At 45.9% G+C, this 71,699-nt stretch overlaps 3 protein-coding genes across 3 annotated transcripts; 1 reads left to right on the top strand and 2 right to left on the bottom strand.

Moving 5' to 3' along the window:
* Nucleotides 1–36,538: 36,538 nt before the first annotated feature.
* LOC139071838 (forkhead box protein B1-like) lies at nucleotides 36,539–38,617 on the bottom strand. The gene has a single exon (XM_070555093.1). It carries the CDS (start codon nucleotides 38,243–38,245, stop codon nucleotides 37,322–37,324), a length of 924 nt encoding a protein of 307 aa, XP_070411194.1. The 5' UTR covers nucleotides 38,246–38,617; the 3' UTR covers nucleotides 36,539–37,321.
* A 13,583-nt stretch (nucleotides 38,618–52,200) lies between these two features.
* On the top strand, nucleotides 52,201–57,305 carry gtf2a2 (general transcription factor IIA, 2). The gene is made up of 4 exons (XM_070555103.1): nucleotides 52,201–52,407; nucleotides 52,834–52,938; nucleotides 55,114–55,240; nucleotides 57,092–57,305. The coding sequence occupies exons 1-4, from the start codon at nucleotides 52,336–52,338 to the stop codon at nucleotides 57,115–57,117; spliced, it is 330 nt and encodes a 109-aa protein (XP_070411204.1). The 5' UTR covers nucleotides 52,201–52,335; the 3' UTR covers nucleotides 57,118–57,305.
* A 1,752-nt stretch (nucleotides 57,306–59,057) lies between these two features.
* Nucleotides 59,058–60,370, bottom strand: il17a/f2 (interleukin 17a/f2). Its single transcript, XM_070554449.1, has 3 exons — nucleotides 60,287–60,370; nucleotides 59,553–59,707; nucleotides 59,058–59,483 (listed from the first exon to the last, which is right to left on the bottom strand). Exons 1-3 carry the CDS (start codon nucleotides 60,368–60,370, stop codon nucleotides 59,249–59,251), a joined length of 474 nt encoding a protein of 157 aa, XP_070410550.1. The 3' UTR covers nucleotides 59,058–59,248.
* Nucleotides 60,371–71,699: the final 11,329 nt, after the last annotated feature.

Genomic DNA, 71,699 nt, shown 5'->3' with positions numbered 1-71,699 from the left:
ATGGACATAATCGTCGGAGGGCGAAACTCTCGATTTACCGGTCGATTCACTTTCCAACCCACACCTAAGGTCACAAGCTTTGGGCAGTGACAGAAAGAATGAGATCGCGGATACAAGCGGCTGAGATAATTTTTCTCCGCAGGGTGGCTGGGCTCTCCCTTAGAGATAGGGTGTTAGGTTTTCTGGTCACGTCTAACCGGGAGAAGACCTAAAGGAAGACCCAAGACACGCTGGAGGGACCATGTCTCATGGCTGGCCAGGGAATGCCTTAGGATTCCCCCAGAGGGGCTGGCCCAAGGGGCTGGGGAGAGGGAAGTCTGGGCCGCTCTACGTAGGCTGATGCCCCTGTGACCCAACCCTGGATAAGCAGCCAAAAGTTGATGGATGGAAAAAATTATTGTGGTTTCTACGTGGTAACATCATCTCAAACATTCATCTTTAATCACCAAGTTAAAAGGTTAGCTTCATTGCAAAACCATGTTTTTTTTTATTGCTGCTTATAATCAGTTACTCTATTTTCATGCAGGCTGAACATGAAAATAGTCTCCTACACCTATCTCCTGCAGACGCTTCTGATAGAAAACAGAAGGTGAAACTCTGGGATTAGAAAAGCCTGACAGATCTACGCCACACTGTTACTTCACATTCATGGACTCACCCATCTTGATTCATGAAGGCTGTTGTTGGTTTAGCATCCAGGAACCAGCAGAGAATTTTCCGGCTAGTAGAAGCTAACCGTTAGCATTCACAACTCCACCACACAGCTGAACTCCTCCAGGCTTGTGTTATTTGTGGAGATAAAACATCAACGTTGCAGAGCAAACAGTCAGTGGTAGAGTTGTGTTGCTGTTAGCCAATCAGAGGAGAGATATCCAAATATCAGGAAGTAAGACTCCAAATCCTGCTGTTTTCCGCCACTTTTTACTCTGGCTGACTTCTCCGTCCTCAAACAGGCCTATTGGAGATTTTTCCCCCAGAGAACGACTCATAAGACATTAATTCTTAGAGGCCACAGCAAATGCATTAAAAATATGAGTAAAGTTGACCTTTAAACCTTAAAACTTCAGTCCGGAAGTTTTCTTTTTAACATGCCCACACAGAATAACAGGTTTGTTAGATGTGTGTTATTTCCTGCCTCCTGGAAAAGTGAATGGCTTGATGTATTAATAAAACTTTTTTATTGATATACTAGAAATTAATGATACTCAGAAGTCTGAGAAACTCAACACTAAAATGGCTCAGGTGCTCAGGGCTGCTGTGGAGACAATGTGGCTCGTCCACTCCAGGATGGGAATGACCTTCGGGTATTCTGGAACTCTGGCAAAGCAGCTTTATTTATACAGCCCATTTTATGCACAGCAGAAATTCAATGTGTTTTCCAGAAGCAAAATCAGCAAGAGCATAAAACATTAAAATCAACGTAACAACATAAAACAGCAGATTTTAAAATCAAATTTAAAATATACAAACAAATTTGATGTAAGAATATTACAAAGAGACAAAGTTAAAGGCTGGGCAGTTACAGTGCAAAAGGTGCAGCATAAGAAACCTTCATTCATAGGCTGATGAATACATGAAAGTTTCTAGAGTTGGGGCACATTTGAGGTCATGAGGAAGCTGATTCCATCTGTGAGCAGCATAGTAGCTAAAATCAGCTTCACCCTGTTGGGTTCTGACCCGGTTCTACCAGCTGACTGTTTCCTAAGGATCTCAGAACCCTGCTGGGGAGTAGCCACAGGAAGAAGATCCCACATGTATTCTGGCGCCGTGCCATTGAGTGATTTATAAACTAGTAGAAGCACTTTGAAATGGATTCTGTAGTTTACTGGTAACCAGTGTAGAGATCTAAGAACAGGAGTGATGTGCTCGGTTCTCTTGGTTCTTGTTAAGACTCTAGCAGCAGCGTTCTGATTAAGCTGCAGTTGCTTCAAAGCTTTTTTGGGGAAGACCAGTCAAAGACTGTTGAAATAGTCCAGCCTGCTGGAAATGAACACATGAATGAGTTTCTCTAGGTCTGGTCTGGTCATAGATGAAGATGATAAAACGCCAATCTAGTTATATCGATGGATATAACAAATATAGCGACACCTCCTCCTCTTCTGTTCCTCCTATTTTGCCAAAACATTTCACAACCCTCTGGTCTATCCTGCAGTTCTCTGTCATCATTCAACCATGTTTCTGAAATTGCCACCACAGCAAACTTATTTTGAAATTGATCAAGATACTCTTTGATTAAAAAAATTACTGTAAAGACTCCGACTGTTAAAGTGAATTAACGAGAAACCTTTTATCTTGGGCTCTAACTCTTCCCCACTATAATAATCACATGTCATATCAACATTGTGATAAAGGTGGATATCTGGATCAATATTATCTAACTCATGAAATGTTCCACACATTTGCATACATAGCTTTTTTTCTCACACTTATCAGATATTGTCCATTTCACAGTCAGCAACAAAAGTACTTCTATTTCTCCACTGAATTCTATTTAATTTGTTGAAATCTCTCAAGATCTGCAACATCTCTAACAACAACAACTTTTGCTTGTTCTGGTGACCCATTGAGTCTTATGAATACCTTACAGTTCCTTGTCCAGGTGTCTTGGATGTGCCTTTCCTGCTTTAAAAGTCTTGCCTGTTGTGCGATATCAGCATTTCTCTTTGTAAGATGCTCATTCACGTACACTCCAGTTCCCTTTAATTTCCTTCCCATCTTCCACAGTTCAACTTTATATTTCCTGCTCACAAATCGAAGTATAATAGTTGGCATCTTGTTATGCTTTTGTGAAATAGTATGACATGCTGCTATATTTTTGCTATCCAAGGGAATGTCTTTGTTTTTAAAAAACGGAATAACTTGCTGCTCAAGCAAATCCTTTTCAGCTCTAGGTGCGTCTTCTCCCTCCTTGCCACCTGCTGTACTCCGTGCATAGGTGTAGTGATTTGTCTTCAGACCAGAAATCACCACATCTTCCATTCTTGTATACTGCTCCAGATCTTCAACCCTTTTTTCCAGCTCTTCAATGCTCTTATCTTTTTCCTTAATCACAGTCTTAAGTTGCCTTACTTCTTCAATTAAGTCCATTAGTCCTGTTTGCTGCTTTGCCACCTTACTCAGTTCTTCCGACATGAAGTTAAGGGACTTGTTAATTTCTTCTATATCTTCTGATAGCCTCTTAGTCGCCATGTTTCTTGATCATCTGTTTAAATTCTTAGAAGACAACAAATAATTCCAGGTTCGAGGTAATCCAGTAGGCCCAGTGTTACTTGTAGAGCACATGTGATGAAGAAAAAAAGGACTCAAAGCTTCAAAATTTTAGGTAATACTCCCAAAAAGGAAACAAGACTTCTTTAAGAATGTAAGAGACTTGATCAACCTTTTGGATGTTAAGTTCTTTCAATGATATTTGTTGGATTGGTAGGAGGAAAATTCATGAGACTCCCCCGACAGCCATCTTGTTTCAGCCATATCATATCATATCATATCGTATTGTATCGTATCGTGTCGTGCCGTGCCATATCATATCATATCATATCATATCATATCATATCGTATCGTGTCGTGCCGTGCCATATCATATCATATCATATCATATCATATCATATCGTATCGTGCCATGCCGTGCCATATCATATCATATCATATCATATCGTATCGTATCGTATCGTATCGTATCGTGCTGTGCCGTATTGTATCGTATCGTATCGTATCATATCATATCATATCATATCATATCATATCATATCATATCATATCATACCAAGCCATGCCATGCCATACCATACCATACCATACCATACCATGTGTAGCAGAATGAAATGACTGTTTTCTGACCTAAAGGTCATGCCTACTCTGCTCAAGTTGGGGAGACACAGTTTCCCTCAACAACCTAATCTCTCAAGGTCTCATGCCTCTCATTCTAAACTGTTTCACTTCCTTTCCAGCTGAAGACCAAGACAGAGGACTCTACTCTTCTTTTTAATAAATAATTAAATAACGCCTGTTAGTCAAATAATCATGTGAGCCTAATGTAAATCAATCTGTGAAATGACAACGTTATTTACTTGAATTATAATACTGTAATCAGTAGTTTTATATAAGAATGTACTTGGTACAGAAGCACTAGACACCCCTATCACAAGTAATGTTAAGATCACATGACACATTCCTTTTGTCTCTCCAATCAGAGCTTTCCTTTCTGACGCGTGGCGTGGTCTGTGCGGTGTTTATTTTGGTTGTCAAATTCTGATTCGACCATAAATCAAAACATCTTAATTATAAAACGAATTCCCACGTCATCCTTTACTCAGTTCAAACGTTTTAGTTTTGAGCCGGCCACTTGTAACTTTTTAACCACGAAGAACCTTGACAAGCTGGATAATAAAACCTGTTGCAAGCTACATCTGAATGCAATGCAGTTCAGAGTAAAGCTGAACTCACGGACCCTTCAGGGTCCCGCAGACGCTGTCAAACACCTGTCGCTTACCTGGAGGCAATCCCAAGACTAGTCTGTCGTACTGTACGCTGTTTCATAGGCTCCAGTACCAAAGGGGGGTCCGAGGATCTGGCATTCTGGGTCTACAACAGAGGTCTCCACCAAAGGTATGTAGAGCGGCAATATGGCGTCTGAATGTGGTTTTGAAACTCCGACTGTAGTTTAGAGCAAAACATTCGCTCCCACACAGAACTAATGCTTCTCCGGAAACGAGAGTTCTGATGACAACATTCCACATTACACCATCCATCTTGCCTCATTCACACCTAGATCCATTCATCACACAGAGTGTTTAGAGTTAGTTAGCCTTGTTTTAAATTGTTTAGAAATAATTCTTCTTAAACCTTACAACTCTCTCTCTCTCTCTCTCTCTCTCTCTCTCTCTCTCTCTCTCTCTCTCTCTCTCTCTCTCTCTCTCTCTCTCTCTCTCTCTCTCTCTCTCTCTCTCTCTCTCTCTCTCTCTCTCTCTCTCTCTCTCTCTCTCTCTCTCTCTCTCTCTCTCTCTCTCTCTCTCTCTCTCTCTCTCTCTCTCTCTCTCTCTCTCTCTCTCTCTCTCTCTCTCCCCTTTGACTCTGGGTTAATACGAAGTGTTACCTAATCCCTGCAATAAAAAGTTCCGATCTTCTGTTTGAAGTAATATTCAAAGATACATCAAATTGATTTCATATTTTCTATGGAATCTCACCTTTGATGGTTCTTACGTAAGATGTAACTAACGAATCATTACACATACCAACTTTATTTCTATAGCACAATTTAAGACGCAGCGTGAGAGCTGACCAAGGTGCTGAACAGGCAGGATAAATTAAAACAAAAAAGAAAAACAATAAAAAGACAAAACACAACAATAAAAACTATTAAATCATAATACGATAACATGAATCACTGTCTAAAAGTCAAGTCATAAAAGTAGGTTTTTAAACAAGATTTAAAAACGGGCAGAGAGAATGCCAGCCTAACTGTAATGGGCAATGAGTTCCAGAGCATGGGAGCAGCATGGACGAACGCATGTTCACCTCGTGATTTGTAGGACATCCGGGGAGCGCATAGGAGTCACAGCCATAAGGATGTGAGGTTTGGCCCACCAGCTGACTGATGTCCTGCGGCAGACTTACAGCATTTACTCTAAAACGAAGTTTCCAAACAGTTGACTTGTTTTCATTTTGCACTTCAAGACCCCGAGAAAGGAGGAGGCTGTTGCTGAGGATTCCTCAGAGGCACCTAACAAGTTTGTTAAAGTCTGAAAAGTTCATTTAAGTTTACTTTCATGTGATCACACACACACACACACACACACACACACACACACACACACACACACACACACACACACACACACACACACACACACACACACACACACTTTTGTTAAACCACTTGTTTTTACATTTTGTCTCGTAAATACTGTTTGTCTGCCTGCAGTTTCCAATATTTGCCATGTTTCTGTAAGAATACAGACAGCGTGTTGAGACGCCGAAGAGCTTCATGAATATTTAGGAGCCGTGATGTAAAGAGAGCTGTTTACAACCCGCAGACACACAGAAACAACAGGAACATTAAAGCCAAGCTCGGGGCTGTCGCTCAGTTCATTACAAACACACAAAAGCAGAAACAACAAAGTTCTACTGTGATGTTTAGCTGCTCAAAACTGCAGCCGTCACTAACTAACGCTAGTCCTAAAGCTAACTAACCCTAACACTTTAGTTTTTACCAAAACACGGACAACAGAAGGTCTCCATCCTCTAACTGATCATTAACAATCCTCTCACTAAAACTCAGCCACTATTGAATCATCATTTAACAGCAAGTAGTGGTGGCTGATGTGCCACCACTACTTGCTGCATTTCCTACTTCCTACGACAGAGTCTACAGACTGAGTTACAACCAATCGGCAGCGTTCCCGCCCACACTGTAATAAATAGTAGGCCAGAATAACTTAAAAACAAAAGTTCAACAGCTGCCTTAAACATTTGAGTCATGTCAACTTAAATGAACACTTTCTTTCAACTCTATATGTCAAGTTGTACAAATATAAATAATAACTATGCTTTGTTTGAATATTCTATTGTGAGTCGAAACAACAAATCGTATTAGATTACAAAGTGGAAAAATCATTTTGTCTTGTTAAACATACACACAATTCTACATTATGTTAACTTGTGTAATCAAATCGGCAGCTGTCATGCCGATACAGGCCAACGGTGAAGCAGGAAGCTAACAACACGGAAAAATGCTCATGCCTCATACACCACACAAGGAGCTGAGTCCTGACCATTTAGCGAGAACTACAGCTTTATTTAGTAGTGATGTGTCGGTCGCGAACGAACCGGCTCTAAGAGCCGGCTCTTTGAAGTGAACGACGGGAGCCGGCTCGTCATTGGGAGCCGTCCCCTCCCCTCACCCCTCCCCCCCTGCCTTGGTGAAAGCTACAGGCGATTGGTCAACATGTGTAACTGTGTGTCCAGACTGTCCACACACAGAGCAGTAGGGGCGGGGAAGAGGTAGGGTCAGACTCAGACAGACACACAGCAGAGCACATGCGGGTGGAGGGAGACAAGAGGGAATGAGGAGGAGGAAAAAGGCGAGCGAGAGAGAGGAGAGTGCGACGAAGACGGTGAGAAAATGAGCGCCAGCAGTCGGAAAGTGGAGATTTCTTAAAGTGTTCAATTATTAAATCCATAGAAATTATAAACAATTGATATATTGTTTTTTTTTACATTAGTGAATTATTTTACATATAATTAAGCATTATTTTGGTTATAAATGTACTCTATGCAACAGAAAATCTGACGAGCCACTTGGGAGCCGAAAGAGCCGGCTCTTTTTGGTGAGCTGAGCCAAAAGAACCGGCTCTCTAAAAAGAGCCAGAATTCCCATCACTATTATTTAGTACAGTGGAGTGAAACAGCACAACGTTCTTATTCCTACGACCGCCCTCCTCACTTTCGGTGCCAACACGACAACAAACAACTCCACCTTTGGAATACTGAGCAAAGCAAAAACTAAGATCAACACGACCACCCACAATTGTGCATAAACACCTAAAATTAGAACAAAATAAATAAGAACATGACTACCCACAATGCACCTCACCCACTGGAGCTTTCACAGTGGGCGGGGTCATTTTTAAATCAATAAATTGCAGTTTTAAGTTGACTGAACACACGAGAATGAGGAAAATATGATCATTTGTTGAAATAGCAAGAAATTTTACGTTTTCAATATCAAAACACACTAAATTGAGTTTAACAATTAAAACTTAACAGAGAGACTTGGTGAAATAGGAAAATTAAATTGAAACAACTTTTTGAGGCTGTCTTTTTTACAGTACACCAACTGCACCAGGCCTTTTTACCAGGCCACCAGGAAGTACATACCTCTGAGCAGGTAATCAGGAGGTTTTTGAAAATGGCCGTTCGGCCGGCCCGGTCAAGTGGAGACATGCGCATGTTGGCAGATTCCTGTAAATCTGTCCCAAAGTTCCGGTCATGGAAGCAAAGCTAACGAGAAAGATCTTCTGCACAGAAACATGTCAGACATGAAAACAAACACACACATACACACACACACACACACACACACACACACACACACACACACACACACACACACACACACACACACACACACACACACACTCAGAGCTCTGCAGGAAAGTGACAGCTGATCTAATTGGGATTAATCAAGCAGCAGCTCCAGGTGAGCGGCAGCACCGCTATCTGAGGAGGAGTAGCATTGACCCAGGGAGAGAGGGGTGCTCTGCCCTGAGGACCACATCATTACTCCTCGTTTCACCACAGAACAAAAAGCAGCTTCCTCTCTGAGACTCCTGGGTCAAGAACAAAACGCATGGTGGGAGCAAAGAATTTCAGCTAATCAAAGAAAAGAGAAACTTGACAGAAATAGACAGGGGATAGGGCGATCAAGAATGAGAGGAGGAACAATGAGGAAGAGGATGGTGGCAGTGAGACCTTTTGTGTCACTTCCTGTTTGCTTTACCAGATCTGTGCAATTTTCATGAACTGAATGAATGAATTTGTTTATCAGGTATTTAGCTCCTCCTCCTCAGTCTCATGTGTTGATGATTCATGTAATAAATCTTCTGTAGCTTTGGAGGCGAGGCTGCTGCACTCTCGTAGTAGCATTAGCTAGTGTCTGACCCTGATGGCCTCCACGACACATTGATGCTGCGATTCATGTACAAAAGATTAGAATTTAAATCTAAAAATGAAAATGCCAGGTAAATAAAAATCTGTGTAATAACATCACTTTGGTGGCATCTTTGTAAACTCTTTGTTTAGCCAGACAGTGCACAAATAAATCTGGAACTTAAAGGTAGGGATGGACCGATGTTTTACATTTACCACAGTTAGTTAATATATCAGCATCGGCCAGCATACCCCTATAGTAGAGGCAATTTAAAGGTCTCTTATCAGGCAATGTACACCTTCTTGGACCTTTTGACCAAGTTATGTTGTCATGAAATGACTCACTTGTGCACTCGACATCACTATGTTTGGTGAAGCCATTAAGAGTCGTGGAAAGGTACCTGAAGAGCAAGTCACCCCCTACCAGAGTCTTACTCCATTCCCCACTTCCTATTTGAAAAATGCAGCAAATACTGTTGCCTGGCAGACTGAGAGGGCGGAGTCGCAAACAAATACACACACAGGCTCACGATGACATTGTGACATCATATGGTACCAGTTAACGTCATACGGTACCTCCTAGCCAATAACGATGGCAGATTTAGATTCAAATGCAGTGCAGAGGTTTACCTGACGAGGGTGCAACAGTGACCGTTTTGGGCAGAACATTACAATTTTAACTAAGATGCACAAAAGGGCCAAATCATTGACTACATGTGTCTACAGCACGATTAGACACTCATTTATATAGTTTATCAGAAAAAATAATACGTTGATTTGGTGATGACTTGCTCTTAAGTGTATTTGATGTAATTATGCAGAGAACGTGAGGATTTGTCCTCCTGAAGGTGGATTCAGATCTGTGGTTTTTTTTTTTTTTGCTTCAGCAGAAATCCTCCAATCCTCCAATCAGCCTCGTCTTGAAATTTAAGCTGCAGAATGTTCTAAATGCAGAGAGAGCATGGAGTGTTTCTGGAAAACACCAGAACTCAAAAAGAAAAACTCAAAATCAGATTTTTTTTAGAAAACTGCAGCTCTGCTAAGAGGAGGTGTTTGGTATATGCACAAATATTTATATTTGGAAAATTTGCTAATTATTAATAAAATAATCATTTAGACAAATGTTGTCAGTTTGTTGCATTTTATTCTTTAATAGTCACACCAGAAATTATTATTATTATTATTATTATTGTTATTATTATTATCATATTTTTTGTATATTTGTATGCTTTCACTGAAGTGCCAGAATCAATCCATGCTTGTAAGGCAGTTTCGGGGTTAGTTTATGGAAAGCGTCCTTCTGATGATGTGGGCACTTCGGAGAAGAACAATCTTCTGGATTTCTTGGACTGTTGGGTTTCCAGGAATCTGTTTTGTTCTCTTTTCCAGTCCCTTCTTGATGAGGCCAAGTGCTCCCACTACGACGGGTATTGTTGTTGTCTTCATCCCCCACATTCTTGTGACTTCTATTTCCAGGTCCTTGTACTTTGATAGCTTTTCAAGCTCCTTGGTGGTGACATATTTTTTCAGATGGGATGGTCATGTCAATCATGAGGCAGGTCTTCTCTTCTGTGTTTTTGATGATCATGTCTGGTCTGTTGGCCATGATTTCTCTGTCTGTGTTGATCGGCATGTCCCACAACACTGTGATGTTGTTGTTTTCAGTCACTGTTGGTGGTTGGTGGTCATACCACTTATCTGCAGCTGGTAGATGGAAATGTTTGCAGATCTTCCAGTGGATTACAGCTCGCTGCCCTGTCATGTCAGTGGATGTACTCAGTTCAGGCTAGAGTGGGGCAGCCTGAGAGAACGTGGTCAATGGTTATTATTATTATTATTATTATTATTATTATTATTATTATTATTATCTGACAAACTCACAATTTGATTTATGAATTTCTCAGGTAACTTTTCTGATTACATTACATTTATTCAGCTACAAGCTGAGGTAATATTTACCAATGAGGCAACAATAGATATAGATCAAATTCAGAATCCATTTCTGTACACGGTTTCACCCCGAGCCTTTTTCAAAATTTTCACTCATTTAATTCAGCTTTTTTTTTTTTTACTATGAACTGATTGGATTTTAAATGATTATCTATTTTTCCATTTATCATTTCAGATTCAGATTGGCAGTAAATATTTAAAGGCCCTTTTTCATAACCAACTGCATTATGTGCATTCTGTTTAATTAAAATGAAAGAAACTAAATGCAGCTTTAGTGTGTGTGGTACATTTTGGATCCTTGAAAATTCTAAATTCATTAGAGCAGAAAAAAGCAGCTTGTTTTGCTCCACTTCATCAAAAAAGAACAAAACAACATTTTATGGTGAAAAGACTTACACCTGAGTTATGACATCAACAGGCCACGAGGGGGCGCATTCAAGTGAAATCAGAACTACAATAACAAAGCTCAAGGCCAAAATGATCAAGGTCATATTAGTGTTATCATAGCGGTAATGGAGTTATATTCATTTGAAGCTGAATTAAACCAAAGGGGCGAGCTTTTACAAAGAGAGTTACGAGACCTGGAAGCCAAAAACTAGATCTTAGTAACCAGAAATGCGACTTCGAAAAAAAGGTGAGAAAAACATAGCTGACATCAAGAAAAGTCTCCAGGAGGAAAAAGAGAATTTGGGAACAAAAATACAGGAAAAGAGAAAAGTGAACGGCATTTTGAGGAAAAACAAAAGAAACGACATTGATGAACTTAATAAGAACTTCCAGAAAGAAAGAGAAGATTTTGTTTCAGCTCAGTTACTCGACAAACACAGAGTAAAGGTTGAGCGGGAAAACAGGGAACTGCTGAAATGAAGACAAGAATTTCAAGATGAGTGCGTAGCTTTAAGGATTGGCTACATTTATGTTCTGTTCTAATCTTTGGACCAGAAATTCAGAAAAGGAAATTGCTTAGTCAATCACCTGACCTGAATAGCATTATATTTATCTCCGAGAACAAAGTAAGGGACCTTGGTGTTATCATTGACCAGGACATGTCATTCAAATCCCAGGTTAAACAGGTTTGTAGGATTTCCTTTTTCCACCTTCGGAATATTGCTAAGATTAGAAGCATCCTTTCCAGGAGTGATGCTGAAAAACTAGTTCATGCATTTATTACATCAAGACTGGATTACTGTAATTCATTACTCTCAGGAAGTCCACAGAATGTAGTTAAAAGTCTTCAGCTTGTCCAAAATGCTGCAGCTAGAGTTCTGATGAGAATTAAAAAGAGAGATCATATCTCTCCTGTCTTAGCCTCCCTACATTGGCTACCTGTTAAATTCAGAATAGATTTTAAGATCCTCCTGCTCACATATAAAGCTCTTAATAATTAAGCTCCATCATACATCAGTGATCTGATTGTTCCATACGTTCCTAAACGAGCACTTAGCTATCAGATTGCAGGTCTACTGGTGGTTCCCAGAATATCTTAAAATAGGATGGGAGGCAGATCTTTTAGTTATCAGGCTCCTCTCCTGTGGAACCAGCTCCCAGCCTTAGTCCATGAGGCTGATGTTAGCCTATATCTGGACAAGTGGGGGAGTAGAGGTGTCAGGTTCGGTGGGCTGAGCTGGAGTGGTTATGAGACCCAGGCGCGGAGAGAATGGTGGATGGAGACTGATATGTGGCAGCGTGGGAAGTTCTCTTCCCGTATGGTTTGTAGAGTTAGTGTCTTAGGTCTTAGAATGGCTTGGCGTCTATCGTTAGATGATGACTGAGTGCCGGCTCCGCTGTGACAGGTCCTTAAATAGGCTCAGCGGGATGACGTCACCGGGAAGCGTCGGTGACAGGCATGCTGGGAACTGGAGTGCAGCGCCAGCCCGGCCCGCAGAGGAGGTTAAGAGGAGGAGTTCATGACAGGACCCCCCCCCCCCCCCCCCCCCCCCCGCGAGGGACGGCTCCAGAAGGCCCAGGGCGACGAGACCAGAAATCAGCCAACAGGGAAGGATCCAGAAACGAGCGGGCAGGCTCCCAGCTACGTTCCTCCGGACCGTAACCCTGCCAGTCCACCAAATACTGCCATCCACGGCCCCGGCGGCGGGCGTCCAGAATCTTGCGGACGGTGTAGACGGGGTCCCCATCGACATCTCTGGGCGTCGGCACCCGGGCCGGAGGCGGATGGAGAGGAGAAGACACCACCGGCTTGAGCTGTGAGACGTGGAATACCGGGTGCACCTTAAGAGTGGAAGGGAGGCGCAGCCGGTAAGCGACCGGACCGAGGACATCTCGGACTGGGAAGGGCCCCAAAAAGCGAGGCGACAGCTTCCTGGAACCAGCCGGAAACCGGAGGTTTGCGGTAGAGAGCCAAACCCGGTCACCAGGCTGGAACACAGGGCCGGGCCGGTCGCGGCGGCGGTGTTGTCGGGAGTACTCCGTATTAGCCCGGGTGATGGCGGCGCGAGCCCTGATCCAAGCGAGACGGCAGCGGCGGACCATATCCTGAGCCGCCGGAACCTCCACCTCCGGCACCTGATGGTCAAAAAGAGGGGGCTGGTATCCGTAACAGGTCTCGAAGGGCGATAGACCCGTGGCGGAGGACGTCTGGAGGTTGTGAGAGAGCTCCGCCCATAGGAGGTAACGAGGCCAGGTGGACGGTTGAGACGAGGCGAAGCAGCGTAAGTAACGCCCAAGCTGCTGGTTTGCTCTCTCCGTCTGACCATTAGTCTGGGGATGATAGCCTGACGACAGACTGGCGGAAGCGCCCACCAACCGACAGAAAGCCTTCCAGAAACGTGAGATGAACTGAGGCCCTCTGTCAGACACCACGTCCTGGGGGAATCCGTGGAGCCTCACCACATGATCGAGGAGGAGCTCCGCCGTCTTCTTAGCCGTGGGGAGCCCTGCCATAGCCACTAAATGCACAGCCTTCGAAAAGCGGTCGGTGATGGTGAGGATGGTGTCCAGGTGGTCGGCAACGGGAAGCCCCGTGACAAAGTCCACACCTATGTGCGACCACGGCCTTTTAGGCACAGGGAGCGGTTGCAATTCCCCGGCTCCAGGTTGGGTGGTGGACTTAGACCGGGCGCAAGTGTCACATGCAGCGGTGTATTCACGCACGTCCTTTCTCATAGAGGGCCACCACAGGGCCCGGCGGAGGAACTGGAAGGTACGAGCCTGGCCTTGGTGTCCCGCGAGCCGTGAACTATGCCCCCAACTCAAGGCCTCCTGTCGACACACGGCCGGAACGTAAAGGCGGTTAGGAGGCGTCTCTGGGGGCGCCGGGTCCGCCGGGAGAGCCGCCCGGATGGAGGCTTCCAGGGGCCATTGCAGGGCGGCCAAGAACCGTTCGGTTGGGAGGATGGACCTCGGTTCAGGAGGCCTTGGATCCTGGGTGTGTTGACGGGACAGGGCGTCCGCCTTGAGGTTCTTTGAGCCGGGGCGGTAGGCGATGTGAAAGTTATAAGGTTCGAAAAAGAGGGCCCACCGGGCCTGACGAGGGTTGAGTTGGCGAGCGGTCTGAATATGGATGAGGTTCTGATGATCAGTCCAGATTAGAAAAGGAGTGGGGGTACCCAGGAGCCACTGTCGCCACTCCTCCAGGGCCCACTTTATCGCCAACAATTCCCGGTCCCCGACCCCATAGTTCTGCTGGGTAGGAGAGAACTTCCGGGAAAAGAATGCGCAGGGATGGAGTTTGGAGTCCTGGCCACGTTGTGACAGTACGGCTCCCCGGCCCGTCTCAGAGGCGTCCACCTCCACAACGAAAGGCCGGGTTAGGTCCGGGTGGAGGAGGATGGGCTCGCTTACAAAGCGGCGGACCAGCTCATGGAAGGCAGCAACAGCCTCCGGGGAGAGGCGGAAAGGGCGAGGCTGATTGGTTGTTTTAGTCAGGGAAGTTAATGGTGACGCCAGGGCGCTGAAGTTGCGGATAAACCGGCGGTAGAAGTCGCAGAACCCCAGGAAACTCTGCAACTGCTTCAGGGTCTTGGGTAGTGGCCACTGCGCGACCGCCTGAACCTTCTGTGGGTCCATGCGCAGGCCCTGGGAGGAGATGATGAATCCCAGAAACGAGGTGGACTCCTGGTGAAAAGCACACTTCTCCAGTTTACAGAATAAGTCGTGCTCCAGGAGACGTGACAGAACGGCTCGAACATGCTGGGTGTGTTCCTCGGCCGTGCGGGAGTAGATGAGGATGTCGTCCAAATAAACAAAAACCCAACGACCCAGCATGTCACGGAGGACATCAGTGATGAAACGCTGGAAAACGGCAGGGCTGTTGCAGAGGCCGAAGGGCATGACCAGGTACTCATAATGTCCAGTGGGTGTAATGAAAGCGGTTTTCCACTCCTCTCCTTCCTTTATGCGGATGAGGTTGTATGCACTGCGGAGGTCCAGCTTGGTAAACAGTGTGGCTTGGGCAGTGGCGTCCAGAGCCGTGCTCATTAAGGGAAGAGGATGGCGGTCCCTGATGGTGATTTTATTCAATCCACGATAGTCTATACAGGGCCGGAGGTCACCTTCCTTCTTCTTCACAAAGAAGAACCCTGCCGCCCCAGGAGACGTGGAATGTCGGATAAACCCCTTCTGGAGAGCCTCATTGATGTAAGCGTCCATCGCCTGGGTCTCTGCCGGGGAGAGCGAGAACAGCCGACCCCGAGGCGGGGTGGTTCCGGGCTGAAGCCTGATCTCCAGATCGTAGGGGCGATGAGGAGGCAGCTTGGTGGTAGGCTCCTTTGCAAAGACCCGAGCCAGATCGTGGTATTGGGGTGGAAGGAGTGTTAAATCCACGTCCTTGGGTGGTGTCTCCCTAGGCTGTGATCCTGGAAGGAGTGTTAAATCCACATCCTTGGGTGGTGTCCCCCTAGGCTGTGATCCTGGAGACGGATGATGAAGGCGACAGTTAACACCCCATGCCATGACTTTACTGGTGGACCAGGAGATGTGAGGGTCGTGGAGGCGGAACCAGGAATGACCCAGAATGAGAGGAGTCGTAGGGGCGTGAATGACCAAGAAATGAAGGGTCTCTACGTGTTCTCCGATGGTCATCCGGAGGTTCTGGGTTCGGTGCGTGATCGGATATGGCATGAGAGGGCGCCCGTCCACTGAGGTGACGGGAACGGGATGATCGAGGAGGGTGAGTGGAATCTTGAGCCGGTTGACCAACCCCTGATCGATAAAGCTTTCTGCAGCTCCGGTGTCGAGGAGGGCCACCAGGGGGACCGGTCCTTGGCTCAGCTGGAAGGAGACCGAGAGGGTGGTGTGATGAGGAGCTGCATGAGTGGAAACTCCGAGTGAGGCAGCTCCTACACCGACCCGGAGGGACCGTTTCCCGGGCGTATGGGGCATGTTGCACGGGGATGACCCAGAGCCCCACAATAGGCGCATCGTCCCTCCTGAAAACGGCGCGCCCGTTCCTCGGGGGGCAAATGACCCAGTTGCATGGGTTCCTCCATGGGTTGGTTCTCCTGACGGCGGGGGAAAGTTCGGGATTGTACGGGAACCGCCCTCACTCCTGGTCTGGTGAGGAGGCAGCGGTCCAGCTGGAGAGCCAGGTCCACCGCCTGGTCCAGGGTGGTTGGAGCCTCGTGACCAATCATGCCCTCACGGATGCGGGGTGACAATCCCTCCAAGTACACAGCCTTCACCGCGGCATCACCCCAGGTTAGACGGGCAGCGGTGGTCCGGAAGCGTGAGGTGAATTCGGCCACGGTCTGAGAGCCTTGTCGAAGCTGGAGCAGGCGTGTCTCATCTGCGACCTCGCTGCTGGGATGAACGAATGCCTTCTTCAGTTCTTTCACGAAGGCTTCATAGTCGTTGCAGACTGGGGACTTCTGATGGTACAGAGCAGCCGCCCATTCACCGGCTCGCCCAGTCAGCAGGGAGGTTAACAGAGCCACGCGAGAGCAGGAAGTCGGGTAGCGTGCCGGCTGACACTCAAAAGTCATTGACAGAACGGCCAACATGCTCTCCGGGGATCCTTTAATCCCATCCCATTTCTCTAGGAGACTTAGATACGGCTCCACCACGTTAGGAGTGGCAGATGACTGTCGTTGGAGGGCTGAGGAGAGTTGGACTACCAGTTCGGTGACGGAATCGAGTTTGGATGCGAGGCGATCAGTAACAGCACGCAGCTGATTGTTCTCCACACGGAGTTGGGCGTTGTCCGCCTCCTGGCGTTCTACTCGGCTGAGCAGCTGCGCTACCTCAGCTCGCAGCTGTGCGATCTCCGCTGGGTCTACTCGGGACTCAGTCATCCTGTCAGGTTCGGTGGGCTGAGCTGGAGTGGTTATGAGACCCAGGCGCGGAGAGAATGGTGGATGGAGACTGATATGTGGCAGCGTGGGAAGTTCTCTTCCCGTATGGTTTGTAGAGTTAGTGTCTTAGGTCTTAGAATGGCTTGGCGTCTATCGTTAGATGATGACTGAGTGCCAGCTCCGCTGTGACAGGTCCTTAAATAGGCTCAGCGGGATGACGTCACCGGGAAGCGTCGGTGACAGGCATGCTGGGAACTGGAGTGCAGCGCCAGCCCGGCCCGCAGAGGAGGTTAAGAGGAGGAGTTCATGACAAGAGGGAGGTGGAGTGTACAGTCGGTAAAGATGGCTCTCCCTTGCCCTGCCTCCAACATGCCTCCATCGTGTGTGTGTGTGTGTGTGTGTGTGTGTGTGTGTGTGTGTGTGTGTGTGTGTGTGTGTGTGTGTGTGTGCGTGTGTGTGCGTGTGTGTGTGTGTGTGTGTGTGTGTGTGTGTGCGTGTGTGTGCGTGTGTGTGTGTGTGTGTGTGTGTGTGTGTGTGTGCGCGTGCGCGCTCCATCTTCTCAATCCCCAGTGAGTCGTGGAGGATAGCTGCTTATACTGAGCCGGGATTCTCTGGAGGTTTCTTCCTGTTAAAAGGGAGTTTTCCTCTCCACTGTCGCTATATGCTTGCTTAGTATGAGGATTGCTGTAAAGTCACTGACACTAGTCAGTGACTTGATGCAATTTGCTGGGTTCCTTATATAGGAAACATTTTTTCTGATTGGCTTAATGAACTGACCTGAATTGGAATGTTTATTTTGTGAAGTGCCTTGAGACGACTCTTGTCGTGTTTTGGCGCTATATAAATAAAGTTGAAATGAACTGAATTGAATTTATAACAAATGATCAACAAAAAGTGATAATTCCATATAAATATGAAAAATTAATCTGATTGATCTGTGAATATTTAATCAGAAGATTTTAGTTTCTTGTACTTATCAGGGAACATGTACACACTTCATATTAATGCAGACGGAGTCAAGTATAGTTCATAAAAATTCATTTATTTCTATTTCCCTAAACTACTGATCAAACAAGAATGTAATGAATGGAAACTAGATGGTTCAGCAAAACCTTTCTTAAGTATCTGAGAGAGATCGTGGAGTATGGGTTGTTAAATCAATTTGGCTGTTTGTTTTGTGAACAATAGATTTTTTTATAAAACCATCCGACCCAATTTGTGTCGAGTCTACTTATGCTTGTGTGGAGATCCTCATGCGATCCAGGGGGTCAAGAGGTCGGGATGGACACTGCCGATGACATGGACCTCTAGGTACCAGAAACTTGTAGATTAGCTCCGATACGACCCGTCTAGTCTTGAGATATCTCCAGGTCACGACAGGAAGCTGGAATGCTTGTGTTGCGTCTAAGGCTGTTCGGTGGCTCTTAAAAGAGCCATTGTCTGTATTCCCTCGCAAGCGTTGCAGAGAGGCTTTTGACCTGAATTCAAAAAGAGGATGGTTTCAAATTGCTTGTTCACAGATTTGGCCGGATCGGGAGGCAGCTAGAAACTAAATGGATCAGGAAGTAATTCCTGTTTTATCAAAACCACATTGTTGATAAATTTGGCAAATGAGAATTTGATACGTTTGAAGGCATTATGTAAGACCTCAGAAGTTCACGCCTTCGGTCAGATCCTCAGAGGTTGACCCTTTGTGTGAATGAGAATGTTTAATGTTAAGCATTAATAATAATCTTCTTATAATGTGTATGAGTATACTGATATATTAAAACTAGTGATGCCCTGTTATGAAATATTTGGGCCGATACCGATATCCGACATTAAATCACTGTTATGGCCGATACCGATATACTGACATTATTGCTTCTAAAATCAGCAGATTTTGTAAAGAAATTAAAATTATTAAAGCTGAATTTACATTATTATGTACACACAACACACACCTTTACGCTTCTAACATGATTACAATCACTATCACATGACTTAACAAATACACATCCCCCCCCCCCCCCCACCCCCCCACCCACCCACCCACCCCACCCCCACCCCGTGTCTGCAATTAAAAGTTACTTTTTGGTCATCGTCGTCGTCTTCCTCCGCTTATCCGGGTCCGGGTCGTGGGGGCAGCATCCCAACTAGGGAGCTCCAGACCGTCCTCTCCCCGGCCACCTCCACCAGCTCCTCCGGCAGGACCCCAAGGCGTTCCCGGACCAGATTGGAGATGTAACCTCTCTAACATGTCCTGGGTCAACCCGGGGGCCTCCTGCCGGCAGGACATGCCCGAAACACCTCCCCGGGGAGGCGTCCAGGAGGCATCCTGACCAGATGCCCAAACCACCTCAACTGACTCCTTTCGATCCGGAGGAGCAGCGGTTCTACTCCGAGTCCCTCCCGAATGTCCAAGCTCCTCACCCGATCTCTAAGGCTGAGCCCGGCCACCCTACGGAGGAAACTCATTTCGGCCGCTTGTATCCGTGATCTCGTTCTTTCGGTCATTACCCAAAGCTCATGACCATAGGTGAGGATCGGGACGTAGATCGACCGGTAAATCGAGAGCCTGGCTTTCTGGCTCAGCTCCCTCTTCACCACGACAGATCGGCTCAGCGTCCGCATCACTGCAGACGCCGAACCAATCCGCCTGTCGATCTCCCGATCCCTCCTACCCTCACTCGTGAGCAAGACCCTGAGATACTTAAACTCCTCCACTTGAGGTAGGACCTCTCTCCCAATCCAGAGTTGGCAAGCCACCCTTTTCCGGTCGAGAACCATGGTCTCAGATTTGGAGGTGCTGATCTTTTCTGGTCATGTTGATGAAAATTTGACCTTTGGTACGCTGCAAGTGGATTAAAATTGAAGAAACTCAAATCAGATGGCAAGGGAACATGCCGCGTAGACCTGGCAGACCCAAACGCATAGTGAGGGTCTGCTGGGAACGCCTGGCAGAAGAACCTGTCAAGACGGTCTTCAACTCCCACCTCCGGCAGAGCTTTGACCACGTCCCGAGAGCAGTGGGGGACATTGAGTCCGAGTGGGCCTTGTTCCACTCTGCGATTGTTGAGGCGGCTGTTGCTAGCTGTGGTCGTAAGGTGGCCGGTGCCAGTCGTGGTGGCAACCCCCGTACCCGCTGGTGGACACCAGAGGTTCGGGGAGCCGTCAGGCTGAAGAAGGAGGCCTACAGGGCGTGGCTGGTCTGTGGGTCTCCGGAGGCAGCAGACAGGTACCGGATAGCCAAGCGGGGTGCAGCAGTGGCAGTTGCCGAGGCAAAATCTCGGGCGTGGGAGGAGTTTGGTGAGGCCATGGAGAAAGACTATCGATCGGCTCCAAAGAGGTTCTGGCAAACTGTCCGGCGCCTCAGGAGAGGAAGGCAGCAACTCGCTCACATTGTTTACAGTGGGGATGGGGAGCTGCTGACGTCAACTGAGGCTATAGTCGGACGGTGGAAGGAATACTTTGAGGAGCTCCTCAATCCCACCAATGCGCATTCCGAGGAGGAACCAGAGCTGGGAGGCCTGGGGATGGACTGTCCGATCTCGGGGGCAGAAGTTGCTGAGGTAGTCAAACAACTACACAGCGGCGGAGCCCCGGGGGCAGATGAGGTTCGTCCTGGGTATCTCAAGGCTATGGATGTTGTAGGGCTGTCATGGTTGACACGTCTCTACAACATTGCGTGGTCATCGGGGGCAGTTCCTAGGGAGTGGCAGACCGGGGTGGTGGTCCCCATCTTTAAGAAGGGTGACCTGAGGGTGTGTTCCAACTATAGGGGGATCACACTCCTCAGCCTCCCTGGAAAGGTCTACGCCAAGGTACTGGAGAGGAGGGTCCGATCGATAGTTGAATCTCAGATAGAGGAGGAGCAATGTGGTTTTCGTCCTGGCCGTGGAACTGTGGACCAGCTCTATACCCTTGCAAGGGTGATGGAGGGGGCATGGGAGTTTGCCCAACCAATCCACATGTGCTTTGTGGATTTGGAGAAGGCTTATGACCGTGTCCCCAGGGGCACCCTGTGGGGGACGCTCCAGGAGTATGGGGTGGGTGGCTTTCTGTTAAGGGCCATTCAGTCCCTTTACCAGAGGAGCGTGAGTTTGGTCCGCATAGCCGGTAGTAAGTCGGACCTGTTCCCAGTGAGGGTTGGACTCCGCCAGGGCTGCCCTTTGTCACCGGTTCTGTTCATCACTTTTATGGACAGAATTTCTAGACGCAGCCGTGGTGTGGAGTGTGTCGAGTTTGGTGGCAGGAGAATCTCGTCTCTGCTTTTTGCGGATGATGTGGTCCTCCTAGCTTCATCCAGCTCTGACCTTCAGCTCTTGCTGGGTAGGTTCGCGGCCGAATGTGAAGCGGCTGGGATGAGGATCAGCACCTCCAAATCTGAGACCATGGTTCTCGACCGGAAAAGGGTGGCTTGCCACCTCCGGGTCGGGGGAGAGGTCCTACCTCAAGTGGAGGAGTTTAAGTATCTCGGGGTCTTGTTCACGAGTGAGGGTAGGAGGGATCGGGAGATCGACAGGCGGATTGGTTCGGCGTCTGCAGTGATGCGGACGCTGAGCCGATCTGTCGTGGTGAAGAGGGAGCTGAGCCAGAAAGCCAGGCTCTCGATTTACCGGTCGATCTACGTCCCAATCCTCACCTATGGTCATGAGCTTTGGGTAATGACCGAAAGAACGAGATCGCGGATACAAGTGGCCGAAATGAGTTTCCTCCGTAGGGTGGCCGGGCTCAGCCTTAGAGATAGGGTGAGGAGCTCGGACATTCGGGAGGGACTCGGAGTAGAACCGCTGCTCCTCCGGATCGAAAGGAGCCAGTTGAGGTGGTTTGGGCATCTGGTCAGGATGCCTCCTGGACGCCTCCCCGGGGAGGTGTTTCGGGCATGTCCTGCCGGCAGAAGGCCCCCGGGTCGACCCAGGACACGTTGGAGAGGTTACATCTCCAATCTGGTCCGGGAACGCCTTGGGGTCCTGCCGGAGGAGCTGGTGGACAAGGCCGGGGAGAGGACGGCCTGGAGCTCCCTAATTGGGATGCTGCCCCCGCGACCCGGACCCGGATAAGCGGAGGAAGACGAAGAATGAAGAACGAAGAACGAAGAAACTCAAATCAAAATTTGTGAGACGACGAAATGTAAAATAAGACAAAAGAGAAAGTGGAAGATTTGTGGAAAGCTTTACAGGTCGGCAAAGAGAGAGCAACAGAAGAAATAAATAACTTGAGAAATGATCTGGAAAGACAGAAATGAGATTATTGAGTCAAAGGAACATGTAGAAAGAGAGCTAACAGCAGAAAAACAGAGTCTCCGGGATGAGACGGAGCATTTAAATGCTGGAAAATTACTTTGGAGAACCAGATCGTTGAGTTTGAGCAGAAACATACTGAATTAGAGCAGGAGATCAAAGATAGTCGACAGATTCTACTCAAAGAGAAACTAGATGTTCAACTTCTTAGAGACAATCTGCAGGAGGACAAAATGTAAAAAGATTTTAACGAAAGTCTAAATGATATTAATGAGAAGCTGGAATTTCTGATTCTTGAGAGGAGAAGTCTGGAGGAAGAGACGTTTCCTGACGCCGAGTCAGAATCGGAGAAGGAGCATGAGGGAATTTACAAAATCCTCCAAGAAGGATTAGAAAATTTAGATTTGGGAAAATAAAGTCCGGAAAAACTAATGATGAACTTTGGGGAAGAAACTGTTGCAGAAAAGAATATCCTAAAAGAGAAGGCAAAGGCTCTGGAAGAGGGGCTGGAAGGTCTGAAACCTCAGAGAGAAACTCTGGAGGAAGGAAAGACAAATTTCCAGTTAACAGGAGAAGTGTGTCCCGCCACTCTCACGGACCAGAACCTCCCACCACAGAGGAGATGTCGAGGTTTCATGTTTGGAGACCGTGTGTGTGTGTGTGTGTGTGTGTGTGTGTGTGTGTGTGTGTGTGTGTGTGTGTGTGTGTGTGTGTGTATGTGTGTGTATGTGTGTGTGTGTGTGTGTGTGTGTTAGAACTCGTAGTTGTGATTACCTCTGAACAACAATCCCCTTATTTCCACTTCTTCAGTTGAGGAGCGCTTCTTTAATCCCATCGGGTCGCCTTGAGGAGGGAGGGGTTAATGTAGAAACGGCGTTGGCTCTGAGCGGAACAATTCTACACCGTCACTTCTTCAGCTTTCAGATGAAACGTTATTAAAAGGAAGTGTTGCCGCGGCAGAGCGTGAGGTGGTGAGGATTATTCCCCCAGGAGGAGTTATGGAGTTATTATCTCACTTGCTACCTCCTCATAATCCATCACCATCAGAATGCTGCAGGTTGATTCAAGAGAATTATTGGGGGGCGGGGGGGTCTAGGCACTGCAGAAGGACTGAGACTTTGTCCAAAACAAAGACTGATGGAGAATTCATGAAGATGATGGAGGCTGGTCCTCCAGGGACGGAAGGTGATGGAAGGTGTTTGTGAACAACTGGGGTGGGGGGGGGGGGAGCTCGTGGCATCGAGAAGCAAGGTTTTGCACCCCTCTTTTAACCCTTTGATGCATAATGGTCACTACAGTGGACAGGCACTCAAAGTTGTTATTTATTTATCTTTAAGCACAGCTGTTGAAGACTTTATTGTATGTGAGCCCCTCCATTTGGACTTCAGTAAGGCAAGCCAACATGTTTCATGTTCAGAATGCACGCTGTCCACTGCGGTGGACATGTAATAAACTATGTGTAAATTAAATGTTACAAAAAATGTGTAAATATGAAATTTGTTTCATTCACACCTAAAGATGAATGAAAAAATTGTTTAAAAAATCATGGTTGAAGATTTCATAATTCATGCATCAAAGGGTTAACCCATAACCCCCCCCCCCCCCCCGCTTTCTCTGCAATCTCAAACTGTTTCACAGAAAACTGGAATCAGTTTTAAGTTTACAAAGAGCTCTGAGTGACAATTAAAACGAAACTAATTAAAGGGAGAGGAGACTTTTAGTCATCAGATCATTCAGGCCTCGTTTAATGTGTCTCTTCACATCAGTAAGAATTAATAAGTCAGCAAACCGCCCCCAAAAGTTCCTCTAATTGCTGCAGCCTCCATAAATAAATCCCCTGGATAGGAAAACTGGAGCTCTACGGCACCACAGTGGCTGATACATGAAGAGTCCGTCTGGATTTAACGAAGAAATTAAGGACATTTAATGTAGAAAAGAGCATGTTTTGGTTCATTCAGGGGCCATGAGGGGATGAAGAGGGTCCTGTCAGACGAAGATCAGGGGGTTGGAAAGAAGAAAAAGGCATATTATAGAGGAAACAGTGGAGGAAACAACAGCCAGCATGGTGCCAATTAGCACAGAGCTCGCCAACACTCGGCCTCCTGCAGACTCTGATTAAGGTGTATGCTCTCAGACTAAATCATCTCCTGCTACAACACATATCCAAGCATCTGTATGTAAATGTTTAATTAACCCTCCGCTGAATCGCCACGCCGCTCCGGTGCACAGCAAATTCATCCGACGACAGCACTCCTAACGGCCCGCTAACACCACCAGAACGAGCCTTCTGGGCATAGCAGCAGATCCATCAGAGGAGACAGCTCGTTTCCTAAAGTTCTGTTTGTTCATAAACTCAGGTGGAGTCCAAACCTGGCTTTCTCCACCAAACTAAAGTTCTGGGGCAAACACATCATCGTTGTTTCGCTCTGGAAGATCTATTCACACCCATTTCTTACAGGCCTTTAAAACAAACTGGTTCCAGGAAATCCACAGAAAGTAAAGCCGATGAAGAGCTGTAGTTATGTTTGACTTCATGAATCCAGTCACCTGCTTATCTGGACTTGGGTCGCTGGGGCGGCCTAAGCAGAGAAGCCCAAACTTCCATCTCCCTAGCCACTTGGGCCAGCTCCTCTGGGGAAATCCCAAGGCGTTCCCTGGCCAACCGAGAGACGTAGTCCCTCCAGCGTGTCCTGGCTCTTTCTTTAGGTCTTCTGCAGTTGGACGTGCTCAGAAAAACCTAACCATGGAGGCACCCAGGAGGTATCCTAACCAAAAGTCCTTACCATCTCAATCGGCTCCTCTCGTTGTGGAGGAGCAGCGGATCTACTCCAAACCCCTCCCGGATGACGGAGCTTCTCACCATATCTCTAAGAACCAATTTCAGCCACTTGTATGCATGATCTCGTTCTTTTGAGCTCATGACTGTAGATGAGGGTAGGAACGTAGATCGACCAGTAAACCAAGAGCTTTGCCTTTCAGCTCATCTCTCTCAGACCAGTACAGCAACCTCATCATTGCCATTTCCTGAGACTTTCAGCTCCAAACGGAAACGGCAGAAATGAAGGGTTACCAGAAAGATATGGGAGCGGACGAATGCAGCCATGAGCGGTCACAAACCGGTTATTCCTTGTGTTGGTCCCAAGTAAAACCTACGGCCAATCAGACGTGAGTCACAAACGGGAAAAATTGCTGGGTCGGCCGAGGCCCTGGCTAACAACAACCAGCACCCACTGTTAAAGTCCCATTAGTTGTCACACACACAGGTGTGTGTGCGAAATTTGTTCTACGCATTTGACCCATCCCCTGGGGGAGCGGTGAGCTGCAGACACAGCCGTGCTCGGGAACCATTTGGTGGTTTAACCCCCCAATCCAACCCCTTAATGCTGAGTGTCAAGCAGGGAGGCATTGGGTCCCATTTTTTCAAAGTCTTTGGTATGACCCGACCAGGAATCGAACCCCTGATCTCCCAGTCTCAGGGCGGACACTCTACCACTAGGCCACTGAGAAAGGTGTTGACCTACAGGGTGTCGCTGGCATCCTGCCATCAAACGTGATGTCACCGGGTTCACTAAAGGGCCCAGAAAACCAGACTCACAACCAGGAAAATGAATCAAAGAAAGATTTAACAGTGAGTTCACAGATCTCGGGTCCAGAGTCTGGAGCTTCTGCTTGATTTCCGTCTTCATCAGGTTAAACGCGCGTCTCAGTAAACAAACCGATAAATTAATTCTCTTCTCTAACAAAGGAATCTGTCTTTTCCTGTCTGACACGTTAATCCTGATTTTCTGATTTAAACCAGTTTGATCCTGTTTCTTTTGTCGGGTGATTCTGTCAGAAAAAAGATTTTGATGCTCTCGCTTTCCTCTCAGCGTGCTTGCTCCCCTCTGGGAATAAAGGAGGCAGCAGTGAAACATTTCCCATGAGTCTGTCTGTCTGTCATGGGTGGGTGGGGTGGGGTGGGGGGGCTAAGCAGCCCCATCCCATCTTAATCTGTTCTGCATGCCAAGCAGAGCCCCCGCCCTCCTCAGATTGTTATAAATGCTGTTTATGGTCTTGCTATGACAACTGTGAAGGGCACGACGGAGGATTTATCACAGGATTATCTCCTCCACCAATGAATAGACACGACGAGGTTGTAAATGACCCGGTGGGGTAATAAAAGGAGGCGCAGCTCTGCAGGAGGAGGAGGAGGTGTTAGTATTAATAATAATATTACAGATAGACTCACTTTAACTCTGCTGTGTTTGTTTTCTTTGTTGCTGACATTTTATTTTTATTAATTGGAAATGAAGAGTCCCTTCATCTTTATTATATTTCAGGATTTCTCCAGCTGATCCCAGGAAGCCGAGTCTCAAACTCCTCCGTTAAAATCAACGTTTAGCGTTTTGACACAAAAGTAGATTTTTACAACGTTTCCTCCTCAGTGTCGAGCAAACCTAGAGGGCTTTAGGGTTGTTTCAATAAGGCCAAGGTTAGATTACCTTAAATTACCATAATTGCCAGTTTTTGTTCTTGTATTTATTTATTTATTTTACTTTTGTTTATTTAAATAAATAAATAAACAAATAAATAAATAATTTTCTTTACCCATCTTCAGATTATTAGGAACAGACTCTTGAAGGAGCTTTTTGAATTTTGACAGTTTGCTCTGCTTTTGTAAAAAGACAATAAAGATTTTTTATTCTAATAAATAATTACCCCCCCCCCCCACCTCCCCCTGTCTGATGTGGACAGATGTTTACCTGGATGACTGGATGGAGCTGACAGGACGAGTGGGTTTGGAGCAATTGGCTCAAAATTCTCATTATTAAATAAAAAAGCTGAACTTCAACCAAAAAGCCATGAAAATGGGTTTTGATAATAAATCACTTTAGTTTGGTCAATAAAAAGAAAAATATTCCCAGACTACGGTCTGACTGGAAGTGGAGCAGTGTGAACAACTGAAAATAGGCCAGGATGCCATGAAGCTGCCTGCTGCCAAACGCCAGCACAATCACAAGCCAAAGAACAGATCATGTGGTCGACCTGGCATCCCGAACATATGGAGACAGGAAGAAGACGCCCTGAGGTCCCCAATACCAGCGTCCCCCAGGCCCCCAAGGGGCCCACAGATCCCCAGGGTGCTCGTACAAAGACGGCAGGACTGCCAGTTGTTCTGCTGAAGCGGGTTCAAGTCCAAACACCCAAACACAGAAAAGTGTCAATTTTGAGCCGTCAGCAAGTCTGCAGGTCAGAACCAAACATCACGAGTCTGGGTTCAGGTCGGCTCAGACTCGACTGAATAAAACCGGAGCTCGCGTCAAACAAGCCAGAGTAAAGCTGATAGTGTTTTTCTGTCAACAAATAAAAGTTACACAGAGACGTGGCGGTTGTTTATTACGTGACGATGTGTGATGTCATCTGTGTTCTCTGCCTCGGGACGAGCATATTTACGTTAATGCTCACTGCTGAGTTGTTGATGAATCCAAACTGTCCTAATTACACACACACACACACACACACACACACACACACACACACACACACACACACACACACACACACACACACACACACACACACACACACACACACACACACAGCATGAAGGAAACGGAACAACCTGACGTGTAAAGAGCAGTTTTGACAAACTGTGCAGCAGCAGCTGAGGAGGAAACAATGCCAGCCGCTCCCCAGGAGACGGCACCATAATCCCTTAAACCCCCCATTAACTATTTGATGAGCTCAAAGAGGGAATGGAGCAGAGACGTCTCACACATTTACAGAAATGCAGCTGATGACGGAGAACAGCGGTTCTGCTCAGGAGAACCCAGCGTGAGGTCAGGGAGGAACCTGCTGAAGTTCACTGATGTCATGACATATTTTCTAACCCACTGAAAGAGGGAGACGTAGAACCCTGATGATCAACCTGTTTTCAAAGCATTTACGATATAAAATATTCAGTCTTCTAATTGGAAGACAGAAAAAAATTACTGAATGACCGACAGCGGAACACAACTAGTCCCAATCTGTCACTGAAAGTTAAACAGCTGTTAAAAGGCAGCAGGAACTTCAACCTTCATGATGCAATACAGCAGGAAATCCCATTCAGGTGTGCAGAGCTCTGATTGATGGAAAGAAAACATCTTTTCTATAGCGCCTCTCAAGATAAAATCACGAGGCGCTTCACACAAACAAAAAATTAAAAATATTTAAAAAAAATTTAAATGACTAAAAAATTTTTTTAAATGACTAAAAAATTTGAAAATGAGATTAAAAATGTAAGAAAAAAGAGAGAAAATTAATAAGAAAGAGGGAAATCAGTGGATCATGGGAAAGGTGGAATAGGTAGAAAAAGCAGAATAAGGAGAGGGTGGTGATGAAAGCTAACCTGAACAGGTGAGTCTTCAGCTGCTTTTTAAAGGAGTCCACTGATCTCAGGCTCAGAGGGAGAGAGTTCCAGAGTCTGGGAGCCACAGCAGCAAATGATCTGTCACCTTTGGTCATGAGCCTGGTGCTGCACAACCAGTAGGCTTTGGTCACTGGACCTCAGGGACCTGCTGGGGGTGTAGGGACTAAGAAGATCACCAATATAAGATGGTGTTTGTCCATGTAAGGCCCTAAAGACCAGAACCAGGATCTTGAAATGAGCCCTGAAGTTGACTGGCAGCCAGTGAAGTTGGAGGAGAAGCGGGGTGATGTGGGTGTGTTTGGAGGACTTGGTCAGAAGCCGAGCACAGGCATTCTGAACCACCTGCAGACGGTTCAGGGAGGTTCTGCTCAGACACGTGAAAAGAGAGTTACAGTGGTCTAAGCGTGAGGAGATGAAGGTGTGGAGAACTGTCTCAAGTTCAGAGCGGGATAGAATGGGACTCAGCTTAGCAATGTTCCTGAGATGGAAGAAGGAAGAGCGAACAAGAGAACTGACATGAGAATCCAGGGTGAGAGCTGGGTCAAAGGCCATGCCAAGATTCCTTACAGAAGGTTTGGTGTGAGAAGCAAGCTGACCAAGAGAGTCTCTGACTTTGGGAACCAGCTTGTCTGGGGCACAGATGAGGATCTCAGTCTTATCTTCATTCAGCTGAAGAAAGCTCCCACCATCCAGGTTTTGATAGAGTCTAAGCAGGAGTGTAACAGCTGCAGCTTAGACATCTCATGGGGCTTAAAGGAGATGTACAGTTGGATGTCATCTGCATAAAGAGGGTTAGGGTTAGGGTTCGGAGATTCCTTTGAAGGAGCTCAGGATGTGCTGAAGAGGAAGCAGATAGAGGAGGAAGAGCAGAGGCCCCAGCACAGAACCTTGTGGGACACCATGGGTAAGAGAGGTGGTGGAGGACCTAAATTTGGAGACGGCCACAGAAAAGGAGCGCTCAAACAGATAAGAGGAGAACCACTGCAGAGTTAGTTCCTGATAGGTCTACCCAGTCTCTCAGCCTCTCCAGTAGCAGGTGATGGTCAACAGTGTCAAAGGCTGCAGTCAGGTCCAGCAGGACCAGAACAGAACAGTCCCCTGCATCACTGTGAGTCAGAAGGTCATCAGAGACCCTAAGAAGAGCTGTTTCAGTAGAATGAGCTCTACGAAAACCTGACTGGAAGCTATCATAGATGTTATGTTCATCAAGAGCAGCTGTGAGTTGTTGGTGTCCACAGGTGGGTGGATGGATGGTGGATATCGCCTTGCGAGGCCAGGCGCCTTGACTTTGAGAAACACCCACTGACTGCTGACACCCATACAGGGCTGTCCTTCACTGTCATAGTCCCTGTTCCTCAAGGTGCCTGCATGATGGCTCCTACTGCTTCATCCAAGCCCGACTTCACAATGATGAAGAGTCAAGGGAAGTTAATTAAAAGATGGCTGTTGAAGGAAGAAGAACCAAGCTGAGAAGACATCTGAAGTCGAGTCCAGAGGAGGACTGCTAACAGAACTCTGATCAGGCCGGGCTCAGCTGTGTTACAGAACAGGAAGTAGTTCCCCCAAAATAAATCCCTCTCGTCTCTGCAGCCTTCCTCTCCTGTGTTTATTTTTACTTTTTGAGAATCCTTTATTACGTGTTTTAGATCCTTATCAGATTTTTGTCAAACTCGAGTTTGTTTCTTCTTGTTTGATCCTCTGACTTTCATCTGCATCTTTGAACTAAGTGTGCTGACCTGAAACAACAGATCGTCAGCTGATTTAGGTAATATCTGTTTGTGCTTGTTCTGGAAACGGAGTGAGCTTTCTTCATCCCTGTTTTCAGAATAAACGAAGGTCTTCTCCCTCCAAACGTCGGCAGTGAGACACAGCGGCTTTGAGACAAGCTAAAGCGCTTCTGTCACACGTGTGTGGTCTCCACACCTCACCTTTCTGCTTGAGAGGGGTCTGAAAAGGGTCAGCAGGTCTGAAAGCAGCCAAGTTACAGTCTGACACATAAATGGGAGACTTTATTGTCTAACAACACTTGACAGCTTTTACGTACGTGCTTGAAATGTGTTTGGAAGTTCTCGAGGGTGAAAAGCTGCGACTGCAGAGAGCCTTGGTTTCAAAAAAGCCAAGAAGAAGAATTGGGCCAAGTGGGACAACGTGAAGTGTGTGTGGTCCCTTCAGTTGCCAGGCGGCATGGTGGAGAAGCTGTCAGCTGGCTGAATCCCGCCAGGAGCAGGAGGAGCAAGAGGAGGAGGAGAGGGAGGACAAGGAGGAGGAGGCATTCTTTGGCTCCCACACTCAAAAGGAGGCAGCCGTGAAATAAAAGTGGCTGAAAGAAAGAAAAAGCCGGCTTTGGTAGTTTATTTTGTCTAAACAAAGTGTGAGTCCCACTTGTGGAAGAAAGTGATTGAACGGATCTTTGTGTCGGAGTGAATGGCCGAGAGCAAATACGACTGGAAGTGAACTGTTAGCTTAACAGACTTTAAGGGTGAGGAAGAAGAAAAGCTTCCCTTTCCAGCTTCAGACAAGCTGAAACAATAAAAACTCTGAAAGACTTCCATCAAAACAAACTTACAGGACTTTGTGAGACGGACTGAAACAAGTGCCATCCGTGACAGGAGAAGGAAGTGGCCACCATCTTGGACAGGTCAGACAAATCCAGAACAAATAGGTTTCATCCGGAGGTGGCGCTGAAGTTAAAAACCGCCTTATTCAGAACTAAAGCAAGTGTCTGAAACCAAAACTCACTTCTGTCTGCCTCACAAACACGCATACAGACAGAATTTGGGTTGACGATTCAGACATTTTACCAGCATTACGAACCGCCAACGTCCTCCCTCATGAATGGTTTTGCAGCCAAAGTTCAGTCTGTTACAAGTCAGCAGGACTTGCGTCTAAAGTTCCACCGGCGCAGACAGCAAGTCCCCAGAGATGTCCGAGTGTTTAAACTGGTCTTGTTTCAATTACGCGTTCAAAAGACTCATTAAAACGCAGCAAAGGCACCATTTAAATGCAAATGCAGACAACTGAAGGAGTCTGGCGGTTGCACTGAGAAGAATTCGTGGTGTGTTAGCACTTGAAACCAACACAAAAGATTCCACGGCCTCTCCGTGCTTCCTTTCTCTCTGCAGGACGAACCTCCACAGAGGCCTTTCAGCTGGACTCTCCATGTGTTGAAGGGTTAGGGTTAGACTTGAAGCTCGTGGAGGAAGCTGGATCAGGTCTTATCCGCTCCTAGTGAGGGTTAGCAGACTATACGCCATAAATATGTGATCTGGACACCTCGGGGGAAACGCTTCCGTTTGTCCCAACCTGTTCTTCTGAAGATGGTTTATTCCGCCTCGAGCGTGTCTCTGTAATCCACGCTGCAGGACACATGACATCATTTTCTTTGTTTATCCCATCGGGTCATCGATCTCAGGTTCTTCTCATGGTGCATCCATAAGTGTCTCCTGCGCTGGTTCCACCCGCCTCTTACGCGAGACATTTCAGGTCCCTGCTGATGTCTCACCTGCACGTCTCCTCAGTTGATTCTGATTTTAAACAACTTTTAGCTGTTTCCTTCTCTGTGATACTGCCTTTTAAACCCGCCTGGCTCTGACCCGAACCTAGTTCAACATCACAGACGCCCCTCAACCCATCCAGAGTCATGCAGACTCCCCGTCTCCTCCACCATGTCTCATTTTAACCAAAACGAAAGCGTGCCTAAGCAGAGCTCCATGAAGGATCCCCTTCAGGCTCGTCACCAACAACACAATCTGTTACGGAGCCGAGCGGCTGCCAGCGTCTGAATAAATCATCTCCTCACAAAGCAGAAGCTGTTCAGTTTCATGTGTGACCCAGAAAAAGTGGAGCTGGCCGTCAGAGGAGCTGTAATGCCTCGAGGTCAGAGGTCAGTGCAAGAAAAATAAACAAGTAAACAAAAAAAGCAAGGCTCCATCCTTTGGACACGTGTCCTTTCATTAGAAGATCTGTGGCTGCAGATCTGAACCAACAGCCCTTCACAACTGAGATGACTGGTGGCATCTGCTGGTGGTGTTCTCCGGATGTGCTGCAGTGCATTATGGGTAAGCATCTCCACTTGGCTTTGTCCACACGAAACTTTAGAGGTGCAGATGTTGGGTCTGGAGCATAGAAGAGGATGATGGAACACTTTTAACACGGTGCTCAGTGTGTTCTTTCTTCTTCCACGCCTTGTGAGAACATGAGAAAACATTCATGCATTCATTCATTCATCTTTTTGAACTGCTTCATTCAGAGGGGTTGCAGCCAGCTGCTGTCTGTCTCCATCCATCGTCTGGTGAAAGTCATGTGGTCAGGTCTCCAGTCCATCACAGGACATGTGAAGACACGGAAAGACACATGAAGCCGTATGAAAATGTGAGAAGACATAAGACAGTACATGTGGACATAAGAGGACACGAGAAGACGTGGAAATATGAGACACAACGTAAGGAAGTGTGGGAACATGAGACGATTGAGTTTCATTCCTGCCAGATTTTTGCTTAATTACAACATGACTTATGAGCCAGATTCCTACCAGATCTGATTTGGACCTGATTACCACCTGATAGCAAACTGACTCTTAACTGATTTGATCACATTTCTGCATGATTATTCATTTCCATCCTGATCATCTCCTGATTGTTCCTGGTTTCCTCCTGATTTTATCAGATTTCTACCTGATTACTACTTCATTTTTACTTGACATATGGCTGATTTCAACCTGATTTGAATCAGATTTGGACTTGATTTTTACCTGATTACCACCTGATTTCTACCAAATTTTTATTTCATTTCTGCACGATGTACGCTTTATTATTTCCTATTTGTTGCTGAGTTGTTTCTGATTTCTATTTTATGTGCACCTAATTTTCCTTTCTATGTGATCCCAAACTGATTTGACTTGAATTCTAACGCGTACCTTATTTTATTTTATTTGTTCCTAATTTCTACCAGATTTCCTCCTGATGTGTGTTTGCTTATTTCTTATTTGTACCTTGTGTCACCTGATTTTCTCAGACTCCTGATTTAACTTTTTTCCTAACTTGTATATATTTTTTTCCTTATTTCTTCCTAATTGCTACCTGATTATGTTTCCCTTAATTTCATGTTATTTTCATCTGATTTCCACCTGATTGGCAGAGGCGGAGCTGGCCTAAATGGCGCCCTGTGCGAGATCCCCCTGTGACCCCCGCTTTGTTTTCCAACGCCGTTCTACAAGCAACAAGCTTACAGCCATGGCAGGAGCAGCTTTCATGGTTGCCGCGACTGGAAGGAACCAATCAGGAGAGGGACCTCACATCAGCTGACGTGGGTCATGTGACAGGGAGTAGTTGATATGGGTTACACTTTGTTGTGCTTTTATTACAGAAATATTATTATTATCATCACTATTATTATTAAGAACACGCGATTTCTATGTTTTGTTTATGTATTGGTTGATGCTAAAAATAAAAAAAATTTTAGAAAAAAAAAAGGGGAAATTAAATGCCGCCCCCCCTGCAGACTGCCGCCCTGTTCAGCCGCACATGTTGCACATATCAAGCTCCGCCACTGCTGATTGGTACCTGCTTGGAACTGTTTGTGAGAACTGAGAGAATTTATTAGACCTTTTAGAACGAATCTCTGCTGATTTTTGATCATAATATTCTCGATAACTTGGGTCAGTTTGGATGTTCTTTTTCAGATGTAAAGTAAGTCTAAAGACCAGCTCTTCTTTCTTTGGGTTTCATCATCTCATTAATCTGTTCATCAGAGTAAATAAGCCATGTGCCATTTGGCTGGGTGGGTGGGGGGTCTAATCTTCATCATCATCTTCATCCTTGGTCTGATCTCTCTCCATACGACGGTTTGTTAATTTAGGGTTTGGTGACACGACGCGGCCGTGCCTCCTTGTGAAGCCTCTAATTAACGAATGGCTGTGAGGGCCTCGTGATTAATTGCGGCCCTGCGAGCGCCGAGTGAGCCGACAGCTTCCAGTTCCACTCTGTCCTGAATCCTCAGCTTCACTCAGCTGAAACGGAGCTCCGGGAGTCGAGGCAGAAGCAAAAGCTTTTTAAAACTTTCTTGTCAGAGTTTTTTGATCAATTCCAGCCAGAAAACTTCTTGTCTTCAGGTGAGAAATGCGGGATGGACCCACAGAACTAGACTGCTGGTCTACGTTCAGAACTTACAGGTCCATCAGAACACCTGGAAACTCAAGTGTTTACGTAGAAACGCAGAAGAACCTTCAGCTTCAGATGGAAACTGCATCTCCTGCATTCAAACCTGCAAACATCTGACTTTTTACTCTGGTCAGAAAATAAACGTGAATAATTTTACTATCAGGTTCTTCATGAGTTGTTAGACGGTTTCAGACGAGAGGATCAGTCTGAACAGCTTCTAGTACCTGGAGACGCAAGACTGTCCACAGCTCAGACCTGGACTCAGAGACTTTCTCTATCACACACAAACACACACTCACACACACACACACACACGCACACACACACACGCACACACACACACACACACACACACACACACACACACGCGCACACACACACACACACACACACACACACACACACACACACACACACACACACACACATACACACACACACACACACATACACACACACACACACACACACACACAAACTCTCTCTCTCACACTCTCTCTCACACACACACACACATACACCTGGGTTTTCTCTCTCTCACACTCTCACTCACTCTCTCTATCACACACACACACACACACACACACACACACACACCTGGGTTTTCCCTCTCTCACACTCTCACTCACTCTCTCTATCACACACATTTGCACACACACTTATGGACTTTTTCTTTCTCTCTTTCATACGCACAGACACACACACACACACGTGCGCACACACACACACACACACACAAACTCTTTCTCTCTCTCACACACACACACACAAACACATACATAAACACTTTCTCTCTCTCTCTCTCTCTCACACACACACACACACACACACACACACACACACACACACACACACACACACACACACACACATAAACTCTCTCTCTCTCACACACACACACACACACACACACATGCATAAACTCTCTCTCTCTCTCTCTCTCTCTCTCACACACACACACACACACACACACACACACACACACTTACTCTCTCTCTCTCTATCTCTCTCTCTCTCTCTCTCTCTCTCTCACACACACACACACACACACACACACACACACACACACACACACACACACACACACACACACACACACAGAATGCCTTGAGCCCATCTCCTGAGGACTGGGGTTCTGAATCGCTGGTCTTTCACTTGAGCTCCAGCAGGTCCAGTGGCTCAGCAGAATGTTGGTTCTATCAGGCTTCATGTAAAACATGACTGACCTGTCTGTGCGTTGTCATGGAAACAACATCTGGACTCTAGCCGCAGACAGATGTGGGGGTCCGCTGTCTTCTGGGACATTCAAATTCCACTGATTATTTAACTATTAATAAGGAGCGTGAGCCGACGGCAGCATTAACCCACAAGAACTCGACCCGCTGCTGGGGTCGGAGGTCAGGGTTCAGGCCAAACAATTAAATTAATACTCATAATTCCTGCATTTGATCAAATAACATAAAATGAAAATCAAATGGATTTTTTTGTTTCACTTATTAAAATAAAAAACTAATTATTTTATTATTTAACTTTGTTTTATTTTCAAATGATTAAAATAATCTGAAAAAATCTGAATAGTCATGAAACCAAAAATTCAATTGACTCTGTGAACGTTTCTGTGTTTTCTTACTTTTAAATCTGAAGATTTTTGCTGAAAAATAACTGAGTTATTTTTACGTAAAGCAGAAGAAAAAACTCAAAACAAAGGGAGCAGAACAGGAATTTCCCCTTAAAATATCGATCAAATCTGAATTTAAACCTAAAATTAAATCTGACAAAATTCAGCTGTGAGGAGCAAATTATTCAAATTGACTCGAATTCACTTGATAAAAAACACGATGATGTTAAAAACTAAAAGAGGCCGATGTCCACGTTTCAAATGCACAGCAGCTCAAAAAGAAGGAAAAGAACAAATATTTGTGTGTGTGTGTGTGTGTGTGTGCGTGCGTGTGTGCGTGTGTGTGTGTGTGTGCGTGCGTGTGTGCGTGTGTGTGTGTGTGTGTGTGTGTGTGTGTGTGTGTGTGTGTGTGTGTGTGTGTGTGTGTGTGTGTGTGTGTGATATAAAATCTCTGAAAGACAGAAACAAAACCTGCTCAAATCTTAAATTTTTAATTAAATCTTTCAAAAATCAAGTCAACAAAAAGTCAATCAGATCAAATATAAAATAACAATTATTGTTATTAGTATTATTTTACATTTATTACTTTTGGTATCATAATTATTAATGTCATTAATAATATTCTAATAATATTGTAACCAAACTGTAGTATTTCCATAGTAGAAAATTAAGTGTTTTCTAAAAATAAAACTTTTATAAAGTCTTGTTTAGACCGCATCTTTACATTTAGTTAAATAAATAAACATGTCAAATAAAAAAGCAGAACTGAGACTGGATTTGGTTTTTCTGACGCTTTAATGGACAAAGCAGAATTTTTACTTTCATGCTTTTACTTTCAAAAGTCCAACAAACAGAAAAGTCAAACACTGATTTGTTTTTTCAGACAAGTTTCATGCAGACAGAGTCCAACCCGGCTCCTGCAAGTGCACCAGAACCAGAACCAGAACCATTTCTGCTGATATCACATCAGTTTCTAAACGGACCAAACCGGAGCATTTACCGGGTTTTTGGAGGATTTTCCCATCAGATGCCAACAGACAGAATGTTGTAGTTTCAGAACCGGACCCGCGAGAGGTCAGAGGTCACCGTCAGTGCACCGTCACCGCGGCCTGCAGCGCCTCTGCGGGGGCGACCGGGCTGCTCCTGCCGGTCGCGGTCTGTGGGGAGGTGGGGCTCAGAGTCTGTGGGGAGTTGGCCAGGAACGCCGGTATGTGAGCGGGCAGTCCCGGTAGACCGGTCACGGAGGCCGGCGTGGGCTTGATCGGTACCGGAATCGCGGGCAGAGTCTGGCCCCCGTGACAGAGGGACTTGATCTGCATCCCGTAGGCCGAGTAGTCACCGGGGCCCATGGGAAGTGGGGAGCCGGGGTCCATCATCCCCGAACCGTACATGTGGGTCCAGGTTGGGCTCAGCTGGTTGTGGAGTGGGTATCCGGTACCCGGGAAGGCCGCCAGCCCGCCCGGCATCTTGTACTCTCTGGCGATGATGTTCTCGATGGCGAACGGGTGTTTGAAACCGGACGGCTGCGTCACGGAGCTCATGTTGTATCCGGCCGGTACCTGCGGCAGGTGCGCGGCGGCGTGCAGCGCGCTCAGCCTCAGCTTGGCCTGCTGCTGCAGGTAGTGAGCAGCGTCCTGCGGCTTGCTGGGGGCCAGCGGGTCCGGAACCGGCACGCCGCCCACCTTGAAGCGCTTCCTGCGCCGCAGGAAACTTCCGTTCTCGAACATGTCGCCGCAGTTCGGGTGCAAAGCCCAGAAGCTCCCCTTTCCGGGCTGGTCTGGCCTGCGCGGGATCTTGATGAAACAGTCATTAAAAGACAGGTTGTGTCTCAGGGAGTTCTGCCACCGCTGCGTGTTCTCCCGGTAGTAGGGGAACCTGTCCATGATGAACTTATAGATGTCGCTGAGGGGGAGCATCTTGTCCGGGCAGCTCTGGATCGCCATGGCCGTCAGAGAGATGTAGGAGTACGGGGGCTTCTGGTCGCTGTAGGTGTTCCTCCCTGGCCGGGGCATTGTTCTGCTGCACCGGATCCGAGCCGGATCACTTCAGTCTCAGTGCGGCCAAACTTTCTCCTCCAGTTACTCTCTGCGCCTTTACGCACGGCGGGAGCCCCGGTTCCGTTTCTGTGTCATGGCTCAGCCACTCGGTTGGAAAGCAACTCCCACCTCAAGTTCAGGAAAAGTTTTGCGTCGCGCGGCTCCTTCTGCCTCCCGCCTGCGTCCCGGCAGGTGCGGCACAATGTCCCGGTCCCTGAGCCTCCTGCGTGCGGCTGGAGGCTCTGACAGGAGGACAACCCGCCGCTGAGCGGAGCAGCGTTACCGGGACGCGTTTGTGTCACGTGACAGACAAGATAAAAGAGGCACGTGTGTGTGTGTGTGTGTGTGTGCGTGCGTGCGTGCGTGTGTGTGTGTGTGCGTGCGTGTGTGTGTGCGTGCGTGCGTGCGTGCGTGTGTGTGTGTGTGTGTGTGCGTGCGTGCGTGCGTGCGTGTGTGTGTGTGTGTGTGTGTGTGTGTGTGTGTGTGTGTGTGTGTGTGTGTGTGTGTGTGTGTGTGTGTGATGGTTCGGGTGATTCCACCTGATCATGATTTCGCGCAGCCAGATTTTTTTTAATAGATTTTAATTCTAAACTAAACCTGAATAATTGATCTTTGATCAATCGTAGCGCGTGCACAAACAGCTGGTTTAAAGGATTAGATGATTTTAAAATGTTAATTATTTTCATCGTTTAGGAACAAAATAAGAAGCAGATTCAAATTTTCTTGGCAAAAATATTTTTAATGTAATAATAATAATAATTAGCTTAATTAATTACATAAAGAGCATCTGTATAAATCAATTAAATTGTTTCTAATTTGTGACAAGATGACTTCATAATTTATTTAAATAGATTTTTATCTGGTTTCAGTTCTATTGCATTGTGAGAAAAAGAAGAGCAGACACACACACACATGCACAAACACACACATACAGTACAAGTGCGCACGCGCACACACACACACACACACACACACACACACACACACACACATGTAAACACCACACATGAACAAACACACACACACACACCACACATGCACAAACACACACACACAAACATACGCACACACACACACACACACACACACACACACACACACACACACACACACACGCACACACACACACATACACACCACACATGCACAAACACACACACACACAAGTACACACCACACATGCGCAAACACACACACACACACACACATTCCATATCCTAAACAACTAGATGAACCCATTATTAAACATCTCAGGTTGGACTAAAACACATTTTTGTCCATTTTATTTTCCTGCTATTAATATTAATGATTCCATTCATATCTGTGCACAACAGGATTCTCCCAAAAATCGAACCACTCTGAAGATAAATGTTCTTCAGGAGTGTGATTGGTCTGATCAACCAGGAAGATGTCTGACCCGTCTCCACCTGCTGCTGAGTCTAGAGCCTGGACCGAATCTGAGCTCCGAGGATCAGAATCTGTTCAGATGTAATCCCAGACCCGCCAATCCTCAGGTTGGAGCTGATCCTGGGCTGATGGGAGAGCAGTCGCACATACAAACACACAAACACATATGCACGCACACACCCTCCAAATGCTGTTTGATACTCTGAATATTTAATTAATAATTAGTCATGTAATTCCTCCTCAGGAGTCGTTATCCCTCAATCGGGTTGGTGAATTTAATTATTAGCAGCTTTTTGTTTCCACATGGCCCTCATTACTGTCAGGATTGATGTAACACAAACTTCATTAAAAATCAGAGGGACTCTTTAATTATGAGCCGCCCTCGCTGAGGCCTGAATTAGCCAACTCAGTGATGTGCAAATGAGAGCATTACTTAGGGAACATGCTGGAAGTAGTTATGCTAATTCACCGAGTTCACAGTGGCAGACCTTCAGCTAGCTTCATTAAGCGATTCACGCTAATGGGACGTAGCCGCGTTAGCAGCGTCCCGTTCACTCCTTCACTTTTATGGAGTCAGACGTGTTAACGAAGCAGTTTAATTAGTTCATCTCCTCAGCTGTTTAACGGCTCCGCTCACACACTAGGAGGGCTTCATCAGGAGGAGACCTGCACCTGCACAAAGCTAGTCCACACCCCCGACCCTAGCCCTGAATCCTGGCTCTGACCCCTGGCCGTGACCCACAGCTCTGAAGGACATCTGCTGACCTTTGACCTCGGCCATGGTTTGCTGTTTCCACCTCAGAAAGTTGAAATCCAAGTTTATCTGCTTCACATTGCTTTTCATCCACTGTTTGAACCTTCACGTTTATCTCAGCTTTCCCTCTGAAAAACAAAAGTTCGTCGTCGTCTGGTGCATTACTCCTCCTCGTGCTTTCATCCCTCATGGTGAGGTTTGTTGTTCTGCAGCATCAAGATCAAACCAACTAAGACTGAGTGGGCTAAACCCACAGATCACCTGCAGGAAATCCCTGCAGCTGCAGCTTTCAGGAAGTCACGCTCTTGGATGGAAGAAAAATGAAACAAAGACCTTGTTTAAGGTCAAGATTTGCTGTTCGGAGCTCCGCGGAGGCGTAAATGCTCTGTGACTCCAGCTCGCCTGATTGCTTTGCTCTCCAGCTGATGTCAATTTTTGTCCGAGAAGCGGTGAGCATTAAGGCAGCTGCGTGTCAAGGGTCCTTGTTGGCAGCAGGCAAGTCCTAAGGCCCTGCTCCATTATCAGGCAGCTCACACCGCAGCAGCACCTTAATGCTTCGGATCCACGAGGCGCTCCCTGTGAATCCCCCCCGCCGCCTCAATGCACTCGTTTTGTTTTGGTCTTGTTGTTGCAGCTCAGACTCGACGGGCTGCGCGGCATCAATCAGGCCGCAGCGGAGCATCCAGGCAGAGACGGCCAACACGGAAGCCATTACGCTCCATGAATCTGTTGTATTTACTTGGCTGTTATGTAATAATAAAGACAGAATGTGAGTGAGGACAAGAGGACGTGATGTCTTTACTCAGAGCAGAGATGCTGGAGCTCCAGCTCCAGTAGAGGTCAGAGGTCAGATCGAACCAGCTGTGTTTGTGAAGACCTGTTTCCTCCTCAGCTCGTGATCCTTGTTAGAGTGATTTGATTGATTTAATTTGATTTAATGGTTTTAGTGTTTGTTTTATTAACAAAGAGGCCACCACCATTCCTGTTTAATCAATTTTATAAATGTCATACTTTGTGAATTCTACCTCGGCTGGCAGCTCAGCAGGTGAGATGGAAAAATTAAAGCTGCAATCCGGAGTTTTCCCCTTTCAGGATGTATGTATGATTTTTTTTTTAAATATGTAAAAGGGATGATCTCACCCTGTTCTGTGATGTTATGTAGGCAATACCTCAGTTTTTTCTTTTACTAAGCCCATCCCTTGTCCCTTAGGGCCCCATGCAGTTTGAACCGAGTGCCATTCAGCAATAGCTAACAGCGTTAGACATCCGCCTGCATACAGCTGTCAATCACAGAGCGAGTGCGAGTGTTTGAGGACGTACCTTGACAGACGCAGAGTTGGCAAACTTTGTCATGGGCAAGTAAAGTCTTTGAAATATACACATATTAATAAAACACATAACACGAGAATGATAATTGTAAAACAATGTGATTTAGCTCTGTTTGCCGGCTAGGTGCACCTTCACGAACGAGAGGCGTTGCTTTCGTAAACACGAAAGTCATGAGAACATTTCAAGGAGTACATTAGTCAGCCACTAGATGGTGCTGTTGGATAAAAAACTCCGGATTGTAGCTTTAAGACACATTTTCATACTTGTGGACCCTCACACACACACACACACACACACACACACACACACACACACACACACACACACACACACACACACACACACACACACACACACACACACACACACAACAGAAATACCAAGTAGCATTTCTATGGTTACATTGTGATTTCTTAGTAAATATTCTATTTGTTAAGAGATAAACTTTATTGTATTAATCCTAGTGAATCTATAATTAAACGGGTAAACTAGCAGTAGCACATTCAATGTCAAAGAAAGTAAAATGCTATTATCACAAAAAGGGGAATGTTTAAGTGGTTAGCAACAGTGTGCTAGCTGATGGCCCCCTCCATGAGGGCACCACAGCTCAGCAGAACACCATTGTTGTCATGGTCTGCGTCTGCGTCTCCCCTCATATGTCTCCTTGTGTTCTCCATCCCTCTCTAGGTTCTCCTTTTGTGTCTCCTAGCGCCCTCATGTGTGCTTGTCTGTGTCTTCCTCATGTGTCTCCTGGTGTTCCCCATTTGTCCCCAGATCTTCAGCCCCCTAGGTTTCCCTCCTCAGGTATCCCCCTCCCAGGTCCAGTGCTCCCGCGGTTCCCTTTAGTCACGCCCCTGTAGTTTTTCTTTCTGTTGTGTTCTCCTTTAGTTTCAGCTCCCCCCTTAGAATATTAGTTATGTTTGCTGCTCTTCTGGTCTTTAGGTTTTACTCTTAGGTCATTTTCCTTTAGTTACAGCTGTTCATGTTATTAGTCTCTTTAGTATGTTTTTCCCACCGGTGTTTGTGGTTTTCCTCCCCCCTTAGATTATTAGTTCTGTTTCATTCCCTCCTGACTGCCAGTGGCAGTAAACAGAGTGGATGTATCTCCTCGCGCTCTGCGCAGGTCGAGTACTAATGTAAACAAAGTCACGCACGTGACACGTAGCGCACCTGGTCGCGAGTCTATAAATTACGCGCCGATAGCTACGTTCGGGTCTCCCGGGATCTTCTCGCCCGAGAAGTTCCGAGTGACCCCTGTGACTGGCAGTCATCCAGGAACTCACAGAACCATAGTTACACCGTAACTTCCGTTATGTTTCCTGCTCTTCTTGTCTTTAGGTTTTACTCTTAGGTCATGTTAGTTTCCTCCCTGATTAGTAATTGAGTTCACCTGGTCTCTCTCTCCTCAAACAGCTGCAGCTCATCTCCCTCTCATCCTCCCCAGTGTATAAAACCCTGTCTGTATCTCAGTGTTTCGTCGGTCCATTGTTTGTTGTCAGCATTGTCTCGTTCCCTCTCTTGTCTCTAGGTTTTGATATCTCCAGGTCTGCTTTTTAAAGGAGCTCTTAGTCTCTAGATCTCAAGGATTCTACTTATTAGGATTTTGGATTTATGTTTTTGGCTTCCTTCCCTTTTGAATTTTGTGTTTTTGGTCTCCAGGATCTCAGGACATTGGTTTTTGGCTTCCTGCCCCTTTTGGATTATTTTTGTTCCCATCAAAATAAAGGGATTTTACTTTATAACTCGCTCCTGCCTCATGTCATCTGGGTTCTCTGCATTTTGGGTCCAAACCTCCTCCTAGCTCACATCGTGACAATTGTAGCTTCTTTCGGGGAGAAAAATACTTAGGGAAAAATAAAGTTAACAGCTGAAATAGCAGGAAATAATACAGTTAAAGAGCAAATTGTAGAAGAAAGTAGTCGACTGTGGAAAGTGGTCAGTGTGTCCTCCTGCAGTCTAAGCCTATAGCAGCATAACTACAGAGATAATGCTGGTTAACCTAGCCTTTTAGATGGAGGCATGTTGGAGGCAGGGCAAGGGAGAGTCGTCTTTACCGACTGTACACTCCACCTCCCTCTATTCCCCCACTTGTCCAGATTTAGGCTAACATCAGATTTTAACCATAGGCCCTATCAAATAAAAATGTTTTAAGCCTAGTCTTACAAGTAGACAAGGTGTCTGCCTCACGGACTAAAGCTGGGAGCTGGTTCCACAAGAGAGGAGCCTGATAGCTAAAAGATCTGCCTCCCATCCTGTTTTTAGATATTCTGGGAACCACCAGTAAACCTGCAGTCTGAGAGTGAAGTGCTCGGTTAGGAATGTATGGAACAATCAGGTCACTGATGTATGATGGAGATTGATTATTAAGAGCTTTATATGTGAGAAGGAGGATCTTAAAATCTATTCTGAATTTAACAGGTAGCCAATGTAGGGAAGCTAAGACAGGAGAGATATAATCAGAAGGGTTTTATTGCCAAATGTGAAAGAATCACAACATTAGGAAATGCTGTGGTACTTGGTGCAAGAAAAGATAAATGATGAGCAAAAATTTGAATTAAGAAATAAACCCAATAAAATTATAATAATAGAAACCGAGATATGACATAGTCAATTTATGTATATATAACTATAACAATGTCAATGACTAGCACACAGTATAATTAATTCATCATTATCATCATCGTTAATTTTTTTAAAACAGCACTTTTTAACTCACTTCAGTCAGCCACAGCTGAAAACGCATCTGTTCAGGCTAGCTTTTGTGTGACCTTCATCACTGCTCTCTCCTTATTCTGCTCTTTCTACCAATTCTGCCTTTCCCGGGATCCACTGATTACCTCTTCTTTATTAATTTTCCCTTTCAAGTGATGGACTGTTCGAACAACCAAAAGCAGAGCATTCCAAAGCTGGTGGCTCAACCACTGAGAAGACTCACCCGCCTCTCATTTCCCGGTTATATCTCGGGGTAGACAGCAGACACTAGTTTGCAGACTGCACTGAACGCATTGGAACATGGCGGTTTACAAATGAATGACGATAGACCGGCACATCCCCAGATAAAACATTAAAAACAAAGACTAAAACCTTAAAATCAATTCTAAAACAAACTGGTAGCCAGTGTAAGTCCACCAGCACTGGAGTGATGTGATCCCATTCCCCTTGTATCAGTCTAAAACCTAGCTGCTGCGGTTGCACCAACTGCAATCTGCTTATGGAAGCCTTCCATGCCCTATTGTCAGAACAAAATTACAATAGTCAAGCCTCGATGTGACAAAAGCATGGATTACAGTGTTGAGTTGCTTCCTCAAGAACATTTACTCAATCCTGGAGAAGTGGCACGAGTGGAAGAAGCATGTCTGAACAGTTGTGTTTATATGCTCATCAAATGAAAGGGCCACATCAACCTTCACTCCCAAACTGGTGCCCACTGGTTTGGATAGATCCCCTGGAGCTGGACCTAAAGATAATCAACAATAAACAAACAATTAAGACAACGATAAGAACAAGGATAGAACCCTTTGGAACCCCTATATTCAAGGCGTATTTAGTGCCAACCACAGCCAGGGGTGGACTGGGACAACAATCGGCGCTGGCATTTCTATGACCCGTCGGCCCTCAGAATGGGTGTTTGTGAGTAGGCCAGTCCACCCCTGACCACAGCCCAACTTAAGGTGTCTAAGAACCAACACATTCTCTCTCCCAGCGTGTCAAAAGCAAACGCTTGGTCAGCCACCCTCCGCATCAGACCCCTGACGCCAAAAGTGCCCTTTTTCATCACTTACAGTATGTGCGAAAAGGGGTTTTTCCTTTTCTGGCGAAGGGATGTCCTCTGATGCGGCACCGAACCAGCTCATTTAACCGCATCTAAACCTTAACATTTTGCTATTTATAACCTTCCCCTTCCTCTTCCCCTCACCCTCATCCTAACCTTAACCCTCTTGTTACCTAAAACGTTACTCTCACTGTGATCGAGCGTTGGTTTCCCATGCATTCTGACTGAATTTTCGTATTTGCCGCCCAAGGGGAACGTTAGAAGATACCTTCTGGAGAGGGGGAGGTTACAAATACCCTCTACTTTTAACCTCCACCTTGGTAGTTGAAACCTCCCCCTAGCGTTGCCTCTGTCCAAACCCGACCAATGACGAGGCGGCTCCCGCCGTCCTCTTCATAGAGCCGGCTTTTAGAGCGACCGACACACCACTAACATGTTAGCTAGCAAGGTGGTTAAGAATAGGGGTGAGGGGAAGGTTAAATAACAAGAGGATAAGGTCAGGGTGAGGTACAATGAGCTTGTTTGGTGCACTGGCTGCGGACATCCCATCGCGTCAGCTTTACGCTGCATTGGGATCTTCAGTCAGAAAAGGGAAAAACCCCTTTTCGCACACAAGAGATGAAAAAGGGCACTTTTGGCGTCAGGGGTCTGATGCGGAGGTTGGCTGACCAAGCGTTTGTTTTTGACGCTCTGGGAGTGAGAACGTGTTGTAGGAACACCTAAGAACAGTGTGGTGGTGCCTGTGTATGGCAGCCTCACCTTTGTCAGTGTGCCCCAGGGCAGCTGTGGCTGTTAAATCGCTCATCACTACCAGTGTGTGAGTGAGTGAATGACTAACTGCTACGTGAAGAGTTTTTGGGTCCCCTGACTTATAAAAAAGCTTTACAAAGGCAGGAAGTGATTAAAAAAATCTCATTTGTTCAAACTAAATCTTATTGTATTTCCTGGTCCAAGGCTTTTGTTTCCTCCAGAACCAGTCTTTGCTATGTTTTTTTTTTACTTAAGCAGTTAATAATCCCATAGCCATCTTTCTATGATCTTGCTTCTGGGTGATGATGTCTCTTCAGACAAGTTCAACTTCTCACAGCGCTTTATGACGCTAATCCGATGCATCAATCACAGCGAGGAACGCGTTTGGAGTTAAATGGTCCTGAAGACTAATGCGAGATCAGAGCAGGTGCTGCTCCTGTGGCTGACCAATTAATCTCCTCTGTCGGTGCTCATCATTCAGCTCAAACTCAATCAGCTTCTCTATCTGACGCCACCACAGTGAGGCCAAAAGTTCTGCCCGTTTCAGCAGAGTTTAGGCACCCAGCGGTTACACCAGCAGCTGCGTTCTGATTGGTCTGAACTGCAAGTGTCTTCCAGCAGAAGAAAACCATTTGGTTCTCACAGACCTACGTGTCTGCCAGGTGTTTGCCAGGTGTGTAAAAATATGGAATTACAATATTATGCTGTAAGGGAACATGCTAAGGTTCAGCCCTCTTGTTCCACATCAACCTTCTGATCTTCACAGTCATCTGTCAGCCCTGAGCATCGCCTGACAGGTCATGAACTCATCCCATCTCAGAGCAATTTGGTTTCACTTTAGTCCCATCGTCCCTGAACACATCGGAATCAGTCTGACTCCTCGGGACTGCCCCCCCGTTAAATTCCACCTTGTTTTTGTCCCCCTTCTCCTGTGACAGTTAAGGAAGTGACAAATAGCCATTATTATGGAAAGAAGGTTACTTTTATACATGGCTCACAGCGCGGGGGGTGGCTGTGGCTGCTCCATCACTGTCAGGTAAACTAATGATAAGATATCATAAGACACAGGGCGGCCATGTTAAGATGGAGTGGCCTCACCGCCAGCTTTCATCGCCTGCCTCCCGTCTGCACACAGCATTCATCTTGATTTTTGCATCCAGTCACACTTATTCTACTTTAACTCTGTGAAAGACATCAAACGCTGTGAGCGGCTGCAGGTTTGTGAGAGGATGAATGTGTTCACAGGTTTCAGGTGAGCAACAATGATAAAAGTCTGTTCTGGAATCCGGAGAGAACAACGGTTGGTTATTGTTCTGGTTGAAGGAGCTGTTTCTGACCCTAACTTGTTTCTGATGCTGTTAAATTTTCTTTTTCTGCTCTGTAACGAGAGGAGCTTCATCAAAAGTTTTAATGAGACGTGGATGGATGGATTACGGGATCAGACACAAGTTCCCTTTGAGGTAATAAGAAGCGGGAGATGGTTAAATCCTGGAGAAACACACAGTTTCCATTCCCAAATCCGAGATGGCGGTCGGATGTGTTTGAGGAGGATTTTGATTTAATTAGTGCTCGCTGGAGCTCGGTGCTGCTTTCACATCAAAGATGATTTCACAACAAAATCAAACATTAATTCTTCTGATAATTAAATCTTTGTTCAGCAGCTCCGATTCAGTCACAGCAACAGATGTTTACACAGATAAAAAACTTTTAGATGAACAAAACCAGGAAACTATTTCAGGAGGAAACAATCAGCATCCCTGAAAAGTTACCATGAAAAAGTTGAAGTTTCTAATAAAAGTGTGGATTAGGTAACAGAGCTGCCTCTGGTCAGAAAACACACTAAACATCCAGAATCAATGGGATTATGCTGCATTCACGGACACTTGGAAATATCAAATTCATAGTCTCTTATTATGTGTATTAAGCTTCATCATATATCTGTGAGAAAATTACATGTGTAAAGCTTTCAAGTCCAGGGTCCTCATTATTAAATCATTGGATCCTTAATAAAACTCCACTTAAGCTCAGCAAAAACTTTAACTTAGGCTAATTATTTTTTTAGGCCTGTCAAACACTTTACACACACAGCTGCTCGTAATTCCTGCTTAATAAATCCCACTTGTCCTGGAAATTTGATCAGGTATAACTTTGGATCATACCCCGCCTCCTACACACCAACTTTCTGCCATGAACTGTCATTTACTTTTACATAATACAAAGTTTATTTGTTCCAAATTTATTTTCATTAATTCATATTGAAATCAGTTTACAAAATAAAATGACTAAACCCAAAATGAAAAGGGGACAGAAAGAAGAACTAAAACAACATTGAAACAAAAGTCTGATTGTAAATTAACTTTGAGCAAAGTGATTTCTGGATTGGTTTGCTAACACAAATTAAATTTATAAAGTGAAGAAAAATAGAAAAAACTAAAATAACACAGAAAGAAGAACAAGAATATATACGCACGCACACACACACACATATACACACACACACACACACACACACACTTTTATATTCCCCTCTGTCTGTGGCCCCAGAGCAGCTGTGGCTACATTGTAGCTCATCACCACCAGTGTGTGAATGGATGAATGACTCACTCACTGTAGGGTAAAGTGCTCTGGAGTCCTCTGACTCTGAAAGGTGCTATATAAGTGCGGGTCATTTATCATTCACACACATTTGCATACATACTCATTTGTTCCTCTCCTTCCACTCTTTCCTTACTCATTTATGTAACAAATCTATTTAAGTTCAGCATTTTATTTGTAATCAGCTTATTTAAAGTAAATATTGGTTTTGCATTCTTGATTTCATTGCTTAATATATTCCATATTTTTCTCCGTATGTGGAGACACAATGCTCCTTTACACTTATTCTGTGCTTTGTATTACAAATAATTCATGTCCCTTTAAATTCTATTTACTGTGCCTTTTTGTAAATGTTTTAATTAAACTTGCAGGAAGGTATTTTAATGTATTATAAATACATTTTAAACATATAGTCATCTAGGTCATAGAATTTTAATGTTTTGAATTTTATAATTATTGGGTTGGATGGATCTCTGTAGTCATTTCTTGTAATGATTTTTATTGCTTATTTTTTTGTTTTGCAAGATGTTAATTGGATTTGAAGTTTGAAGTTTTATTTGTTTTCCTCCAAATTTCAATTCAGTAGTATAAATTATAGGGATTAACCGTCCAGTGACCATTTTACTCTATTTAACATTGGAATTGTTTTAGCTACTTTAGTTTGACGCTGTTTTTATGTGGTTTCCAAGACAATTTTTCATCCATCATGGCTCCAAAAGTTGATTGATAGGTGGCATTTCCTGGGTAACCATAGAAACGAGAAGGTCTAGAAAACACAATTTCAATGACACTAACGTCGAGGTGCTTGTGGTTACAGAAAATGTTTTATTGAGTGGCGAACTGTTGTTGCAGCGGTGAATGTTGCAAGAAAGACAGAGAGATCTGTGATGAACATCAAGAAGTGGTCAGATCTGAAGGTGGGGGCAAAGAGGAAGATGGCAATATAGTTATTTTAATGATGCCGTCCAAAATGGCTGCATTGTGGCACTCAGTAGAGCCTGACAGCTTTTCGCAAGCCCAGTGGGTCCTCTGTGTGTGTGTGTGTGTGTGTGCGTGCGTGCGTGCGTGCGTGCGTGCGTGTGTGTGTGTGTGTGTGTGTGTGTGTGTGTGTGTGTGTGTGTGTGTGTGTGTGTGCTCTGTCTTCTCCATCCCCAGTGAGTCGTGGAGGATGGCTGCTTATGCTGAGCCAAGATCCTCTGGAGGCTTCTTCCTGTTAAAAGGGAGTTTTCCTCTCCACTGTCGCTACTTGCTTAGTATGAGGATTGCTGTAAAGACTCTTGACACTAGTCAGTGACTTGATGCAACCTGCTGGGTTCCTAAAGTAGGAAACTTTTTACTGAATGGCTTAATGAACTGACCTGTACTGGAAGGTTTACTGTGTGAAGTGCCTTGAGACGGCTCTTGTCGTGATTTGGCACTATATAAATAAACTGAACTGAAATTCAATTGAATTTAAGTTTTTTTTTGTTTTCTCTCTTCTGCGGGTCTAGAATTCCTTGTACGTCCTCTTGTCAACTTTCTCCTCCAGTTATTTTCCTTCATTCATCCACCATTCCTGCTCATTTTCAACTGTGTGTCTGTTGGGATAAAATATACTAAAAAGTGTTTCTAATACGTTTTTTCTAAATCTAAATGTCAAGAGGAGCATTATGCAGAAAGCCACATGGCTCCACTTGTGAGAATAAATGAGTAGGCTGCTTTTTGGCCCTCAGACAACAATTCTGATTGCTTTGTAGGACAGGAGGTGGTAAGACACCATTGAGACCTTTTACAGAAATTCGGAAGCAAAGGAGAAACAAAAAGCCGCAGAACAAACCTGTTTGATGTTGTGCTGCCATCTACTGCTTGATTTGGCCAACTGCATGAGAACGTGAAGAGCAGTAATTACATAAAGCCCTTTCAGCTGGAGGATGGAATTATACTCTACAAAACAAAGAAACAAAATCCAGTGAGTTTTTAAAGTAACTAAAACTTCAGCATGAAAATAAACACAACTGCAATTAACACGTTTTAGACTCTGGTGAAAATCCCATTTAAAAAACCTTAAAAAGATGAATGTGTTTACAAGTGCATGGTGGTGCAGGTAGTTGCATTGTTGTCTCACAGCAAGAACTGCTCCTTTAAGGATTCTGAGTTCTACAAACTGTCTGAATTACTAGAGTGTCTATCAGCTATCACCAGCTGGCTAGAAGATAACTTCTTTCAGTTAAACTCTGAAAAGACAGAATGTCGGACCATTGCCCCTGAGAGCTTGGGTCCCCTGATTAGTCTACAACTTGGTAATGTATCCTCTGCCATCAAGACAAACTTAAGAAATTTGGGTGTAATTTTTGACCAATCAGTGTCTTTTGAAGGTCACTCAAAAACATTGGTCCGAAACTGTTTTTATCATTTAAGAAATATCTCCAAACTGCGAAGGTTGGTGTCAAAACATGAACTTGAAATGGTTCTCCATGCCTTTGTCTCCTCCCGTCTAGATTACTGCAACACACGCTTCACATGTTTTTAACAAAACAGCCCTTGACCTACCTCAGTTGGTCCAGAACTCTGCAGCGAGGCTCCTAACCGGAGCAAACAGAAGAGCACACATCACTCCTATTCTAAGGTCTCTGCACTGGTTACCCGTTAAATTTAGAGTTCATTTTAGAATCCTGATTATAATTTTCAATGCTCAACAAGGTCATGCTCCTCCCTATATTACTGAACTGTTAAAGCCTTATGCTCCAACCCGAGCCCTTAGGTCCACCCACCAGAACCTTCTAGAAGTTCCAAAGGCCAGATATAAAAGTCGAGGTGATGTTCCTTCCAGGCTGTCGCACCCCGACTCTGGAATGATCTTCCTTCATCCTTATGCAGCATTGGCAGTCTGGACACTTTTAAAAAAACAGCTAAAGACCCTTTTATTTAAAGCTGCTTTTACCTAAACCTTTTTTTTTTCTTATTTTTAACTCAAAATTTTAATCTTTCATCTGTTTATGAAAATTTATAATTTTATGACTTTATTTTTTCTGATGTTAATCTGATTCTGCTTTGAGATCATTATGATTTTATGACTTTGTTTTATTTTGTTTTGATCTATGTGAAGCACTTTGTGATTCTATGTCTGTGGTAAGCGCTATTTAAATAAAATGTTCTTACTGCTTACTAAGAAAGGGGAGAAGGTCTGAATCTGCGGTCTCCGGGTCGCAGTGTCTCATCGGTGCAGCTTGTCTCTGGGATGCTGGTTTCCTCCCTTACTCAGGCCAAAACCATGTTTACAACTATGAGTAAATCTACATGAAAGCGTCTCTTAATGGAGTGGGACCCATTAACTTTTTTCATTTAGAATAAATCTGAGAATACCGCTTTTATTTTGAAACTACTTGAGTTGCGCATGCTCAGTCTGCATGTTAGTAGAGGAACGTAACTGTTTACTTTTTATGCTAGCTGTCGTTAGCTGCCGTAAAACCCATTTGGAACATGGCGTACCAGTTGTATCGAAACACCACTCTAGGAAACAGCCTTCAGGAGAGTCTGGACGAACTCATTCAGGTGAAAAAGACGGCAGACCCGGAAACGGAGAACGCGCTAGCTCATCGTTAGCTCCCCGTTAGCAGCGGCCCGGCTCCGCACCAAGTGATTCATTATTCAGAAGAAGCCGGTTTGCATTCAGGCCGTATACGTGTTTGCATCGCTGCTTTCTGAGAATAAGGTTCGGGTTCGGGGCCCTAAGCGGAACACTGCTGAGCTTTTGTTAGTTTATCAGCGGGTCAGATCTACGGCCCAGTACTGAGATGAGTCGCTTCTGGGTTGGATCCAGTCAGGCTTGTGTGTGTGTGTGTGTGTGTGTGTGTGTGTGTGTGTGTGTGTGTGTGTGTGTGTGTGTGTGTGTGTGTGTGTGTGTGTGTGTGTGTGTGGAATACATATTTGCGCGCGTGTGTGTGTAGATTAAAGATTTGTACGTGGGTGTGTGTCCAGACGCAGCAGATCACTCCTCAGCTGGCTCTCCAGGTCCTCCTCCAGTTTGACAAAGCCATCAACACAGCTCTAGCCAACAGAGTCCGTAACAGAGTTAACTTTAAGGTGAGTTTCCTGCACTTACAGCTTGAGTGCAGTTACATGTTTGGTGTGTGATTGTGCTGATTTCTACTGTACAGTAATCAAATCTTTTACACACGTGTCGGCGTCACTGGTGTAATACTTTCTGAAGGTCGTGAGACTTGGGTGTGTTAGGGTAAGGGTCGGATGATGATGGCCAAAGGTCAGCTACCAGGGTTAGCGTTGCTGACTTGAGATGACCTGTGGTACCCTTCTGTCAGTCAGCTGTTATTCACAGGCCCAGTGGCTCTTTACCTTCTGGCCCTCACAGCTGTCCTGCTTTTCCAGAGGTCACTGGGAGGACAATCATTCACAGCACACACTAATGCACAAACCCCAGTGAGGATTTAAAATAGCTAATCAACCAAACATGCATGTTTGTGTTCCTTTGAACCACATTTGCTTACAGGCTTAACAGATATATTGAAGACGGAATCTCCATTGCCCTCCATATAATTCTAAATCACTTTGAACACAGAAACCGTTGTCTCTGGAGGCTATTTGTGGATTTGAGCCCCTTATTTGTTACCATCCTCCCTGACCTCCTAATCTGGAAATACTTGCATCTCCAGTCTGTTGGGATTGGCGCCCATTCCTCCTATTAGCACCACTGTCAGCCTCAGTATCGGCATCCCACACAGCTGTGTGCTGAGCCTCCTCTGCCCATTATACACCCATGACTTCTTTCCAGCATCTACCAGAAATCATGTAACGTAGAGCTCATTTCCTAAGACGATGAATCTGCCTACAGGAACAAAGTGATTAGTCTGGCCGAGTAGTAGGGATGTCCCGATCAGGTTTTTTTTGCCCTCGAGTCCGCGTCCACACGTCATGCTGAAATACAGACAGAACTTACCAGAGAGAACATGAACGGACACGAACGACTGTGTGTTAATTATGTATTTTTTTGGTGACGCCACTTAGAAACTTAGAAAATGTTACTGTGGCCGTGTGCAGAACGCGGCTGGAGTTCATGAATAATCAGCGGTCTGCCTGCTAGGGCTGTCGCGGTTGAGGAATTCCCCCTGCGGTGAGTCAGGGCAGCTCAATATTGCGATATGCGATATTATTGCACCCCGTTTTTATTTATGTACTTAGCAAATTTGTTTGTTAATTACTAAACTCATGGCAATATTTCCTTTGAAACATTGTGCTTACACATTTAAAAAATGTTAGAAAACAATACATGGCCATTTTTAACACTTAATTGAATGCAGATCAAAGGGCAGTAACGGCATTCTCTGACTGAACTTAAAAACAACATTCAGGAGGTTTAACTTTGAAATGCAAATGTGGCTGCAACATCTAACAGAAATAAAAAAAAGTGCCCTACAATCTCCTCGATCTGCGCGGACTTTACCTCTCAGCATGCGCTGTCGCGAGATTTAATCAAGTGCGGTAATTGCGGTGGCACGTCATGCAGCGCGGTGGGTTTCTTAATATCGCGATATATTGTTCTTGCGATTATTGCGACAGCCCTACTGCCTGCCGCTCTCTGCATCTCAGCCCGAAAGAATCCCCGCTACTCTGAGTCCATATAAATAATATAATACAGGTAGAAATTGGGTCTTTTTTGTGCTCCTTCTGGGTGTGTAAGTTAAGGGCATCAGGGGAGCCTGACAACCTTTAAGGAGAACCAAGTTGCTGTCCTGTAATTTGAACCCAGTATCCAACTCCGGATCGGGAAGTAAAGCCCAAGTCCCGATCAGTCTGAAACCACGCGATCGGGGCCGATTTCCGATCATGTGATCAGATCGGGACATCCCTGCCGAGTAGTGCTCAGTGAACAACTTCTTACTGAACACCACATAAACTAATGAAATTAGAATAGACTCCAGTAAACACGGCACAAACCTGCAGCCTCTCAACATAAGTGGACAGTGTGTAGAAACCAAAGTCCTTTAAATACCAAGGAGTTAAGCGACAGTCCCACTTGGTCTACAAACTCCCCAGCAGTGATCAAAAAGGCCAAGCAGCTGTTACCCTCTGGCAAATGTTGCAGATCTATCTAAAAAACTTCAAAGTACAAGATCAGCCTGTTCCTTTCTGCAGCAACGACCTTTAAACATCAAGGCTTGTGGCCTGTCATTGCTACATCACTACATGTCTGCAACAGACAGTAATTTGACTGCTGAACTGGTTCTGGCGTCTGTCTTGCAGGGCTCTCTGAACACCTACAGGTTCTGCGATAACGTGTGGACGTTTGTTCTGAACGATGTGGAGTTCCGAGAGGTGACGGACCTGGTGAAGGTGGACAAAGTGAAGATTGTTGCCTGTGATGGAAAAAGTGAGTAGAGCGTTAGCTTAACATTCTTTCAGGTAACACCTCAGCCGTGGATCTGGACTCGTCTTGGAACTGCCCCAACACAAACAGGAAGTGTTGTGGTGCACCACCTGTGTCGCCTCTTATCAGAGCCGTCTGAATGTAAAACACCTAGATTTCTGGTTCTGGTTTCATTTCAGCATAGACGCAGCTGCCAGCTCACACCAGGAGGGGGTGTAGTTCCACCATGTTGGACTAGCAGGGTATCTGCGGGTCTTTAAAAAGTCTTAAAAAGCCTTAAATTAGCTTTTCCAAATTTAAGGCCTTAAAAATCCTTAAAAATTACAAATAATCCTTAAATACAGTTTCCAGAGGTCTTAAATGACCAAAGACCCAATAAACAAGATTCTTTTATTTCTGTAAAATTTTCATGAATTTCTAGTTAGTGTTCAGCGTTTTTTGTGTACGATGTTGGCGTAAGCGGAACCGTACACAGTTGGTTGTGAAAGGGGGCTATTTTTAGATGAGCACATTAGCTGGTTAAGCTAGTGGGAGCTTGCACCATGGGGAAGTGCAAGTTTAATGGTAACTGGATCCCATGATCGTGGCGTGGTTAGCACCGGTTCCAGGCAATAGCTGGAAATTATAGCTTAAATGATAAATGACCCGCACTTGTATAGCGCCTCTCAGAGTCAGGACTCCAAAGCGCTTTACACTACAGTGTATCATTCATCCATTCACACACTGGTGGGGATGAGCCATGATGTAGCGATGTAGCCACAGCTGCCCTGGGGCGCGCTGACAGAGGCGAGGCTGCCGAGAACAGGCGCCACCGGTCCCTCCGACCACCATCATCAGGCAAGGTGGGTTAAGTGTCTTGCCCAAGGAAGAATTCTCTGTCCGGAGTCGGGATCGAACCTGCAACCTTCCGATTACTGGACTACCCGCTCAACCTGTTGAGCTACTGCTGCCCTGCTTAAATAGCTTAAATTTGGTCAAAGTGGCCTTAAAAAAGGTCTTAAAAAGTCTTAAATTTGGCTCCCTTAAACCTGCAGATACCCTGACTAGGCAGCGATGGTTAACTAGTTCCTATTGATTTACAGACAGGTACACATTTGGGTGGTTAGAGCAGTCTGGTTGATGACCGGAGCAGACTAATGAGTGGAGTTGGTAATGACCAGAAGTTACCAAGCGCGGACGGAGTTTTATTGGCTCTGAGATCTGAGACGTTGGTTCAGTCAGAACAGCAGTTTCCAAGCTTTTTCTACTGGGTCTCCTTGGTTTTAACCCTCCCACTGTCTTTATGCGTGACCCCGCCAGGAAAGTTGACCACTGAGCAGGGTTGATGGTTTATCCCTTGAGGTCCACGTGGCAGGGGTGAGGTGGTGCTCACTCCGCACCCCTGCCACGTGGACCTCAAGGGATAAACCATCAACCCCGCTCAATGGTCAACTTTCCTCGCGGGGTCACGCCCGTTAGGACAGTGGGAGGGTTAAAAAAAGATTATTTTTTTTTCCGTAGCTTCTTGATTTACCTTCATTTGGAAAAAGAGACTAATTCAGACCAGACTGACGTGCTACAAGCTAATCCTGATGCAGCTAAAACTGGTGTACATCTTCCATCTTAAATCAATGCTCAGAAATGTCATGGTAGTGGCAGGAAGTGCTACACCTGGCTGTTGTCATGGAGACCACAGTCGGCTAGTGTGGAGGTGGTCTAATGGTGCAGCAGCTCTCACATGGTGCTGATGCATGGTCTGGTCTGTCTTCCATGTAATCTCTCTTTCTTCAAACGAAGTCCATTCAGGAACCTACACCAGGTTGGAGTTTATCTCCACCTGTCCACAGGTGTGACTCGTGTTGTTTGTCTCCTCAGACACAAGCTCCAACGCTGCAGAGTGACCTTCATCCCCCTACGGCTTCCTCCTTCATCTGGAGCAGCTGGACTGTACATATGTTTTTTCATTGCACAGTTACGTGTGTGTGTGTGTGTGTGTGTGTGCGCGCGTGTTTTATATTTTCAGGTTTATATCAGGAGGCTTGTGTTCAGTTGACTGAATCTCTTTAATAAAAACTGGATTTAAAATGTTTCTTGTGTATTTTTTATTATTTATGACGGCTTGAGACACTAAAGTTGTAGTGAACTGATTATTGTGACAGGATCGCGAGCGTTAGCTGCTTTAGTCGTGTTCTGCTGAAGGATTCAGCTCACCTGACAACATTTGGGTCTGGGCCCAGCCAGACGGCACCGGTGATCTTAATGTTTGCTTATATTAATCAGCGTAACAAGATTGGTCCTTTTAGAGTAAAACTGAACTAAAATCCATTCTGTTACCAAGACAACTTTGTCGTAAGCACCTGTATGAATATCGAAGTCTTTACCAGAATATCGACAAAGCTCCGTAGGTTGAATCTTCCAGAGGAACCAGAGATTGGGGCCGGCCTCTCGGTGTTGCTAACGAACATCTGAAACCACCGTGGCACTTGCAGCACGGTCTCAGTAGAACGGTGGGGCACAAACACCACGGCCCCATGCTCGGATCACCCTAAAACACTGGAAAAGCACTCGTGAAATCAAAGTTTAAGTCCTGTGGGACAGTCGTGTGCATCCATATTGGTTATCCTTGATAAATGTCATTCACACTGGTGGTGATGAGCTACGTTGTAGCTACAGCTGTCTGGGGGCTCACTGAGAGAGGCAAGGCTGCCGTGCTCGGGCACCACCGGTCCCTCCGACTGCCACCATCAGGCAAGGAGGGTGAAGTGTCTTAAGGACGCAACGCCTTTGCCAGACTGAGCGGAGCACGATCCTGCAGCCCTTCACAACGGGGAAGGCTCTTCTGCCACCACTCCCACTTGTTAAACGACAACAAAAAATCATTGATGAAGGCTAAATTTGCCACTTGAACAAAACGTTTAGGATTATTGGGTTTGACAAGACGAGTTACTGAAAAGATGACAGATCAAAGTTTCTGCTCCAGTAATCTGGTGTGTGTGTGTGTGTGTGTGTTTTCTGTCTTCTCCATCAGTGAGTCGTGGTGGATGGCTGCTTATACTGAGCCAGGATCCTCTGGAGGTTTCTTCCTGTTAAAAGGGAGTTTTCCTCTCCACTGTCGCTAAATGCTTGCTATGAGGATTGCTGTAAAGTCAGTGACTTGATGCAACCTGCTGGGTTCCTTAAATAGGAAACTTTTTACTGATTGGCTTAATGAACTGAATCGTATTGGAATGTTTATTATGTGAAGTGTCTTGAGACGACTCTTGTCGTGATTTGGTGCTTTATAATTAAACTTGAATTGAATTAATTGTGTGAGATTTTGGATTAGGTGTTGTCATAATCTGTTTAATCATCACAATTATAACAAAGCCTTGAAATGTCTGTCTTTGCATCCGAGTCTCATGGATTAGTGTCTTCTTTGAAGTTGAATCACTGACATAAATGAACTTTTGCATCAAATTCCAATTTCTCGAGCTTCAACTGTAAAATGGCATTTCTAGTTTAGAGGTTTGTGATTTTTACGTTCAAGGACACAACGACAGAGCTGGGATTTGAACCAGCAACCCACTGATTACTGGGGAACTCCTGCCTAGAGCGCATCTAAGGGTCTGATCCTGTCACAATTCATCTGGAGCTTGGACACGGACCGGAACACGATCCAGAGCAAAACAGTCTGGATCTTTGGAACAAGGGTTTCGTTTCAGTTTCCCATCAAAGCAGAACGCTTACAACCGCACCGAGATGGACTGGAGCTCCTGAGGACGAGGACGGTGTGTGTGTGTGTGTGTGTGTGTGTGTGTGTGTGAGGACTCCTAAAGACTAGACTGAAACTGGAGCTGATGGACTTTTATTTTTATTTGGACCTGCTAAACCAGCCAGCATGTGGTATAGTAGAACCCAGTCCAGTTAGAATTCTTCTCATCTTATTTGTTTGGGATTTTTCCCAGCTGCTCAGGATCAGTCCGGGCCCAGTCCCGGGATCCAACTCAGTTTCTGTTTCTGAAAGTTCACACTTGTCTCCTGGTTCTGGTTCTCTTAGCTGTGACTGGTCTTGGCCCTGACGCAGGTACAGCCGACTGCCACAGACCTGTACGAGGCGGTGTAGCAGCTTTCATTCTGCCTCCGGTTCAGAACCAGGATGTTCTGATAGACTGGGACGGAGTTGAGGTTCTGGTGGTCCGTCTGCCCCAGATCTGGACTGGAACAGAATGTGCTGCTGCACTCAGCCTCCCACAGAGTGGACGGGATCTGGTCTTTTAACGTGGTTGACCTGGATGAACAGATATCAGCATCAGCAACATGAAAACAGAACCAGGACCAGAGGTTCTACAGAACCAACCTCCAGCTCCAAGGAGAAAGAGACCTGCTGTTGATGTTCCGGCTGGACTCAGGGAGGACTTTGTTTTCCAAGGAGAATGTCAGAATGGAGTCACATGTTGGTGTTGGAGCCTGTTCATCAGAGGAGGAGCCCACCCTTAAGGCACTGAAGAAAACCTGAGGAACCGAGACAGGATCAGAACCATCAGAATCTGGACCTTCACCCTCAGACGTATTGAGAAAAGATGGTTTTCAGTCTGGCTTCTATAAAGTTTCAGCAAAAACACAAACTAACAAAGTTTCTGAGCTGATTGCTAAACGACACATTTATGTTTATCATGTTTATGTTTATTATGTTTATGTTTATTTATTTAGCAGACGCTTTTATCCAAAGCGACTTACAATTTATAACCTATAGGGCATGTTGTGATCTGTGGGGGGAAACCGGAGTACCCGGAGGAAACCCACGCATGCATGGGGAGAACACGCAACTCCACGCAGAAAGGCCGCAGCCGAGTTTCGAACCTGCAACCTTCGTGATGCAAGGCAACAGTGCTAACCACTGCGCCACCATGCAGCCCATTTACTCACTTTCATTATGAAAACTTAAGAGTTGTGCCGCATTTGACAAAACTTAGCAGCAGCATCTCAGGAGGTAGAGCAGAGCGAGTTGTCCCGTACTCGGAGGCCTGCCGGATCCACCCCAGCTCCCTCCAGGGAGTTCTGCCGTTGTGTCCTTGGGCAAGACACTCCAACCTCCCTGCCTGCTGGTGGTGGTCGGAAAGACCGGTGAACGGCAGGCTCGCCTCTCAGTGCAGCTGTGGCTACAGTGTAGCTCATCCCCACCAGGGTTTGAATGTGTGTGTGAATGGGTGAATTATTCATGTGTTGTAGAGCGCTTTGGAGTCTCAGAAAGGCGGACTGCAAGTGCAGGTCATTTATTTTTCATTCATTTTAAATGTTGTCTCTCGTTTGGACCCCCTCTGAGTCATGGAACCCAACTTACACAGAAAATAAACCAGAACTTCCTGATCACTGTGAGTACTTCATGAGCAAAGTTTCACCTGAATAACCAGCAGAAACGTACACGTCTATCGTTTAAAGACAAACAGATATCCATAAAAAACGAGCCAGCACTTCTGTGTGTGAATTCATATCATTTCACCTCTGATTGCAAAAATCTAGTTTACTACGTTCTGTGGCTGAAATAAGCGAAATGTTTTAATTAACATTCCTGCTTAGACCTCAAACCCACCAGGGATCAACTCATTTCTGCTCACCTGCAGACCTCAGGTCAGATATTAAACTCACCAGCAGAGGCCAGAGGGAGAATCTCAGCAGCTCCATGATGTCGGTGGTGTGGCTCAGTCAGTTCTGCTCTTCGCTGCTTCAGTTCAGCTTTATGTTTGAAGCTGTGCGACCCTCAGATCTGATCTGTGATCAGATAAACTCACAACCAATACGAGAGATCCCTCCTATCTCTGTTGTCCATCTAACACCTTGCACGCTCGGGAATTAAAATCAGCAGTTTCATTGTGATAAAATCTCGCAGTAAAAAGCAGAATAACTCTGAAAAAAACTCCTCCAGACCGCAACCCAACAGCCGAATGCTCGTTTCCCCTTTGGAGATCAAAAATGATCTTCTTGTTGTGTTAAATGAGATTTACTGGAACAATTTCATCAGAGAGCCAATCAGAAGGCAGCAAATAGAACAGAAAAAAGATGGGATTCAAGATTCTGTTTAATTTAGTTGGGTTGAATTCAGCAGTTTTTGTGTTTGTGTCACTTTGAAATGAGAACAAGGACATAAGAACACTTGGTAACAACCGGCTCAAATCTAGATTTTTGTGTAACTCGAGTAACATGGTCACCCTGATCATTCATGTTCTTTTTGAATGACCCGCACTTGTATAGCGCCCCTCAGAGTAAGGACTCCAAAGTGCTTTTCACTACAGTGCATCATTCATCCATTCACACACACATTCACACACCGATGGTGTCATGATGGGTGGTAATTTCTTAACCCACATGAAGAATCACTCAGGGATAAGGTAAGAGATGATAATAAAATCTTTATTTTATAAAGAAAACAAAGCGAAAACTGAGGGCGCTGATCCAAACGGGACAGGAAACGAGGCAACTCCGACTCCAAGAAGAACGGTGAGAGTGATTAGAAACTGAGAACCAGGAGATGAATAATCATGAGAGGAACGGGCTTACTGAGTTGAGCAGGACGAGGGGCAGGAGGGAGAGGCAAGTCAGGTTGATGCAGGGAGGAGATGGTCACTGGAGGAGATGCTGGATCCAGGAAGGCAGGTGAGCGGTGGAGAGCAGGAGGCCAGGGAAGCTGAACGACGCTGTGATAAATCACACCTCAGGCAGGTGGAGGGAATCCAGGGCTGGTACAGACAAGAATGTAGAGCTGGGTTAGTTCAGGTAAACGAGTCTTAGAGTCAAGGCACAGATAAGGACGTGGCTAGATGTACCCAACAGTAGCGTATCAACCGGCGATGAGGTGTGGCAGCACCGCTCCTTAAATCCTCTGGCCAGGCTGATGGCAATTAGCTGCAGCTGCTGCTCCCCAACACGCTCACCTGCAAACAATGAAGGGAAAATAGCAGCAGAAGCAGAGAGAAGGCAGAACCATGACAATACCCCCCACACCCACCCTCAAGGGACGCCACCCGGCGGCCCAGCCGAGGAGGAGGACTCAAAATCCCTGATGAGAGAGACGTCGTCAATCCACGAAGCGGGAACCCACTGACGATGCTCCGGACCGTATCCCCCCCTATCCACAAGGTATTGACCACCGCGACCCCGGGGGCGAACATCCAGGATGCGCTGGACCTGGTAGCCGAGACTGCCGTCAGAGAGCCGGACAGGAGGAGGAGGCTCAGCAGGAGGGCACAGAGGACTGGACACGAAGGGCTTGACCAAGGAGACATGGAAGACTGGGTGGACCCTCATGGACTAGGGCAGGGACAGGCGCACAGAAACAGGACCGAGGACTTCAGCGATGGCATAGGGACCGATGAACCGGGGGTAGAGCTTCCAATTGGCACCCTTAAGTTTAATGTCACGGGTTGACAACCATACCTGCTGGCCAGGAGCGTAGGCGGGTGCCGGACGGCGGCGCCGGTCAGCCAGCCGGCGGTTGCAGTCGGCAGTCCGTTGGAGCGGCTCTGGCCTGGTTCCAGGTGCGCCGAGCGCGACGGATGAACTGGGGAACTGAAGCTGGGGAATCGGAGTCGGAGGGGAACAGCGGTGGCTGATAACCCAGAGAGATCTCGAATGGGGACTGACCTGTGGTGGAGGAGACGTGAGAGTTGTGTGCATACTCAATCCATGCCAATTGGTCGCTCCATCCAGACGGGTCATTGGAGCAGACACATCTCAGCATGGCCTCCAGCTCCTGGTTCATCCGCTCGCACTGGCCGTTTGTTTGTGGGTGGAAGCCAGAACTCAGAGCAGGTCGAGCCCCCAGATGGGCGGCAAACTCCTTCCATACTCGAGACAGGAATTGAGGACCCCGGTCCGAGAGAATCTCCAAGGGGATCCCATGTAGACGGAAAACCTGAGAGATGAGGAGGTTGGCGGTCTCTGCAGAGGTTGGAAGGTGTTTAAGAGGGACAAGATGACAGGATTTGGAGAACCGGTCAACAATGGTGAGTATGGTATTAAAACCCCTGGAGACGGGTAACCCGGTAACAAAGTCCAATGCTATGTGGGACCAGGGGCGTGATGGAATAGGCAGGGGGCAGAGGAGACCATGAGGTGACTGGTTGCTGGACTTGTTTCGGGCACAAACCTGGCATGCGCCTATGAATTCATTAGTGACCCTGTAGAGAGACGGCCACCAAAACGTCCGACGGATGAGGGCAAGAGTTCTACCCACGCCAGGGTGGATAGAAAACCTGGAGGTGTGGGCCCACTTAATTACTGCACTGCGAACAGAGGAGGGAACATGGGTTCGGTTAGGGGGGCCCGTACCTGGGTCAGGGTCCGTCTGCTGGGCCTCTAGAACCTTGGTGGAGATGTCCCAAGTAATAGACCCAAGGATACAGGATGGAGGAAGGATAGTGGTGGACTCAACCTCCCTGTCCGGGGCGTATAGGCGGGATAGGGCATCAGGTTTGGTGTTCTTGGTTCCGGGTCTGTAAGAAATGAGGTAGTTAAAGCGGGAAAAGAACAGAGACCAGCGGGACTGGCGGGGATTAAGCCTCTTGGCCTCCCTCAGGTACACTAGATTCTTATGATCAGTCAAAATCAGGATGGGATGTTCCGCCCCCTCAAGCCAGTACCGCCACTCCTCCAGCGCCAGTTTTATGGCCAGCAGTTCCTGGTCTCCTACGCCGTAGTTCTTCTCGGCTGGGGACAGACGACGAGAGAAGAAAGCACATGGATGCAGGGTCTTATTGACTGGGGAGACCTGGGATAATGCAGCACCTGCTCCGGTGTCAGACGCATCCACCTCCAGGGTGAATTACAGGAGAGGATCTGGTCGGGTGAGGTTGGGTGCCTGGGTGAAACGCTTCTTCAATGTCAGGAAGGCCTCTTCCGCTTCAGGAGTCCAGGAAAAAGACTTGTTAATGGAGGTGAGTTGTGTGAGAGGGGTGGCTATGGTACTTTAGTCCTTAATGAATCTGCGGTAGAAATTGGCAAAGCCCAAGAACCATTGCAGCTGTTTTCTGGTCGTGGGTGAGGGCCATTCCTCCACAGCTCTGATCTTGTCCGGATCTGCCTTCAACTTTCCGCTCTCCAGAACAAAGCCGAGAAACTTGACGGACGAGGAGTGAAATTCACACTTCTCTGCCTTGACAAAAAGACGATTCTCTAAGAGGCGTTGGAGGACTGCTCGGACATGATGGCGGTTTTCCGTGGGAGATCTGGAAAAGATGAGAATGTTATCCAGATAAACAGTGACAAATTTGTTGAGGTAATCGCTGAGAACTGAGTTAATCAGGGACTGAAAGACAGCCGGAGCATTTGAGAGTCCAAAAGGCATGGCCAGATATTCAAAATGTCCAAGAGGGGTCTTAAAGGCGGTCTTCCCCTCTCGGATTCGGACTAGATGATAAACATTTCGGAGGTTGAGTTTAGTAAATATGGAGGCATCATTGACTGGGTCGAATGTGGATGAGAGCAAGGGAAGTGGGTACTTGTTTTTGATGGTTATGTGGTTTAATTCCCAGTAGTCAATGCAAGGACGTAGGGATCCATCCTTCTTGGACACAAAAAAAATCCTGCTCCCAGGGGTGAAGTGGAAGGTCTTATTATGCCCGCAGCAAGGGATTCCGAAATGTATCGAGTCATGGCTTCATGTTCTGGTCTAGACAAGTTATACAACCTGCTGGTGGGTAGTTTAGAATCTGGGATGAGATCGATGCGCATGTCGAAGGTCTGTGGGGTGGTAACGTCGAGATGTGGTCCTTGCTGAAGACCTGCCGGAGGTCGTGGTATTCAGGAGGTACTCCGGACAGGTCAGGAGACTCAGGGGTCTTGGCCTTGGGGTTGAATATAGGGATAGAGGCAGATGATAAACAGTGGGACAAACAAAAACTGCTCCAGTTACAGATACTCCCGGTTCTCCAATCAATTTGTGGATTATGCGTGGTTAACCACTCGTGACCCAGGACAACAGGTGACTGAGGGGATGGAAACACAAAGAAGGAGATTACCTCATGGTGGTTACCAGATACCAGTAGGTTTATGGGAACCTTCTGGTGGGTGATGGTAGTCAGGGAACAACCGTCCAGGGAGGACGCACGGAGGGGCATAGAAAGAAGAACTGTGGGAATCTCCAGTTGTTGCACCACAACCTGGTCCAGTATATTGCGTTCACACCCAGAATCCACCAAGGCAACTGCAGAGAAGGTTTTGTGATTAAAGGAGACCACACAGTTCATGGAGCACAGGGGTCTTGGGTTAGCAATGCCACCCACCAGTAACCCTGGACCTACTGGTGGGTGCGATCTTTTGGCCGAAATGGGCAGTGTGAGATCATATGACCTGCTTGACCACAATAGAGACAGAGACCAGCAGTCCTCCACCTCAAGTTCTCCTCAGGAGTTAGCTGAGCCCTGCCCAGCTGCATAGGTTCTGTCTGCGACAGTGGTGGTGTCGGGGTCACGGTGTGCATCTCAGGGGCAGTGACGGGAGGCAGCTGTCGGGAACTCCTACGCCGGTTCTTGAGGCGTTTTTCGATGTGAGAGGCAAGGGAGATTAGACTCTCCAGGTTCTCAGAATCTGGGCAGAAGGCCAACTGATCCTGAAGATCTTCTGATAGGGCCTGAGAAAAGGCGGCTCGGAGCGACGCGTCATCAAGTGTGGAAATGGATGCTAAAGTTCTAAATTCAATGGCAAAGTCTAGTACAGATAATCTCCCCTGACGCAAGTTCCAGATCTGCTCAGCTATTTCCGCAGAGTTGTTGGAAGTGTCGAAAATTTGTGTGAATTCAGACAGAAACTCATGGAGAGGACCGAGTAAAAAACCAGGCTGGCGACTCCTAGCCTCGGCCCATAGCAATGCCTTCCCACGCAATAGTCCTACAATAAACGAAATTTTTACCGGATCGCTTGAAAGTGTCAGGAGATTCGTTCGAATGCTAATTTACATGACAAAAAACTCCGACATTTGCCAGGCTCGCCTGAGAAGGTGTCTCGTGTGGGAGAATCGGCGACCCGGAAATGACCTGGTGATGGTGGAACCGGAAGTGACGGAACGGGTGGAGCGGAGGGATTGGATGAGGCTGTAGCACTGAGTTGAGCCCGCAGCTGGTGGTTTTCAGCGTTGAGTTGTAGTAACCGTTGATTGGTGATAGTTAACTGTTCGAGCACGGACTGTATGGATCTTTCGTGCTGGGTTAATGTGGAAACTTACGCCGGAGGAAGTGATTCTGTCGTGGGATCGTAGTTTGGCCAGTTGATTCTGTCATGATGGGTGGTAATTTCTTAACCCACATGAAGAATCACTCAGGGATAAGGTAAGAGACGATAATAAAATATCTTTATTTTATAAAGAAAACAAAGCGAAAACTGAGGGCGCTGATCCAAACGGGACAGGAAACGAGGCAACTCCGACTCTAAGAAGAACAACGGTGAGAGTGATTAGAAACTGAGAACCAGGAGATGAATAATCATGAGGGGAACGGGCTTACTGAGTTGAGCAGGACGAGGGGCAGGAGGGAGAGGCAAGTCAGGTTGATGCAGGGAGGAGATGGTCACTGGAGGAGATGCTGGATCCAGGAAGGCAGGTGAGCGGTGGAGAGCAGGAGGCCAGGGAAGCTGAACGACGCTGTGATAAATCACACCTAAGGCGGGTGGAGGGAATCCAGGGCTGGTACAGACAAGAATGCAGAGCTGGGTTAGTTCAGGTAAACGAGTCTTAGAGTCAAGGCACAGATAAGGACGTGGCTAGCTGTACCCAACAGTAGAGTATCAACCGGCGTTGAGGTGTGGCAGCACCGCTCCTTAAATCCTCTGACCAGGCTGATGGCAATTAGCTGCAGCTGCTGCTCCCCAACACGCTCACCTGCAAACAATGAAGGGAAAATAGCAGCAGAAGCAGAGAGAAGGCAGAACCATGACAATATGAGTGTGAGGGTGTTTGTGTGTTGGTCTGTGATCATGTGTGTGTGTGTGTGTGTGTGTGTGTGTGTGTGTGTGTGTGTGTGTGTGTGTGTGCGCGCGTGTGTGTGTGTGCTTGTGTTTGTTATTGTGTGTATTTTAGTATATGTGTGTGAGTGTGTTTGTATGTTGGTCTGTGATTGTGCGTGTGTGTGTGTGTGTGTATGTGTGTGTGCATGTGTGTGTGTGCGTGTGTGTGTGTGTGTGTGTGTGTGTGTGTGCTTGTGTTTGTTATTGTGTGTATCTTAGTATATGTGTATGAGTGAGGTTGTGTGTGTGTGTGTGTGTGTGTTAACATGTGTGTTGGTGCATGTGAGAGTGTGTTATTGTGTGTATTTTAGTATATATGTGTGAGTGTGTTTGTATGTTGGTCTGTGATTGTGTGTGTGTGTGTGTGCTTGTGTTTGTTATTGTGTGTATTTTAGTATATGTGTATGAGTGTGTGTGTGTGTGTGTTAACGTGTGTGTTGATGTATGTGAGAGTGTGTTATTGTGTGTATTTTAGTATATGTGTGTGAGTGTGTTTGTATGTTGGTCTGTGATTGTGCGTGCGTGTGTGTGTGTGTGCTTGTGTGTGTTATTGTGTGTATTTTAGTATATGTGTATGAGTGAGGGTGTGTGTGTGTGTGTGTTAACGTGCGTGTTGGTGTATGTGAGAGGGGGTTATTGTGTGTATTTTAGTATATGTGTGTGTGCGTTTGTGTGTTGGTCTGTGATCATGCGTGTGTGTGTGTGTGTGTGTTTGAGTGAGGGTGTGTGTGTGTGTGTGTGTTTGAGTGAGGGTGTGTGTGTGTGTGTTATTGTGTGTATGCTCTGCAAAAGCTGCATTGTCCCCCCCCCCCCCCCCCTATCAGCACTACACATCCGGTTGATGTGCTGATGCGGCTCTTCAGCTGGTCTGTGATCTGTCTGCTTGAGATCAGCAAAGTTGGTCTGGTCCTATCTCGTTTAGAACTGTGGTGACATCTGAGGCTCTGCCCATCAGTGTGACATCACTTCTGTGGTGAGCGTTGACTGTGAGTGATTGGCTCTGAGGTTTGAGCTGAGATCATTTCAGCATTTTTTCACAACTCAGTAGAAAAAGATGGCATCATCAGATCAGTCATTAGGGTTTGAATCTGCTGCAGGTTACCAGAACAGACATCAGCATTCTGCACACCAACCAGGAAACATCACTCTTTCAACACCCACAGTTTCAAATGATCACAGAATTCAGTAGGACCACTCACCTGCAGACAGCTAATCAGTTTCCTGTCACAAACACAATTTTAGGAGATTTTGTTTTGCAGCGTCTGATTAAATAAAAAGTGTCTTTCTTTACATTATTTGTTGGTTCCTGTTGAGCGAGCTGCACATTGACCCAAACAGCTACAAGCTGTTCTCTCCCTGAGTTTTCTAGTTTTCACCCACTAGACAGCGAGATGATGATGATGCTCCAATAAACGGACTTTTACTGTAGAATGACCTCTGACCTTTGTCTTTTTTACCTTCATAAACTGAAATTAAAAACCATGGCATTAGCTAAGTGTCATGCTAACTGCAATCCTACTCAATAAATAGCCTTTGGTAGCCACCCATCCTTAGCTAGCATGAAGCTGCCAGGTTGTGGTCCTCCAGTAGACCCAAAGCACCTCTGATATGCTTGAGTTGGACCTGACGGCAGAAAGCCTTTAAAGATGGCGAACTGGTCTGGCTGGAACTCAACCAAAACCTCCCCAACAAGGATCCGCTCGGAATAGCTGCTGTCTTCATGAATTCACCTTAAGTTTAACAAATTTATGTTTATTTTCATATATATATATATATAATTTTAATATGTGGTATTTGTGGAATACATACATCTTTGGAAATGTGCGTTTATCCTTCTCTTGGCTTGGAAGATGTACTTTTACTTTTCTTTTTGGCTTTGGCTCAGTTGACCTATGACATTCAGGTCCAAGCAGCAGCATTATTTAGTGGTTCCACACATCTCAACAAATGTTCAAACGCTAAGGCAAGCTTGTCTGCAGCTTTTTGGCTCTTATTACACAAAGTGCCATTTGATGAGAAGTGTCTTTCAGACAAAGAGAAACTTTGTTTTAACCTCTACAGGCTGTAGTAACAGCAAATCCACAGGAGGGGGCAGCAATTTGCCACAAGGCCAGCCATAGTCTGTGAAATACATTTGAGCACTAATGCCAAACCGTTAGACTTGAGCGTATGATCACACGAGTAAAAGTTAAATCAGCATTAACAAATGACCTAATCTGCATGCTTGTCTCCTGTGCTGCCCGTGCACATCTCTCATGAACTTCTGGCATTCTGCTGAGCTGTGACGCCTTACTGAACGGGGCCGTCGGCTGGCACACTACTCCCAACCACTGAGCGTTCTCCCTCTCTTGCTATCAACTTTTTACTTTCTCCAACATAGAAAGTACACGCCTGGTTCATCATTTTACTTTTTGTGTGTCTGCTCTGTCTTCTCAAACCCCCCAGTCAGTCATAGATGGCTGCTCATCCTGTGCCAGATTCTGTTGGAGGTTTCCTCCTGTTAAAGGAGAGCTTTCCTCTCCACTGTCGCTACATGCTTGCTCGGTATGAGGGACTCCTGCAAAGTCACTGACACGGTAAGTCAGTGACTCGTTTAAGTCTGCTGGGTTTCTGTATCTAAGAAACTTAAGAATGTTGAGTTGAACTATGTTTATGTTTATTTATTTGGCAGACGATTTTATCCAAAGCGACGTACAATTTTTAACTTGTAGGGCATGTTGTGATCTGTAGGGGAAACCGGAGTACCCGGAGGAAGCCCACGCATGCATGGGGAGAACACGCAACTCCACGCAGAAAGGCTGCAGCCGAGTTTCGAACCTGCGACCTTCGTGCTGCGAGGCAACAGTGCTAACCACTGCGCCACCTTGCAGCCCAATAATGAACTTAATGCACTGATAAGAAGGTTCAATTGTAATGTTTTCTTCTCCTTGAGATAGTTTTGTTGTGAATTGGCGTCGTATGAATAAACTGAACTGAATCGATTGGAAACACATGTGTGTGTTTGTTCATCTCAGCTGTCATTCTGAACCAGTCCACTGTCAGCATATGGGAGTCGGACCCAAATAGAATTATTATGGGCAAACCATTTGGGTCCCAGCAGGCTTTGTCCACTGTTTCCATCCAAACCTCACAGAAGTTTGCCCACAAAGAATTTTACGTGCCCATGTATGAGTCAAACCATCTAGGTACATTCGAAAACCCATGTAGGGCCCATTATAATCTATCTGTGATTGGACTACAAGTCATGAAAATAAAGTCTGTTTGACTTGCCTTGAGTACGTGGCCAAACCCCCGTGGGGCCGCCACGGAGCCCAAGGGCAAAACCTGTTGGCATCCATACAGTCGGCCTTATATTCCATATGGGACCCGCTCATTGATTGGTTGATTTCCTTTAATTTCCTTTAATTCAGACCCAGGGGGATCCATTTACAAGAAACACAACAACACATGATAAACAACACAACAACTACAAAAGACACAACAAAAACAACAATAAATACACAATACATTTTAACATGTTCAATGTCTAACATACGGACAATTCTGCCGGTGATTCCACAGATTTGATGTAAAGCTTATGTATGCGAACTTGGCTGGTTGGTCCTGGTTCTGCTTAAGGTTTCTTCCTGTTGAAAAGGAGTTTTTCTTCCCACTGTCACCCTCATAAAGGTGCTGTTCAGAATGGAATGTGGGCGTTACACTAAAGTAATGCGGCAAAAAAAAACGTTGTGGTTTGGCCTTACACAACGAATCTAATTTAATAAAAATGTAATTTTCTGCAACCATTTGGCCTGAAACTGGACCTGAAGTGATATGTTGCTTTGAGAAGTGCTGTGAGATGAACTGGAGCTTTAAAAACTAAACAAAAGTAATTTTTTTTCCCCAGTGTATATTCTTTATTTGAACTGCACTATTGCTCAAGTTTTTTGGCAAGGTCAGTTGTATTTTTCTTTTATTATTATTCAATTTTATGAAAATCTACTGTGGTTGCAAACAGAGACTTACGCAGCTTGATTACATTTGATGTTCAGTTCCTGGATGTGAGTCAGAGCTTGTGGCTCTACAAGACCACATCATAGACGTAAGTGAGTTCAGAAAGTTCCTCTTCCTCTGTGAAGGAGTTTCCAGTCAACAGCCGAAGTCCTAGAAAGTAGATTCTCTTCAAACATGTCACACGAAAGCCGACCCAGTTTGCGATGGTGATCAGGGTGTATGACATTTTCTTAATGTGTTTTTCAGCGTTCTTCGGGGTTCATTTCTGCAAGTTTTCAGTCTTTTCTCTTGCTGATGGTTTCTTTTTATAAATAAAGTTATAAAGGTTTTCTGACAACATAACAAAAGCGTTGATGTTTTGTTTTAATATATTAAATGTTTCTTTTGTAAATTGGTTGATTGAATGAGTGATAAGATGCATGATTTATAAAGTTAAAAACCTCTAGCTGGATGCAAGGCTTCTAATCTTTTCCTTGAGCCAAATTTGATTGGGCATCAGGGATTTAAAGGTGGAATATGG

This window comes from Nothobranchius furzeri, chromosome 9 (assembly GCF_043380555.1).
Source record: "Nothobranchius furzeri strain GRZ-AD chromosome 9, NfurGRZ-RIMD1, whole genome shotgun sequence".
Classification (NCBI taxonomy): domain Eukaryota; kingdom Metazoa; phylum Chordata; class Actinopteri; order Cyprinodontiformes; family Nothobranchiidae; genus Nothobranchius; species Nothobranchius furzeri.
The sequence above is the reverse complement of the archived record's forward strand: the minus strand, read 5'-3'. Positions and strand labels throughout refer to the sequence as shown.

Bases quoted from the DNA above. Each gene is read 5' to 3' on its own strand.
- gtf2a2 (XM_070555103.1), top strand. From the start codon at position 52,336: ATGGCGTACCAGTTGTATCGAAACACCACTCTAGGAAACAGCCTTCAG. The intron at 52,408-52,833 runs GTGAAAAAGACG...GTGTGTGTCCAG, and splicing joins GTCTGGACGAACTCATTCAG to ACGCAGCAGATCACTCCTCA. The intron at 55,241-57,091 runs GTGAGTAGAGCG...TTGTCTCCTCAG, and splicing joins TGTTGCCTGTGATGGAAAAA to ACACAAGCTCCAACGCTGCA.
- il17a/f2 (XM_070554449.1), bottom strand. From the start codon at position 60,370: ATGAGCTACACTGTAGCCACAGCTGCACTGAGAGGCGAGCCTGCCGTT. The intron at 59,708-60,286 runs GTTGGAGTGTCT...TCGGTTCCTCAG, and splicing joins CACCACCAGCAGGCAGGGAG to GTTTTCTTCAGTGCCTTAAG. The intron at 59,484-59,552 runs GTTGGTTCTGTA...CTGTTCATCCAG, and splicing joins CTTTCTCCTTGGAGCTGGAG to GTCAACCACGTTAAAAGACC.
- LOC139071838 (XM_070555093.1), bottom strand. From the start codon at position 38,245: ATGCCCCGGCCAGGGAGGAACACCTACAGCGACCAGAAGCCCCCGTAC.